We start from the raw sequence: 72,089 nt of genomic DNA on the forward strand, positions 1-72,089 counted from the left end.
ATATCTTAACGAAATATTTCCATGTGAGTTTAGGAACCCATAAATGTTTTCTCTCTCTGTCTCTGTCTCCCTGTCTCTCTGTCTCTCTGTCTCTGTCTCTGTCTGTCTCTGTCTGTCCCTGTCTGTCTCTGTCTCTGTCTCTCTATCTCTCTCTGTCTCTCTCTGTCTCTTTCTCTCTGTCTCTCTGTCTCTCTCTCTGTCTCTCTCTCTCTCTCTCTCTCTCTCTCTCTCTCTCTCTCTCTCTCTCTCTCTCCCTCTCTTCCTTCCTCCCTCCCTCCCTCCTTCCTTCCCTCCCTCTTTAAATCAGGATAAGGTCCAGGGCCTGGATCACATGGGGCTCTATAAACAGGTTAAATACTTTTCTATATCTATCTTTTACCTTCCTTTTCTGTTGTTGTTATAGGCTACAACGCATGGCAAACAGCCGCCAAGCAACATAATGGAAATCATCAGAGAATGTATGTTGAGAAAGAAGATGGTCATGCAGCAAGAGCAAGGAAAAAACCAACCAGTGGACAGCTGCATGAGACAATGGTGTCTTTGTGCTGTGGAGAGAAAGCAAGGAAGGCACTTCATGGTCTTAGGCCTACCCGCCCCCTCCCCACCCACTTCCTCTGTGCTCCATGGTGGACTTGCAGGAGGATCTAGGTGAGGATGGGGTAAGAGCTGCATCTTTGGAGAGAATTCACACCCTAATGAGATCACAGATCCGCTGACAATTTTTTTTTTTTTGTCTACTTACTTCCCATAATCTAGCAGTTATGAAGCTTCATTTGCTGAAATGAAACACTGTGCAGAAGACTACACTCTTGGGACACATGGAAGTAAAAATGTCTTTATTCCCAAGGCCTAACCCTAGCTCTGCCATGATTCTACTCATTATTTTTGTTCATCTTTCCTTGTCCAGGGATCCCAGATCTCAGCACCACAATATTAATTATTCTAAAAGGAAAATGAAAATTAGTGGCCTTTTTTTGGAAACCAAATGAGGTTTATGTAAAACTGCTAATTAACTGCTAATTCCTAGGTAAACAGCCCAAGAGCTTGAATTTGTACAGCTCACTGCAGGCCTGCATGAAATGATCCTGCTTGCCTATCTAAAGAAATTAAATAATATGGTTCTTGTTTCCTAAATCAGGAAACCAAAGTACAGGGGAATTAAATCACTTGGCCAAGGCAACCAAGTTTAATCACTGTGGGGTAGTTGGAGAGCTAACTCAGCCAGATGAACACAGGCAAACAGACTACAGAGGAAATGTTCTTCAAGATAGAGAAGGACAGAAAGGAGGATGAGAACAAAGAGGAGAGAAGGACAAACAGAGAGAGAAAAAAGAAAAACAGAAAGACAGAGATGGACAGAGAGGAGGGGGAGGGGGAGAAACAGAGATGGAGGGGGCAGAGAAACAAGTGGGAGAGAGGGGAAAAAAGAGAGAGAGAGATAGAGAAAATGGGAGGAGAGGAGAAGGAGGAAGAGAGAGGGGGAGGGAGGAAGACAGAGAAAGAGAGAGAGAAAAGGAGAGAGAGAAAGAGGAGAAAGGGAGAGAGAGAGGGAGAGAGAGGGGGAGAGAGAAAGAAGGAAAGAGAGAGAGAGGGAAAGAGAGAGAAAGAAAGAGAAGGAGAGACAGAGAAAAGAAAGAGAGGAGGGAGAGAGGGGGGGAGAGAGAGAGAGAGAAAGAGAGAATACTCTAGATTGGGAAGACTGGAATGGGGAAGACATAACCATCCATCTTTGAAATTTATAGTGTCTCAAGGGAGACATCCATTTTTCAACTTCAGGAAGTCTTCACTAACCTGTACTTTCACAACATTCCATAGGTTTCATCCCCAGAATGCAGAGCGAGAATCTGCCTTTTCTCAAACATCCTTTAGTCCTGTCAGCGGTTTCGTCCTCACTCCCCTGTCTCCCCTCCCTCTTCACCCTGTATATCTCATGAGGCAGTCACATAATGGGTCATATAATAGAGGAGAAACATCAAAGCTGCCAAATCGTTCAGCCAAGGTCTGGAACAGGCCAGAGGATCAAGAGATGATGATAAAGAAGGAAACAACCCTTGGGCTGCCAGACGATTGAATTCTCCATAGAAGGGGGGGCTGGGGTCTCAATAACCCACATCAAGTAAGTGATAAAAAGTGACTAATTGTTTCCAAGTATAGTTGTTGATCACAAACGGTGGTGGTTGTATGATTAAAACAAAAATAAGGCTATCCATCAAATTCAAGCCTAAAGAGAAAGTAGGAAAAGGTACTGGATTTGGAGTAAAAAACAAAATAAAAAACTCTAGGTTTGACTCCCAAGTCCAAAGCTTGTACAAAGTGCTCCTACACAGGCATCTGTTTCCTCATCTGTAAATTGAGGGGTTTGCCTTATGTAACCTTTAAGGTACCTTCCAGTTCTAAATCTATGTTCTTAATCTAAGCAATTGATTTTAGAGCTAAGGAGTTAATAACAACTTTTCAAAAGAAGAGCCCCCAAGTTCCAACTCGCTACCTTTCAATTCAACAAGCATTTCTTAAGCACTTACAAGGCACTGTGCAAGATTCTGGGAATACAAAGACAAGAATCGAGCATTCCCTGTCCTCAATCCTATGATTGTTCCAGCTTGGGGCTGGAAAGTAAGGTGCCATTGACTGAGCACTGATTCTTGGGTGGGAGGCAGGACAAAAATCACTGACTTTGAAAGCAGGGACCCTGGGGGGGAGGAGGGAAAGGGGGGTTGATGGTATTGAAAATTGGCACCAAAGATCTAATACTTTTTGGACCCGGGGAAAAATAAAGAGTTTGGCTAGGGGAACAGATCACACAGAGTTATAGGATCCAATAAAAGATCCCAGACATGAGGTCACTGGCAGGAGACAGAGATACTGCAAGTGGGCAAAAACAGGATTGGAGAGGAAAGGAAAGGACCCAGCAAGATCAGGGCTGATGCTTAATTATTCTTCTTAGCTAGTGTTGAGACTTGGTTGTCTTTATTTGCTAAAAGAGTAAAAGTCCTATCTGTACTCTCTAAATGTTTGTGCCCTCTGGCAAAGCACTCATTGGTTTATGGGAGAGAGGTCATAGGATCATAGCTTTAGAGCTGAAAAGGGATCCTTAGGGGCTATTGAGTCCAACCCCCTCATTTTTACAAATGAGAAAACTGAGGCTGAAAAGAGTTGAAGTGACTTGCACAGGCTCATAAGCATCTGGAGTAAAATTTAAACTATAAATGTACTGACTCCAGGTCCAGCACCCTGCCCACTGCACCATGAAACCTCTCAGACTGATGATCTCAGATCCCAAAGTTTTATCAGATGCTTTTGGACACCTCAGTTTGCCCCTTACGAGAGCTCACTTTTCCTGGTCCTATTGAATGGTGTCTCTTCCATTCTAACAAACTCTTTACTTCTAAAATTACTTTCTTTGTCTCTCCAAAAGAAATGTCAGAGAAACAAAAGGTTTCTCAGCCCAAAACTCCGAAATAAATCTCTGCATTAGGGCACCAGTGAAATAATAATCCCTTGCCAGAGTTCTGTCGTGCTAATGATGTATTAATGTCAGCTTCTACTGTAGCACCATTGCCCCGATGATGTGCCACTCAATAACTTGGCACTACTTGTCAGAAACTCAGTCAAGTCACTCAAGCTTTGCAAATTTAATCTGAAAAACCTTCATAATTTAAAGAATTACTGAGGAAAAAAGTTGTTAGGAGGTAGGCATACCAAGTTCCTGGTCCCCTTTGAGTCATATCAGGATGAAGAAGGTCATAACAGAAGCAAAAGGAAGAAAAAAATTGGGGTCCTCAAGATGGAAATCCCTGCTATTTAAGAATGTGTTCTCTCATAACTAAATTCTCCCAAGTATATTTTAGGCTGTAAAGCGAAAAAATCCGTTTTGTAGATGCTTGTAGGCAAGAAAGGTTAATGGAAAGAACATAGGATTTGGTATCAGATAATTCAGGCTCAAATCTTGGCATTCCTTTCAAACAGCCTGTATCTGTGTGATTTTGGGCAAATTGTTCGACGTCAATGGGCCTCAGTTTCTTTATTTGTAAAATAAGGAGGTGGTTTTAACATGCAAGGTTCCTTCTAGCTAGACATTGTATTAAGCTACTACTATTTTACCTCTTCTTTCTCTCCTTTTTCTTTTTTTTACAATAGATTTTCACAGCAGTTTTGAGCATAAGTTGTAACTGCTCTATGACTCACTTGGCTTCAGAACAGAGGTTCCCAAACTTTCTGTATGAATACTTCTTGGTAATTCACTAACCCTGACATGATAGCAATGTGCTGTAACTACTATTCTTTGACTGAGATATAATACATAGTGACAAAATCACTATGAATTCAGTAAGGCTTTTAAATGAATTTTTTATTTGATTCATAAGAACAGCATTTGTACACATTTGAAAAATAGCCACGGGTTTATTATTTAATTACTTTACTCTACAGAGGGAACCTTAGGTTGTTTATCATACTAAGTCATTGAATCAGCAGGTATAGCTTTAAGAAATTGGAAATCTGGATAAAGCGAGGACTGTTTCAACCTAGATTTTAATGCAAAGTGCAAAAACTTGACATCCCATGTACTGACAAAAAGCATAAGGCATTTCATGTTGTTTGGTGTCCATATGGCTTCACAGACCCCTTCCATTAACCGGTTAGTCCTCAGGTCAGTGACCTCTGCTACAGGGCAGGGCTTCTTCAACTTTTTCCACTTGAGACCTCTTTTCCCATCTTGGCAGTTGGCACCGCATGGCCTGAGGGAAGGCACAGTGCAAAGTGTGCATGCTTTGTGTTCAGAACCAAGGCTACAGGGAAGTTGCTGATGCAACACAGGCAAGTGCTGCCAGAAACACTTTGGATTCATTATGCCTTGAATTTTTAATTAATTTTCTGATATTGTGTGTTCAGAAACCTTTTACTATTGCCAAATTTTTCATGACCCCATATGGGGTCACAACCCAGAGTTTAAAAAGCTCTGTGTTTAGAGAATAATCCTAGCAATCTTATGAGATCTTTGAATCATTTGTAAAGCTACTTAAAATATTTATGGGGCAAGATAACTCTTCCACCAAAAATGCATGATTTATTCTTAAATAGTCACACAAACCATCCTTCATGTTTTGAATATCCTCCCTTGTCATCTTTGCCTATTGAAAACCTTGGTTCCCTTTGAGACCCAGCTCAGGCTGCCTCCTGATTGTTCCCAGCAAAAACGTTCTCTTCTTCTTCAAATTTTCTTAGAACATTGTCTGGATCTCTCTTTTGTCACTATTATACTGGACCTTGTATTATGATGATTATCTATGTCCTATATAGACATCCCAGTAGATTATTAACTTCCTGAAGATTAGGGTTATGAGGTTTTTCATCTTTGTATCTCCAGGGCCAAGCATAATGCCTCATATAGAATACAAAATTAAAACATTTGTCAAATGAATTAATGCTTCAAAGAAACTAAGGGGTCACACATTTAAAATCAAACTAATTTTTAAATTTTATGGTTTGGTCTTTGTAAAGTGAACAACACCTTTGTAGAACGGACAGTCCTAATCTACGTCTTATAAATTTGGATTTTGGTGTCCCAAGTCTTACCTGTATAGTTTTAGCACGAATGTGCCTGGCTTTATAGTCTTAGTGGCTAAACAACTCAAAGACCACACTATACACATATGATATTAATAGACAGGGGATATGGAACCAGAAGCTCATCTTCATGAGTTCAAATCTAGCCTCAGATATTTATTAGCTGTATGGACTTGGACGAGTCAGTTAACCCTGTTTGCCTCAGTTTCTCCATCTGTAAAAATGAGCTGAAGAAGGAAATGGCCAACTACTCCAGTATCTCTGCCAAGAAAATCCCAAATGGGATCACTGAGAGTTGGATTGACTGAAAAATGAAAACAACAACAACATAGGATATTAATATCTACAAGAGAGGTAATGGAAATGGGTAGACAAAATACCCATCTCATCCACTCTATTTCCTTACTTTTCCTGAATTTTTACCTGATTTCATAACCAGGGGACATGAGTTACAATCCTGCCTTTCATGTCTCGGTTAAATGCTTACTACTTGTTTCACTGTAAGCAAATCACTTAAGTCTCCTAGGCCTCAGTTTTATCATCTGTAAAATGGACAGATTGGTCTCTCATGTGAAATGATTAGAGTTGCTACAGCCCTTTCTAGCTTTACCAATTCAATCTAAGGCGTCATCAATACAATATAACTTTGATAAAACTATATTTTGAGATCATGTAAGTAGTTTCAAAACAATTTTAAGTCTAGAAATTCCAGGGAGGTGAAAGGTTGAAAATTTTGACCCTACTGTGAAAAAAACAAACTGTTAAGTCTGTTAAGCTGTTAGGTCTACCTTCTTTGTTGCCACATGTTCAGTATTTGTTTCAGTGGACCCTCAGGAAGATGATGAAAGAGGGAAGGAGTTCAAGTCCTCTGCTTCCAGAAGATGGGGCCTCCTCTCCCTCATTCTAGGGATATTTTTCTCCTTTATCAGACCAGAATAATATATGAGGACCAGCTACAAGAACATTTGTACATCCTATCTCAAGGTCTACTCTTTGTTAACATGACAAAATATGAAGAAAGCAGGTTCTGTTGCTTTCTTGTCATTTTGGGAGACCTTAAAATGACATATCTAGATAGACACCTAAGGAGATTTTGCAAATCAGCAGTTCCCTATGACTGCCAAGATCAAATACAAAATCCTGTGTTTGCCATTCAGAGCCTTTCAGAACCAGGCTCCTCCTCTCTTTCCACTTTCTCTCTCTCTCTCTCTCTCTCTCTCTCTCTCTCTCTCTCTCTCTCTCTCTCTCTCTCTCAACAAACCTTATTCCAGCATCCAATATGTGGGTGGTCTCCTCCTACATACTCTCTCATCACACATTCCCATTGTCCACTGCAATGAAATCCAGACTAGTGTTCCACAGCAGTACAGATCTAATCCACAGATGCACTAATCTTGCTACATAATCTTTGCATTGCTGAACAGTGTTGGCCTGGACATATTGGGCAACTGGGAATTTATTTCACCACTCCACTATTACTTGTATTTTATTTCCTGTAGTGAACACGTCTCTGTACTTTTGCTCTCACATACTGTGAGTCCTGTCTAGTAACATACCAGCTAAAAAGAATGCACAGCCCACTAACATTCTTCCTTCATATATTGTCCCTCTGATAAAGAAATATTCAATGGATGATCTTTGTGTTGAGAAAAATACATATGTATATGAATATATAATACATTCTTTTTAAATGAACTAAACACATGTGCATGTATGACAGTCTCTTGACTGGACCTGCTAACCTTTCAGTTTATTGATTTTGATCAATTCATTTGGCAATTCAGCTTAACAAATGGTTCTTAATCTTCTACCATTTTCACCATGCAAGGTCCTGAGGCACCTAAGTGGTATAGTAGATAGAGCACTGGACTCGGAATCAGGAAAATCCAAGTTCAAATCTAGCCTCAGATACTAGCTGTGTGATGCTAGGTTATTGACTTGGTCTCAGTTTCCTCAACTGTAAAATGGGGATAATAACAGCAACTACCTCCCAAGGTTACTGTGAGGATCAATGCTTTAGCACAGGGTCTGACTCATAGTATCACTATATAAATGCTTATTTCCTTAAGGGAGATTCAAAGTTAGGAAAAGAACGTCCATGACCTGTGGTCCTTATAATCTAGTACAGGAATACAACAGCTCAGATAACTTTGAATCAGTACTTACAAAGAATTTGCAATTTCAACAGTGCAGATTCTTCTACCACCAGTGTAGACGACAACCCCTCTCTGTCTTTATAAATGGCCTTGAAGAGTTGCTTGGGCTGGAAGACGTATCACTCTCCAGCCAGTCTCTCTGATCTTCACTAGGCTGATCATAAAGTCTCATCATTTGGCCTGAACCCAAAGCCTTTTCAGTTTAGTGGGACCTGTTGGAGCAGCCTTTCACTGGTATAAGTTTTGATTCCATTCTGTTGTTTTTTCAGCTGTGCTCCACTCTTCATGACCCCATTGGGGGTCTCTTGGCAAAGATACTGGAGTGGTTTCCTTCTCCAGCTCATTTTACAGATGAAGAAACTGAAGCTAACAGGGCTAAGTGATTTGCCAGGGTCACACAGCTGGGAAGTGGCTAAGGTCAGATTTGAACTCTGTAAGATGAGTCTTCCTGACTCCAGACCTGGCACTTTATGCACTACAGCGCTACCCAGAGGCCCTTCAATTCACTTAAGAGAAAGTAATTTATAGCAGAGGGGATCATGTAAGACTTGAGGAAGGAGATGGGAGTTTGATCTGGGCCTTAAAGATGGAATTCAGTGGGTGAAGGGAAAAAAGAAGCACATTCTAGGCATAGGCAACAGTCATAGAATGTTAACACTAGAAGGAACTTTCAAGTCAGGCCTGGCTCTAGTCCTACATCTGAAACATAATAGGTGTACCCTCATGAAGGGGAAGGGGAAGGGAGAAAGGGGGAAATGAAGGAAGGAAGGAAGGAAGGAAGGAAGGAAGGAAGGAAGGAAGGAAGGAAGGAAGGAAGGAAGGAAGGAAGGAAGGAAGGAGGGAAGGAGGGAAGGAGGGAGGGGGGAGGGGGGAGGGAGGGAGGAAGGAAGGAAGGAAGGAAGGAAGGAAGGAAGGAAGGAAGGAAGGAAGGAAGGAAGGAAGAAGGGAAGGAAGGAAGGAAGGAGAAAGGAAGGAAGGAAGGAGGGAAGGAGGGAGAGAGAAAGGAAGGAAGGAGGGAAGGAAGGAAGGAGGGAAGGAAGGAAGGAAGGAAGAAGGGAAGGAAGGAAGGAGAAAGGAAGGAAGGAGGGAAGGAGGGAGGGAGAAAGGAAGGAGGGAAGGAAGGAAGGAGGGAAGGAAGGAAGGAAGGAAGGAAGGAAGGAAGGAAGGAAGGAAGGAAGGAGGGAGGGAAGGAAGGAAGGAGGGAGGGAAGGAAGGAAGGAAGGAAGGAAGAAGGGAAGGAAGGAAGGAGAAAGGAAAGAAGGAAGGAGGGAAGGAGGGAGGGAGAAAGGAAGGAAGGAGGGAAGGAAGGAAGGAAGGAAGGAAGGAAGGAAGGAAGGAAGGAAGGAAGGAAGGAAGGAAGGAGGGAGGGAGGGAGGGGGGGAGGAAGACCCTAGTGAGAGGTACACAGATATAACTTGCTTTATTGAATGTACGGGATGCTCCTCATATTCAAGTTTATCATATGAAGAATTTTTATAGTCCCAGAAATTCCTGAAAACCACAAACTCAGATATAAAGGATCTGATTCTGTCAGTGGAAATAGCCATTCCATAGAAATAAGTTCTTGACTTTTTGAAAAGTAAAAAAAAAAAAAAAAGGATAAACTTTTACTTTTTTTTTTTTTTTTTTGTCACAGTAAGAAATCATAAATGAAGCCAAATGTTTCTAAGTCCCATACAGCAGGTTACAGTGGTGGAGATAGAGATGACGTCTCTGTAATTCACCTTTTCTCAATATACTGTACTTCATAGGATTATGAGCAAAGTGCTTTATAAAAGCATTTTGTGAATACTCTATTTTAATTATTCGACATGTTTTTGATATTACTAGTGGAGATGCCAATAGAACATGGTGCCTTTTGTTCATTAATAAAATCTTCTTGATGGAGGGGTGGGGGTACAGTGGAGAGGAAATGAATGAAGGGAACATAATCAGAATCCCCTAGATGACTTCATTAATTTGACCAGGTTCTAATGTTTAACTCATACTCCTTCTAATCAGGGCAGCAAGCGGTTAGAGCACTGGGCTAGACATCAGGAAGATTCATTTTCCTCAGTTCAAATCCAGCCTCGGACATTTACTAGCTGTGAGACCCTGGACAAGTCATTTAACCCTATTTGCCTCAGTATACTCATCTGTAAAATGAGTTGGAGAAGCAAATGGCAAACCACCCCAGTGTCTTTGTCTAGAAACCCCAAATGGGGTCATGAAAAGGCAGAGATGACTGAAAAACAACTCAAGTGTTTTGAATCAAAATTCCATTTCTCCCCTAAGTTCGGCACAGCATCTACTGGCAATATAAATTATATGCAATAAGGTTATAAAAAAGATGAAGTTGATAGAGAGAAAAAAGCAATTGGTCTTGCTAGAATGTGCTTCTTTCTTTCTTTCTTTGGAGTAGGGTAGAGGTGGTCTCTAATCATTTACCATCTTTGTTTTGCTTTTAATAACCTATTTGCCAATATTTCACTAGTAGAAAAAAAAAAAGAAAAATTCAGAAGGGCCAAGGTGTTTTGCTCACCACCTTTACCAGTTTCCTTGCTCTATTCCCCTTTCAGAGAAAGAGATTGCATCTTAGGTGGTTCCCAAGTTTCCCCCAGCTAATTCACAGCAGCCAACGTTGCCTTATTTAGCTCACATTGTTTCCTTGCCTATCAGAACCCCTGAGCATGGCCAAGTAGGAAAGAGACACAGAGCAGAGCCCAGCACAGCACACCAAGGAGGGAAAGTGCCATCTGATTAGCCCAAGCCAAGCAACTTAATAGGTTTGTTTCTGAAAAGCACAGAAAATTTGTAAGATAAAGATATCCCTGGGAAGTTCCAAGTTGATGAACACCTAAGCTGGGTGTTGATAAAGAAATTCATTGCTTTTTCACTCCCCCCAGGGCAATCAATCAACTCAGCAGTGTTAGTCACAATCTCCATCACAAACTTACAGTGAACAACAGGGGCCAATACAATTGTTCAGAGGTAGGCAGTATATTTTTTTTAAAGTGTTCTTCCTCCTCTATACCCCCCTCCTCCATCCCCTTATTTCCCTTAAATATTTGAAATGTGAGGATGTTAAATATTTCCAAAAGTGAGGAAGCAGAGTTCTTTCATTGGAAAGAAGAATTGTTTTCCAGACATTGGGAGCTGTCCAAATTTTCCTGGTGGGGTCAGCCAGCACACTCCATCCCGAGCAGTGACCTCTGCTGTCCTATGAGTCCCTCTGTCAGTTACACAGATCATGGGATGAGGTGCAGGACCGAAGACCCCGACTGTCTTCCTTTCTTCTTGCTCTGTTTCTTCTGAAAACATGTTTGACATATAGAAAGCTGGTGTTATGCTGATTGTGATATATATATTGACAATAATGGGTCATCCTCAGTCAAGAAAATAGCGTAGAGAAAAAAACACTGAATTTGAGTCAAGATACTGTTCTGAGTTTTGGTTTGAGTCTTTTCTTACTATATGACTTTGGGCAGGTGACTTGACCTTTCTGGATCCTTATTTTTTTTTATCCTCCATAAAACGAGAAGATTCCACTAAATGGCTTTTAGAGTCCTTTCCAGTTTTAACACTGTGACTGAGTGAAGAAATTCCAAAATTGGCAATAAGGACATGGACATGCACGGCAATGGGTTAAAAGGCTCTGTTTCTCTATTTTCTTCTCTTTCAGATGCCAAAGGTTCACTTTCTAACCTCTATTACGTATTCTAGGAGTCCTTTCTAGGGAGTTTATATACCTATTTACCACAATTGACTTTGCACAGAACTTTAGCTAAAATCATTAAACATGACAAACAAAACTCAAACTGATGTAACAGCAACACCATTAAGAGCCAGACATTTTCTAAAGAAGAATCTACATCCACTAGAAAACGAAGGACAGACTGATGTAATCTCATTAGAAAGAAAACTTTTCCTTCAAGAAATATAAGAAAAGTTGATTGAGAATGAAGGAAAAGATCAGGGCCAGGGAGAGGAAAGGAAGAAAATGGAGACAGAATGACAGAAGAAAGTGAAAAGAAAAGTGTTACAAGACCTAGAAGAGGAAATGGAGAAAGGGAGGAAGATGACTCAGTGGAGAAGAAGAAGCAAATGGTTCAATGAAAAACGTACTGGATTCGTAGTTAGAGGACCTGAGTTCCAATCCTAGCTCTTCAATTTATTATTATGTGACCTGAGGTAAGTTATTTAACTTCTCTGGGACTCAATTTCCTCATCTGTACCATGAGGGGGTGGATCAGATAGTCCCTTTCTGTTCTAAATCTTACATTATGACAAATACAAGGAGACAATGAAAAAGCTAATATTGATAATGTAGAGAAAAGAGAAGTTTCTGAGTTGATTATTCCCCAGAAGAATTAGCTAATACCAAGAGGTGAATCTTAGTTGAGAATGTGGATGATCCCATTAAGGATGGAAAACTATGGAACAAATTTTCTCCCTTTCAGTCAATTCTTAATAATAAACTATTAAATGATTCATTATTAAAATGATTTATTGTTTGGACTATCAGAGAAGATGAAATAAACAATACTTTATGAATGTGTAGCACTAGATTCACACAGAAGTGAGATCAACTTGGCTGGTCCTTCAATAAATGACAAGGTAGACCTGCCCATCCTTGAAGCTTTCCCAGCTTGGTAAGACATATCACAGCTTGACCTTCATGGGCTTTCATAAGTGAACCTATAATTTTCTCTGTGGCCAAACAAGACATGAGGGCTTGCATGGAGGTATTTAAAGGATAGTTCATTTAAGATGCCAAAAAAAGCTGAGTTGATCATATACTTGTAAATAAACCTATTTATTTTTGCTAGAGCATTCTCAGCAGATTGTTTTCATGTTTTTATATTCTTATTGAATAACTGTAAGGGAATTTCCAAAAGGAGTTCCCTGTAGAGAAAGTTCAGGAATGAAATCAGTAATCCATCTTTCCTGGATAGAGATTTCCTCAGGTACTACCCAAATTATGGGGATGAGGTTATCCTTTAAAAAAAATGGCCTTTTAGATAAGGCTCAAGAGAGGGATGTGCATATTATTATTTTTTATACCAAACATCACAGTTTATCTCCATCCAGATAGTCAGTATTTTTTATGCATTTTCCATAAGGAAAGTTCCTTACACTTTTCAAATTGTGAACCTTTGGCCTGCTCCATTTTCACTGTAGTTCCTGTTTTCTTGGCAGACACCTGTGACATGCCTGTAGAACTACTTGCTTAATGACCCCATTGGTCAGCAGAGCTGCTCCTGTGGAGCAAATGACTTTCACAGATGAGATATGTCCAGATGTGTGTGTGTGTGTGTGTGTGTGTGTGTGTGTGTGTGTGTGTTAGAACATTCTTTTCCCCAAAGATGTATTTCCTCTATGCAGAATCTGGTTAAATGGATGGAATAACGTAACAGGAGTCTAAATGAAGGCTCTGGGCCCCAGAGACAGGGAGAGAAATAAGGGAATCTATATATCTGAAGATGTATAGATTCACATCAAGTTCTTTTCATCCCAACTACTCCCTTTGCTTTCACATCCTTCATTTATGATATACCTTGGCTTTGGAAAGAGAAAACAAAGAAGAAACCAATCAGAAGGGGACTTTTTAATGACGAGCTAAAAAAAATAGCGAATTCTTCTTCCCCAAGCCAGCTGAGGGTGGCTGTTTCCCATGGAAACCTGGAACACCCTCCAATACAAGAGTATCTTACATTTCCAATGTCTCAAGGCACTTTCCTACCTATTATCTCATTTTGTTTCTTTCAACAACCCTGAAAACAGAGGTCATCGTTCTCATTTGACACAGGAAGAAACTGAGGCTTTGCAAGGTTCTGTTTCCAAGAGTGTTAGGGCTGTTATGATCAAACTTGGTTAAGAAACCTAAAGTAAGGGTCCTTAACTAGGGATCTATGAATTGGTGGACTTTTTAAAAATTTGATAACTATTTCAATATAACTGACTTCCTGTATAATCCTGTGTATTTTACTTTATGCACTTAAAAAGATTGCTCTAAGAGTAGTCAATACACTTCATCAGACTGTCAAAAGGGTCTATGACACACAAAAAAAGTTAAGAAATCTTATCCTGTGGTGATTGGGAACAGTCTTAAAATAATCATTAAATTAAATATCTGGCCAGTTTCTGAATAGCACAGCTTGGTCCTTCCAGGAAACATACTTTTTCTGAGTAGCGCAGTTTATAGGGAGCTGGCTTGGGAAGCCAGGGACACGAGTTCAAGTTCTGACTGTGTGACCCTGAGTAATTCAATTAAATGTCTCAGAGCTCTAAGCAGCTAAGGATATATAGTAAGTTGTAAAGAACAGGTCAAACTACTTTGGTGTAGGGAGTTTCCTTAACCAGGAATTCCCTAAAACAATTGTATCACAAGTCAGTTCCATTTCCCATTTTGGGGCTAATGCTAAGCACAAAAACAGCACATAAAGACTTGAGAGAAAAGCAATGTATCACAACTCCCCCTTTCCTTTTTTTGTTAGGGTTCAGTTCCCTAGAACACAAAGAAAATAATTAAGGAGATACTCTCTGGGATGCCCCTACAGCTATAGCCATGCCCTTCTCCATTAAAAAAAAAAAAGCCTGCTTTTGCACAGTTCTCTTTGCTATAAATCTATTGGTATTATTATAAATTATAAAGAATAATAGCTAACATTTATGCAGGATCTTTTGCTCAGATTAACAGAATTGCTGCCAATCTGACACATACCAGCAATGATAATTACCTTTTCCCTTTTCTTTAAATACCACTGGTAAATACTATCCCTGCATATAGAAAAGGTATGTGGTTACTCACTACACAGTTCACTTATTTGGTTTCTGTAGTTCTATTGCATTCCACTAACTCCCATTCTAACAACAGGCTATCTTACTATCTCTGGTTTTGGTGTCTTTGCACTCCTCTATGCCTAAAATGTTCTACCTTTCTTACCTTGGCCTCTATGAATCCCTAACTTCCTTCAAGATACAGCTTAAGACTATAAGATACAGCTTAAATCCTAATGGAGGACTATTTTTGGTTTCTGAACTGCTAATGCCTTACTCATTCAAAATAATTTCAACCCACTATACACATATCTTGTATCTACCTAGTTGTTTGATATATTATTCTCTCCATTAGAATGTAAGGTGTTTGAAGACAAGAGACACATTTTTGCCTTTTGTCCTTCTAACATGGAGACTAGTACATAGTTTAATTAATTCTTATTGACTTCATTGGATGACTACTGCCAATCCCAGCCTAATTTATATCCTTATGATAGTCCCAGAAGCACTAGGAACAGAGCAATATCTCTAAATTCAGATGGGGCTACCAAAGGCTTAGTATACAGCCATTTCCATCTTGATTTGCCATTTCCCTAGGCTCCATCCCCACATCTATTTCAGAAAAGTTAGGTGAGTTAGCTACTGAAAGAGCCTATTAGGTGCCCTCTTGTAGGGAAAGTGTCTCAAAATTAGCATAGACTCTAAGGTCCCTGGCTAAAATGAAATCAGTCTGTAGACAAACGATGACTCAGATCTAAACTGAAAACATAAAGGCAATACCAACATTGTACTTCATTCAGCTCCCCAGGCTCCACACCATCAACCACATTGTTGCTATGACATTAAGAAGGAAGAGAAGGTCTGGGCAGAGTTTTGTAGGCTGACATTGAATGTAGGTTGGCTAACTGATTCTTTTGAACACATCAATAAGGCTGAATGAGTTAGTCAGAATTCACTGTCTCAGCCCTAACAAAGTGGGTACAGGTACCCCAAAACAGGATGGGTAAATTAGTCAATTAGATTTTCTAGTTTCTGTTAACCTTGAACTTCTAAGGCATCTTTAGTTATATCAAAAAAGAAAAATCATTTTTCCTTAGTAAATCATTTTTAACCAGGTCATATCTCCTTAAATAGAAAAAATGCGAATTTTCTTTGGAGGTTTAGAGCTTGAAATTGTCATGTTCGTGGTATATATATTTTTTACACAGCCTTTATTTTTCACAAGGCAGCAAGCTGCAGCTCTACGGAACCAAAAAATTGCTTCTGTTATATGGGGACTTCGATTTCTAATAACAGCGCAATGGGAAATAATCATTTTCCCCTGTCCATTGAACATATTTACTGAGCAAGGCAAGATACCAAACAGTGTTTGTTGCTAGTTATTCAGTCCTGGAGCCAGTCAGACAGCAGATGAGAAGCAGCAAAGAGGAGATGAATTGGGTAATACCTATTCTTTTCTCCCAGTTTCTCTTCCTGACCCTCAGCTCCTTTGACTCCTTTCTGGAGCAACCAACATTTCTACTGACCTAAGATGGCAGATGGGAGATTTAGTCTGGCCCTGTGTACGTTTGAAGGTGAAGGTTATCTGGCTTTTGTTTGTAAAAATGTAAGCTATTCAGTGAAATTTACAGAGCTTATAGAAGCAAGTCTTCTGAATCCACAACGGGTAGACATGGTTGCATGAAAATATTCACAGTTGTTTTTTTAATGGCAGCAAACAAAGCCAAGGGATTTGATCAAAGTCATATAGCAGCAGAGTCATTCTCATTACCTGTAAATTTTAGGGAGTTCTAAGGTTCCTTCCAGCTCTCATTCCTCTGACTTTATGTCCTATAACTAACTTGACCTGAAACAGATGTTGTGAGGCTCAATGAGAAAATGTATGGAAGGGCATTTTCCAAATCTTAAACTATCATTAAGATCATTAGATGATTAGATGTAAAGCAAGATTAGCCAAATAACATATAGACCACATCACAACTAAAATATATCAGCAAAAGCCCAGCAAAACCTAAATTATAAGTAGCTGGATGGAGACAGAAGGGCCACAGAGTAAATGTATTGTTAGTCTAATTGTGTTAAAATTTGTATTACATACTTAAATGTGTGTAGGGGTATGTGTGTATAAAGTATATTATAACAACATATACACATATGTAAACATCGATAAATAATATGTAATACTACATATAGTATATGTCTGTACATATATATTTATATAGATATATATGTACCAAATTCACTGAATAAAATTCCTAATTTTAAATTACTTTTTTCATTAGGAAAATATAATATATCTGAGTATGGTGACACATCTGTAATCCTTGCTACCAGGAAAATTGAAACTGGAGGATTCTTTGAGGATTTAGACATATACCCAATATTTTTCCATATAATATATCACTGCATTATATTACATATTAAGGTTATAATATTATATTAGTTATAATATAATTACAATATTTATATACGTTTCTATGTGATATATAATTTATAATATGTTTACATTTGGAGATTCCACATTTCACTCAAGCTAAAAGTGTAACCATCACACATGAACTCAATCCCAATGCTGATGTGAACTGAAGCTTTGATCTGCTCCATTTCCAAGCTGAATCAGTTGGACTTTCCACTCCTAGGTGCTCACCATATTGGTGCCCGACTTCATGTAGATATTCCATCAGCTTTAGCACTACTGGAGAGCTCAAAGGCTCTACCATCCTCAGCTTTCCTGGTAGTAGGTATAACACATATGTATCACCACATCCAGCTATCTCATATTTTTTAAATCAAATAGGTGGCTGAAATTTGGGAATTTTATTTGAAGGATTTGGTTCAAATTTTGAGTGATTATATAGTTTTAGAGCAATTGTTGATAGGCATTAGAAAAGGAAATTTTGCCACCTGGAGTTCTATATATCAATAAAGGAATCAATAAAGTCTGGACCAAAAGTAAAATTGGTTATAAGTATTTATTGAGAAAATGCAAAGTTTATAATAATGGGTTAATGACTACTTTGTAGAGGTGGCTCATGGGTATGAAAAAGCATGTATGTGTGCATGTGTGTATGTGTGTGTGTGTTTTCTATGTATTGATTGGTTTTGCTGATTTTTTCCTCTTTTTTCAAAAAAAAACCTCTTTGTTATATAGGATGGCTCTCCTAGAAAGGAGAGGGAGAGGAAAACAAGAGAAAATGTGGGCTGTGTAAAAATAAAAGAAATAAAATATATTTTAAAAATATATGTAATAATGAGGTTAAGAAAAGGAGAGAGGTATTAGTTTCTAGGCTATAAAATAAAGATGAATAGTTTAACTCATCAGACTCTAGTGTAATCAAAAAAAAATCCCAGAATTTGACAGTTGGGAAGGAGCTCAGTTGACATCAAGTCCAACCCACACATAAAAAGAATTCCCACTCTAGCAAACCTAACAAGTAATTATACAGACTCTGCTTGGAGACCTCCAAAGAGGGGGAGCCCAACCACTCCTTAAGGTGGTCCATTCCACTTTTGTACCGTTTGACTAGTGAGGAAGATTTTCCTGATAATCAAGCCTAAATTTGCCCCTTTTTTTTGTAAGCTGCACCCTTTGATTTTGGTTCTGCCTATTAGAATCAATCAGAGCAAATCTTACTAGTCTTCCACATGACATCCCTTCAGACACTTTAGGTCAGCTCTCCCATCCCCTCTTCCTCACCATAGGTCTTCTCTAGGCTGAACAGTCCCATTTTCTTTAACTGATCCACACATGATGTGACTCCAAGGCCTTTCAGCACCTTGATTGCCTTCCTTTGGACACTCTCTGATTTATCAACGTCCTTCTTCAAGCATGGTGCCCAGGATTAAATACAATACTACAGATGAAGTCTGACAGGATCAGAGAACAGACAGAATAGGGACATCCCCACTCCTTCTCTTCATGTCTCAGGCAAACCCAAGGTAGCATTAGCTTTATTAGCAGCCATATCTCACTGCTGATTCATGTTAAGTTTGCGGACCACTAAAAAAAAAAACCCAGATCTTTTTCAGACCAAACTCTTGGCTCACCATGCCTCCCCCATCTTGTATCCAATCAAAAAAGTTGATGTTTTTGCACAAGTACAAGACTTTATATTTATTCCTATTAAATTTCATCTTAATAGACTCAGTCCAGTGCTTTAGTCTGTCAAAGATCTCAACTATAATCCAGTGCGTTAGCTATCCTTCCAAGTTTCATGTCCCCTGGAAATGTGGTGAGTATGCTATTTGTCTCTTTATTCATATCACTGGTAAATGTATTTAAAAAAACATCAGGGACCAAGCTCAGATTCCTAGGGTACTGCCCTGGAGACCTACTGCCAACCAAACACTCTGAATCTAACACTTTATGAAACAAAAGTGCCAGACTGACTCTTCTACAGATCCCTAGTAGTCTGAAGTTTGTCTCTGACTTTCTATCTGAACAGATCCAAACATCTGGCCTGTTCTTGTCTTTCTCTCTTTGGCCTTGTCAGTTCAGAACTCCATCTGTGTGCTATGATCTTCAATCATTTATGTCGGTGTCTCAGAATGTGTTCTTTCTCTCTCATGTCTCCTCTTGGTTTCATTGGCTGAGATATTATTTTCTCTCTGCTCTTCAGCTGGATTCCCTTTTCCTTGGCCTGCACACTCTCTCTGGGGACATATCACGGCCAGTTGCCTCTTCATCTACCCTGGCAATCAACTCACAACCATTGTTAAGCTTTTACTAGGGACACAAAGAAAAAGCAAAAAACGGTCCCTGACCTCACAGAGTTTACTTTCTAATAATAGAGACAATGTACATGTGTACTGATAAAACAAGATCCACAAAAGACAGATATAAGGTAACCCTGGAAGAAGAAGCAGTAGCAGCTAGGAGCAGTGGGAGAAAGCCTCCTACAGAAGAGAACACTGGAGTTAACTCTTAAAAGAAGCAAGGAATTTTGAGAGGCAGAAGGAAGGAGAGAGTGCATAGAGATGGGAGTATCTTGTGTGAGAGACATCAAATAGGCCTCTATGGTTGGACTGTAGAATGTGTGTAGGGGAGTAATGTAGAAGTTTAGAAAGATAGAAAGAGGCTACGTTGTAGTAAGCTTTAAAGGCTAAACAGAGAGTTTATGGTTGATTTTAGAAGAATAGGGAGCCACTAAAGTTTATTGGGTGTTCAGGGAGGGAGAGTCAGCCCTAAGCTTTAGGAAAATCACTGTGGCAACTGGAGAGATTAACTGGAATGGGACAAAGGCTTGAGGCAGGGAGATCAATAAGGAAGCTACCACAGTAGTTCAGGTGAAAGGTAATAATGGCAGGAAATAGATTAGTAGCTGTGTGAGTAGAGAGAAGAGAGTAAGTTCAAGTGATGTTGTAGAGACAGAAATGAAAAGATTTAGCAATTGAGGTAAATGAGAACAGAAAGTCAAGGTTGGCTTTGAGGCTATGAGCCTGGGTGACTGAAAGAATGATGGCATCCTTCACAGTATTAGCAAAGAACAGTAAGGTTCACACTTAACTCCTCTGGCTCCAGTGAAACTTGACGGAGCACCTAGCCCCTCTGCTCAATTCCTCTCACTTCGGGTCTGGTTAGCTTATCACCAGGTGGCTAAGGGTAACAGATAAGACTGTGGAGTTACACTAACTGCCTTCTGTGGGGTAAGAAAAGGACACTGAAATGTAGAGAGAAAAACACAGTAACTTATCAATCCACAAGAGCATAAGTATAAATGCTAACTATCAAGGGAATTCTGCCAATCCTTATTTGAGGAAACTGAGGCCCAGAGAGGTACAGCTATTTTTTCAAAACTGCACAGCTAATACATATCTGAAGTGCCATTGGAACCTAGGTCTTCTTGCCTTCAAGTCCAATGCTCTATCCATCATAGCTAAGTTCCCTACGAACATGAACTCATAAGTCCAAATGGATCATTATACTTGGTTTATGCAGCCTCACAGTCTAAACAATCTGGCTTCCCATTGCAAAGTTAAAAAGACAGAATATTCATACGTATATTTATATCTGTAGCTATATCTATATGTTTTTCTCACTAGATTATGTTCTTTTCTGTCCATCAAATAAATTTTATTCCAACAACTTACTAACCCTAGCATAGTTAGGTTTACATGAATCACACAATTTAGAACAAGATTTAAAGAAATACAAACACCTATGCAAATACAAATACAATCATTCTTCATATAATACCTTACTAATTATGAATCTTAATCTTTGGATTCAAAAAGAGAATCTTTCCTTTTTTCATACAAAGTACTCAGGGTTTCTAAGGTCTGAGGTCTCACAGAGAGCTCCGTAGCATTTGGCATTAAAGTCTGCCCATAGGCTTTCTTCTACTGCGGGTTTAATTGCCCTAGTGAGAGAGATTTTGGATTGCCACAGGCTCTCTCATTTAGCCAGTACCACTTAGCACTCTCATTAACCAACCACCCAGTCACTGCCTGTCTCTTTGCTCCATGACTAACGGCCTTTCTGCTCCATGTGTCTTGGCAGGAACTGGAAGAGAGAGCGTGGCCACATTGTGCTCTGGCTTATCAGCATCCAGGACTGGCTTTCCATCTGTGACTTGGTTTTTCCACAATAGAAGATATTCATTTTTCCCTCCTTCCCATCAGATATTTAGTTCTCTACATAAGATTATGCTAGCAGATTGTTATGCCTAGAGGGGAATCCTTTAGATTCCCCTCAATTTACCAGTGAAATAACTGAAGTTCATAGTCTAAAGGTGGCTAGCTAAAATCTACATTGCTGATCAGGGAGTGGATCTAAGACTAAAATCTATGAATACAGATTCTCAAGTCAGTGTTCACTCCAATGCCCCTGATAAGAATTGATATTAACCTCTTGTATGAGATATCCAGAATTAAAAATGAAATGAGTCATGCTCTTAGATTAATTTGTAATATCATTGACTTGATCATCTTCAATTCAATAAACATTAAGTATTTGCTATTTTTTTATATAGCACTTGCATAAAACCATCCTATATTTTTACTATCTTTTTTAGGATTAAAAAAAGGCATAGACAAGCTCTTCCCTAGTGCCCAATCAAAGTAGCTCCTGTCCTCAGGTTAAGGGAAGATAGAGTGCCAAAGGACATGGCAGGGGTAAATACCTCTCTTTTCCTTCCTTTTGCTTCCTTATGACTATCATGTCTTTTTTTAATATAATTTATTTATTTTCAGCGTTCAACATTCACTTCCACAAGACTGTGAATTCTAAATTTTCTCTCCATCTCTCTCCTCCTCTCACCCTAGAACAGTGTGTACTCAGCTATCCCTTTCACCAATCTGCCCTCCTTTCTATCACTCCCCCTTCCCAGATCCCCTTGCCTTCTATTTTTCCGTAGGGCAAAAAAGATCTCTACACCCCATTGCCTATACAACTTACTTTCCAGTTGCACGCAAAAATAATTTTTAACATTCATTATTAAAGCTTTGAGTTCTACATTCTCTCCCTTCCACCCTCCTCACCCCACCCTCATTGAGAGAGCAAGTAGTTCGATATAGGTCATGCATGTGTAGACATACAAAACACTTCCATAACAGTCATGTTGGAAAAGACTAACTACATTTCCCTCTATCTTCTCCTGCCCACCATTTATTCCATTCTCTCCCTTAACAACTATTACTTCTAACGCCAGAATGGGGGGACATGTGGAATATGGAGGGGTCTGCCCTTGATCAATATGGAAGCTAAAGGTTGGGGAAGGAGTTGAGGAGAGACCAAATTTCAACCCCATCTCTTAATAGATATTTACTCGGCCCTCAGGTGGTGATGGGGACTGAGAGAAATACTCTAGTTTACCATAAGTCCCCCTTAGTTACATGGAAACTCTCTTCCATCCTACCTCCTTTACTTTTTTCTCTCTATTGCCTCCTAGTAAATAAGTATTTGCCCCTACTAACTTAGTTTCCCTGCTTGGGTGGCAAGAAGAAATATTCTTATCAATCATGGTATATCATCTCTAGATGCCCAATTGGACTGCAGGACTTAAAACTATTCAGGCTATTGCTTCTGCCAGGACCTCCTTGCCCTCTCCACTCCATCCTGGGTACTGCAAGGGCAAAGCCAAAACTGAGATAGTACTACCCTAAAGGAACTCCTAAGAGAGATATATTTGGTACTGAGATGAATAATACAGTGAGAGAAGAGGCACTAGAAACCAGGGAACGTCAAAAAAAGGCTTTAGAGAAGAGGTGGTCCTGAGTTAGTCTTTCAAGGCAGATAAGAATTCTGAAAAGAGAGGAGAAAGCAGTACAAGTCAAGCATGGGTTGATTATACAGAAATGAAAGCCACCACGCCAAATCTGAGGAATAGTAAGTAGTCCAGAACATTGAGCTCATGACATAAGTCTGGAAAGGTCAGCTGGAACTACATTGTGGAGAATCCTTAACTGCCCATCTGAGAAGTTTGATTTTTAAACTATAAGCCATAGAGAGCATCTGAAAATTTTATACGTGCTGAGGAATACCATGGCCTTGATCTTCTTTTGTTTCATTTCATTCAAGTTCAAAATCAAATTCACCATCATCTTCTTCTTCAACTCTTACGTTTCTTCATTTAGAATTATTTTTTTAAGAGTGGGGTTGTTTCTTCTCAAGCAATATGTAGAAAATCAATCTGCTAAGAACCCAAAGAAGTTCTTTCTTTCCTTCTACCCTTTCCTTCATTTTCTGTGCCACCCCTCCCCCACACCAAAGAGGATTGGAATCTGAAAAAATTCCACCTTGTATCAGTATGTTAAAACACACATTGAAAACAAAATATAATTTGTCTTTGAAACAGAGATATGAAACGATTTCTATAGCATACTCTATATCCTACTCTCTCTGGGTCTTTTTGATATTTCTTATTCTTGGACTGTCATTTTTTAAAAATTACTGAATTTTGGCCTGTCTTTTAGAGCCCAGTCTAAATGTCATTTCCTCCAAGAAGCCATCCTTGATTCCTTCTGTAAGAAATACGTTCCCACTTTGACATCATATGCAAGTTACTATCTAGTTCTCTAACACAATTATCATGTAAGATCACTTATTATAGATTTTTTTTCCTCTTCTCAATGGCATCATTGGTGCAGAAGCCATGGTTCATATAAACTTTGTGTCTTCCACAGGAAGTATTTAATAAGTATTTGTTGTCATTGCTTCCTTGGAAACTCAGTTTCCCCTGCCTGAATAGAAGAGGAGCCAAATAGAAAGCTAATAGAAAGAATCCACAACCTTGAATGAGAGGAGTTGACTTTAAATCACATTCTGCTATTTACTCCCTAAGTGATCCTGAACAAGTTACTTATCTTCCGTTTCCTGATTTGGGAAAAGATGGGAGGAGGCAGGGGAGTGTGGAGTCAGACTAGATTATATAAGATAGTACAGCATTGCAGAGAGTCTGGCAGAGACCAAGATCATTACACAGCAGCTTGTATCCAAAATCTCCCCATCAGAATTTCCTCAACATTGCAAAGCTAGAAATGGTTTGTGAATTCTGACATAGAGGAAATGGGATGTCCAATGAAGCACTCAGCAGTGAGGGAAAGTTTCAAAACCTGATGAACAAGGTCTATATTCAAAGTCTGTAGAGCAGTGGCAGTGGCCAGTCTTCATAGTGGTCATGAGCCTTAAGTATGCTATGGACGTTACATTTAGCTCTATGAGCGACTTCATTTCAGTCACCTACACATTAGAACAAGGGTTGGCAGACTATACCTAAGGGACAAATCTGGCAGCTGCCTATAAGCCAATGATGATTTTTACTAATCAAGTTTCATTGTATTTAAAAATGTCAAAACTATTCTTGATTAACTGGCCAGATTTGGCTTATAGGCCAACCTGTTGTTCAGTCATTTCAGGATTTGTGACTCCATTTTGGATATTTTCTTGGCAAAGACAGTAGAGTGGTCTGACATTTCCTTCTCCAATGCATTTTACAGATGAAGAAACTGGAGCTAACTGGGTTAAATGACTTGCCCAGGATTACACAGCTAGGAAGTGTCTGAGGCCAGATTTGAACTCTGGAAGATGAGTATTCCTGACTTCAGGCCCAGCACTCTGCTGCCTACCTGCCATAGGTCATAGTTTGCTCTTACTAGACACATGAAGGTAAGCAAATGCTTTAACTTACTTCTCTGATCTTCATCCTTCTTACCAATAAAATATGGATAATAAGATTTGCCTTACCTATTAAACACACCATCATATGTGTAAAGTATCTACTTATGTATAGAATATTATGCTAAAAATATTTGGAGGGGAGGACAAAGGTGGAAAAAACAACAAAGTAAAAAAGTGCACAGCAGAGAAAACTTACAAGGAAGTGAAGAAAAGATAGACAGCTTTCAATACAACATGCATTATTTATCATACTGGTTTTCTGAAAATGAAAATTTATTGCTATATATTTTGAATCCTCTTATGTTCTGCTTTTCACAACATGCTTTTTTTTCTTTTCTTACTTTGTATTTTAGTTTCAATGCTGAAGTTTATGATATATTTCTTTTTCTTTTCTCTATTCTGTATTTGAGTTCTGGTATTTGAGCCCAAAATAAAATAAAAAAAAGAAATACTTGTATTTACGTCATGATGTTATTATGCAGATCCCATGAGATAATGAACGTAAAAATATTTGTGAAAAAGAACAAGGACTCTACAAATTAGTTCAAAGAGCTATTTAGACTTGTGCCAGTTTTTCCAATATTGAAATAATACTTATTAGAGTAGAATCTAATGCTGGACTAAAATGTAGGAACAGACAAAGCTAGAAGAAAATAGAAGCAGATGCCATAGAGTGAGCTAAAGGGAGAAAAGCTATCCCTGTCGATTTACCCTCTGGTACAACTTCAAACACTGGACTACAGCTATCAACTTCTGGGAAACAAGCAGCAGACAGACTAGCCTGGAATTCTGCCATTAGAGACAAATTCGGTGAGGCCAAGAGGCAGAGCCCCAAACAGTAACTGGCTCTATGAATACCAAAATGTATTTCCAAAGACTGCAGGTTCCAAGCAAAGTCTCAGCCTTGTATGTACATAATGGGGACAAAGCAGCTGGTCACATTCGATTCAATAACAATTCAATGAACATTGGTTAAGTGACTACTACATTCAAGGCATTGTGCTGAGGGCTGGGAATGTAAAGGTGCAAAACCACAAGATTTGTGACCCTCAGTTCTTACAGTCTAATAAGATGGGGGCGGGGTAGAAATAAGACAGACATAAATATGTAATAATAGTAATTCACCAATTTTAATTTATGCTAAATGATTAAAATGTCTATAACTTGTGGCCCAGAGGTCCCACTGCTAGGCATATATCATCCCCCAAAAGGGCAAAACCCAAAAGAAAGGTCTCACGTTCACCCAGAAGTACTTTTGATAGTAGCAAAGAATCAGGAAACAAAGTCTATGCCCTTTGATACTGCGGGACAATGTAAATGCAGTGTACTACTATGGCACCTTAAGAAATGATGACTATGAAGAATTCAGAGAAATATGGAAAGACTTATGTGAACACTATGAACATATGGAGATTTAAATGAAAACAAGATTTACACAGTACACAATGAAGATCCAGAAAAACAACACACACTGTAGCTACAACAATGAAAATGGAAGAAAAAATTAAAACATTTTTAATGAAAAAAATGAATGCTGTATAATTGTAATGAGTAAGCTTGGACCCAAAGAAGAGAAGAGAAATGCATTTTCTCCTCCTTTGCAGAGTTGAAGGTTATGGGTATAGAACACTGCTATACTATCAGTCTTCTTCTCCAGTCACACACATATACCTTTAAAAAAAAAAATCTGTTACAAAGGGTGGCTCACTGGGTTGGGGTAGCTGGGAAAAAGTAATGGAATGGAATAAAATAAGCACCTACTAGGTGCCAGGCATTGTGTTAAGTGCCTTTTACAAATATTATCTCATCTCATTTAATCTTCACAATAACCATGCCAGGTAAGTATTATTAATATCTCCATTCTATAGTTGAGGAAACTGAGGCAAGCAGAAGTTGAGTGACTATAGAATTTATAACAAAATTGAAAGGATCCTTGGAGACCATTTAGTCAGACTCCCTCATTTTTAAAGGGAAAACTGAGGTCCAAAGTAGTGAGACACCTTCTTCAAGGTCATGGACAGTAATAGTCTGGGCCAAACCCCAGGTCTTCAGATTCCAGAGACAGCTCTATGATAAGCTGCCTCATTGATGACAAGATAGAGTGTGAAATGGGCCAAAAGGGGGATCTGGGAAAATGTCTGGGAAGGGGTTACTTTCAGCTTGGGAATGGGGAGTCTTTCTGGACTGAAGTAGCCATTAACCTTAGCCTTGAAGAATTTTAAAGGGCATAGGAGAAGAAAGAGGGTAATCCAAGACTGTGACTTGGCTTGCCCAAATGTATAGGGAGAAGAGAGTGCATAGGGCAATATCAAGGAACATTTATTTACACACATACACACACAAAAAATGCACAGTAGCATCTTCAAACATAAAGAATATATGACTCCTTAAAGGTCATAAATGGCCAGGACAATTTTTAAACTACTCACATCTTCTGTCTCCAAATCGGTATACTTTCTACTGTACCTCACTAAAATACCAACTGAAACTTAGGGAATCTAGAGATTCCACTCACTGAAGCCCTATTAGATTCCCACTAGAGTTAATCAGTAAGCATTGATTAAGTGCCTACTGTGTACACTGTGCTAAGAGCCAGGGATACAAAGAAAGGTAAAATATAGTAAAACATCTCAAGGAGGTCACAACCTAATGGGAGAGACAACACGCCAACAATTACATACAAACAAATTAAATACAAGATAGACTGAAAATAGTCAAGAGAAAGAAGGCACTAGAATTACACAGGATTAGGAGTAATTCCTATAGAAGGTGAATTTTAGAAGGTGAACTTGAAGGAACTGAGGGAAGCCATAAGGCAGAGATGAGGAGGGAAAGTATTCCAGGCATGGGGGACAGCCAATGAAAATGCCTGGATTTAGAAGATGATGTGAGGGGAGTAGGAGAAAATTTATGGGAGGGTTGCCATCAGACTGCTCAGTTGCCTCCTTTCTTTCCTCTTCTTTTCTGCCTTGAATGGACACCTTCTTTTTTATGCTGCTGTTTCTATCAAACACCCCAGTGAGTTCTCTTTCCAAGTAGATTTCCCTAACTGAATTCTCTTGATCTGCCCTGAACCTTTTTTGAAAGTCGAGGCTCTTAATGGCACATTAACACACCACAAGGGTGCAGTTACTAGGAACTGCCCATCTCACAGTCTGGAAAAAAGAAGAAAGTACCTACATTAGGAGGGAGAATAGCACCAGTTATGATGAATAGCTTAAAAGATACAGGGTCATCAATAACAATAAATGTCAGAACACTTGGTTGGGGGACAATAGGCTAAGTCTGATAACACAAAAGGAAAGGACAGGTTTTGGGACAATGTCCCAGTGATGCTGCATTATGAAGCACTTCTGATTATAATTGAGCCACTACTGGACAGCAGCAATTCCTGCTAACTGGACTACTTAATCCTCAGTTCCCAGCAGTTCAGAATAATTATAACATGTCTTCTTCATTGATTCCCATTTTACAGATGCTACACATGTTATAGCATTTCCATTTGTAAAGCACTTTACAGGTACTAGAGACCATACTCCTTTCTACATGGCTCCTTTCTTTTGACGTAGATTATTGCCCGCTACCATTTCTCCCAAGAAAGGACTCTTGGTTTGTGATCACTTTGGCCTCTGAGCTACACTTCCACATTTGTAAAATGGGAATAATAGCACCTCCTCTACTTTCCTTGCTAGAATGATATAAAGGAAGTGCTTTGCAAAGCTTAAATACTATAGAAATCAGTTATTACAGAATCACAATCTGAGAGTCAGAAGGGATCTCAAATACTATCTATACTAAGATGAAGATGAATGCCTTTGATAAGTAGTGATCCATCCTTTGCTTGGAGACCCCTAGAGAGCGACAACTTCCCACCTCTTGAGGAGTCCATTGCACTCCCAGGTGGCTTTAGTTGCAAAGTCTTTCTTTTTGCTTTTTTGTCACTTCCACACATCGTTCTTGGTTCTGCCCTATGGGACCAAGAAGATCAAGTTATTGTTCTTGTTGACCACAGAAAGGTCACATAGTGAAGGGTCCTGAGACTGGGATCCATGAAGAACTGCGGCATAATAGAAATAACATTAAACTTCAAATCAGGAAATCAAAATTCAAATCCTAGCTCCAATAGCTGTTTGACACTGGACAGCTCCTTTAACCTTAAGCTAACTGGGTGAGCAAATCTGAGACTCCATATCTTTATTTGTAAAATGGGGATAGTATTATCGGCCCACTTCCTTGCACAGGGTTATTTTGGTGAACTTTAAAGTGCTATCAAAATGTGATTAATTATTAATACTCTAAAAAACGGTCTTTGGTTTTGCTCTGCTCGGTTGCACTGATGCAGACTAGTTGAAAATGTCTTGTGCTATACATAAGGGGAAAAAAATAGCAGATGTGCATATAGAACAAGAATAATCAGTTCTTTCTCATAATGGATGAACAGTTCCACCAAAATAAGAATGATTTCCATTTTTCCTATTGTAACTGATAATGATTAAAAAAGAGAAGGCTCATTAAATATACTGGGTGTGAAATGAATTCAGTTTTACTCTTTCTTCCAAAGTTGGTCCACATGAGGAAATGTAACTAGTATGAGGATAATACAGACCCTGAAATGGTAGTGGTTAAAACCTGGAGTCAGAAAGACTCAAGTTTAAATCTGAGCTCAGACACTATCAGTATGATCCTGGGCAAATCACAACTTCTGTCTGCCTCAATTTCCTCAACTGTAACAGAGAAAATAATAGTACCCACCTTCCAAAATTGTTGTGAGAATTGGACAATGTAGGTAGGGCAAATATTACTTTCCCTATTTTCAGATAGAGAGACCAGTGCTATGAGGTTAAGTGATTTATTCAAGTTCACTTCAAATCCTGCAACTGGCACCATGGACAAGTCACAATTTATTTGAGCCTAAAGTAACTCTCTCAACAATGCTTGGGAGGAGAGAATCCCAGCAGGAGTTTCCACAATAACAAAAAATCATACGTGTTTGATATGTCAGTGCAATGAGCCATGCAGCAAAGCTACTATGTATTAGAACTGAGATATGAACCCTGATCTCTCTCAACTTCAGGTATTTTCACCCCATCATGCTTTTTTTCAAGCAGGATTATAAATTCATTGAGGTCAGAGACTGGGTTATTATTTCACCTTTGCTTCCCCTCTGCCTTGTATGTAGCAGACAGAAAAAAATATTTGTTAAATTGAAATTTATCATGACAGAATTCTACCTTGCTTATATAATTATCTGGAAATAATCTTCCCAATTACCTTTCTAAACTGAAGGACTTTAAAGTTAAGATAGAACATCTCCTTTAAGAAAAGACTCTTGTAATGACCTGTATGTAGTCTCCCTGCTTCCAATCTTTCCTCTGTCCAATCCGTCTTCGATACAGTTACCTAATCATCTTCATAAGGTAAAAGCTTCACCTATCACTCCCCTGCTCAAAAACCTTCAGGGACTCCCTAGTGCCTCTGCAAATGCTTAAACCTCTCATGTAATGCTATTCAATTCTTTCAGTCATGTCAGACTCTTCGAAACCCCATTTGGGGTTTTCTTGGCAAAGATATTAGAGTGGTTTGCCATTTCCTTCTCCAGCTTATTTTACAGATGAGGAAACTGAGGCAAACAAAATTAAGTGACTTGCCCAGAGTCACACAGCTAGTAAGTATCTGAGGCCTGTGAAACCTATGATGTCCTCTCACGAGGACAGTCAGTTGTGAGGTAGAAAACATCTACAAAGCCTGGACTATAGAAATAGAGAACAGAGCAATAGGTATAGCAGAGGATATTGCCCTGTCAGTTGTTTCATATCTTAATTAAATTCCTAAAGTCCCCATATTATGTGTGAATAGAAGTGCAAGGCATGTTATCTCTCTCCCAATGTTTAGCAAAAATAACTTCTTTCTCATATATCTTCATATAAAGAAACATATACGTTTAGCATAGTGATCGTCATATCATGTATCATTATAGATAAAGTTAGCTGATCCCAAGGCATCCATTAAACCTACACCCTAGTAGGCATAAGTTTCACATAGATAAGCTTAGGTGGCCCTAAGGCACTGCCTCTGCTTGTACTGTGCTGTGTGTATGCTGTAGATAAAGATCTAACCTCCAGTCTTGTGCATAGAAAAATTGTATTAAAAACCATGGTTTTGTCCATTGGTTAACCAGAGTTAGCCAGAGCAGACCAGCCAGCTTGGTCACTAAGGCTGACTTGCTAGTGAAACAGGGAAGCCCATCTGACTCTGCCCAAGGAGAATCATGATCTGGTAGCCTTATTGGGGCAATCCAGTACCCCGTAAACATGGACAGCTCATACAAACTAGATGTCCAGGTGGACAGCTCCTGGACAACACTATTCCTGGCCCTAGGTATTTACACCTTTACAATAAACATTATGTATCATATATCATTTCTAAATAGACCCTAGTTGTTCACGGTACCTGCACATCAAGTTTTGGCAGGCCAGATTTCAACTCGGATCTACTAGACTTTAAGTGGGGCACTCTATCCACTGCACTACCTAGCTACCTTCTCACGTAAAACCCTCTACAACATGGGTCCAGTCTATCTTGTCCAGACTTATTTCACACTACTCTACTTCATAAACAATACATTCGAGTCAAACTGGACTGTTACTTATTTCCTGACCTCAACATTCTATCTCCTATCTCCATAACTCTCAAGATCCTTTCTCTCATGCTTATAAAACATTTCCTCTACATTTATACCTTTCACAATCATCTTCCTTCAAGGCTCTGCTCAGCTGCCACTTCCTTTTTCAAACCTTACTTAATTTCCCTCCTTGTCAGTGTTTATTCCCTCTTCAAATTCCCTTGAATTTACTTATCATTTGTTGAGGTTTTACTTTTAAATAGTTTTATTAACTATTTGATTCTCATATCAGAATCATTTCTTAATGAAAGACAGACAACCTCCTCCATTGAACTCTTCCTTGTGACAAAAAAAAATGGTATTCAACTAAAGCCATAGTTACTATCCATGTAAAATATAAGTTCCGTTAGAGCAGGAACTCCTTGGTTCTTATCCTAATATGCCCATCACTCATTGTAGCCTTACACATGGTAGGTGCTTAATAAATTTTGTGGAGTTAAACCAAGAACCCAGTCACCTATCAATACAGTTTAAAATTGAAGAATTTTGATTTTGAGATGAGGGACTGGATAAATGTTTCTGGTTTTAGCATCATTCTTCCAACTCTAGAATTAGATCTTTGGAGATGGAAAAGATCCAAGTTCAAATGCTACATTAAGTCTTTGGATTCTCTTCAGTAATTTTCTACTTCAGGGAACTGAAGAGTACCCTAGTGATTAGAAGTAACATTAACTTTTTTTTCACTTAATAAATTGCATAAATTACCACACGGGTATAGTTAAAGGTGATCTTCTTTGGCAACGAAGGACAAACACAACAGTTTATGAACTGAGATACTCTACTTTAAGTAGGTTACAGATATTCAAATTGGATCCTTCTTAAACTTTTTCTATATTGCCCAATATTTAATATTTACTGCCTCCCCACCCAATTTTTTCCCCTTATTTCTTCTCACCTCATCACTACCCCTAGAAAAATCATAGAGGGATAGGTGAACCTGGCCAAGTCACTTAACTGCTGTTTGTTTCAGTTGCTTTACCTATAAAATGAGGATAATAATAGTACCTATCTCTCAGACTTGTTGAGGAGGACCAAATGAGATCACATTTGCAAAGTACTTTGCAAAACTTTAAGTACTATCTAAATGCTAGTTATTTTTATTAGCATAAGAAAGAGATATGTATTCTAGAGAGAAGACAGGTAGATTCAAAACTGATGGGAATGGCTGGACTCAGAGTCATTTATGATAAGTCACTTTGGATGGACTTACCTAGAACAGTCATAATAATAATATTACCTAGCAGTTATTTAGAACTTTAAGGTTTACAAATATACATGTATACACATATATACACATGCACACACACACAAAAAAAAACCCATCATTTTATGCCACATATTTCAATGAATTCTAAATGAATGCTCAAAGGAAAAAACATGAAAGACCACATTTTAGGAAATCATTGACAAGTTGGAATGCACCAAGAGAAAATAACCTGAATGCATGCCAGAAGATATTGGTTTTTACAAGGACTTAAAATTTTAACCTAGAGAGAAGAATCATGAGGGATGTGTTGGCTGCATTCAAGTATTTGGAAAGACTCTCACCTGGAGAGTGATTCGATTTGTTCTGCTTGGTCAAAGGAAAAACAAGGTGAAGAACTCATAGAGAAGCTAATTTCAATGTCATATAAGGAATAACTTACTAAGCATTAGAGTCATTCAAGGGTGAATGGAATTCCTTAGGCAGTGTGAATATCCCTTCACCTAAGTTTTCTTTGGAAACAGACTAGAGAATGACTTACTAAGGATAATTATACTAATAGCTGGTATTTACATAGTGCATTAAAGTTTGTAAAGTACTTCACATATTTTGTCTCATTTGATCCTCAAAAAACAACCCTGGGGGTAGGTACTATTATTATCCCCATTTTACAGATGGGGAATCTGAAGTTATAGAGGTCACATGACTCACTCAGGGTGAGCACTTTAGGCCAAATTTGAACTCCAGTTTGACCAAATCCAAGTCTACAATCTATCCACTTCAACGACTTGGGTACTCCAGAACATGATTAGAGAGAATACTGCTTAGATTTCTTTTAGACTAGGTGTTTATTGAGGTCTTTTACAACTCTGAGATTCTCTGAATCTTTTAATGCTATGATATCTATACAAAGAGTACACACACTCACAGATTTGTGTTAGTCCTTCATTGCCGAAGAAGACCATGCCATCAGAGAAACGATGACATGACTTGCACTTGACTTTGTTTTGAGTGAGGGAGGGCTGTGCAGGTCGGTCATCAGTTTCACTTCTCCTCCAGAGCCATCTGAATCTAGCGACCAGATATTCATCAAGATGACTGGAGACACACACTATAAATAGTGGAAAGAGAGACCAAAGGGTATATAATTATTGCTTATATTTTCTGAGGTGAGATAATCTGTTTTCCCAATGATTTTATTATGTATTTCACCATGAGATCTCTGTCAACAGTTTCTTTATTTGGAATAAAATCAGAGCGACCATCCTGATGCAAACAATCTTTCAGCTTAGAATTATACATATCTGAACTCTACAAATCAGCAAGCATTTCTTTCAAAGACTCTCCTCTCTTGCTGATGGCTTAATATTGTCTTTTAAATGAGTCAATCACATTGTTTTTCACTTTGGGCCAGAATTTGATGCAGAAATGACTTTCTCTTCATTTCCTGGAGAAACCAAAGAAAGCCTATTTGGCCACCAGTTATCTCTTCTGTGCCAATCCATTATGGCCCTGAATTAGAGCCACTGAGAAAGATGTCTGTGTACCACAGACACAGCTACTGAAAACCAGATCTTTTAAAATATTTACAATGTAAGGTTAGCTTAATGATTTTAGCTGAGTTCATCTAGACACCTACCAAGGAACTGGATATGCAATGGTCTACATGAAGGCAGTTGGCCGATATCAGACTCTTGGGGTCATTCTAGGTGGATGAGTTTGTCTTGAACCAAGAGCAAAGACCTACACAAGAGAAAGCTTTACAGCTTACTGAAATCTACTACCCTGCTTCTGAAACTGTTCTTGATAAATGTACCTCGTTGTAAGCCATTTTTGTTTCTTTCTGGCTATGGAAAAGGCAGCAGTGAAATTCTGGGAGATCAGCAACTAGGGAAATTAAAGGTAGCTTGAAAATGAGAATGATCTAGGGGAGCTGGGAGGACAGGCAGTTGTTGCTTCTCTAGTTACTTCCGCTGGCTTCTACTCAGGATGAAAGAGGGCAAAACACTGGCATGAAATTAAATGGAGGGAATTTGAAAATAAAGACTGGGAAACCCTAAAACTTCTTCTAGATTGTGGCATCTCTTTTCTAATAGTTTTTCAGTAACACTAATGGCACTTAATAGAACAAGGGTAGCCCCACCATTACAATCATTCTCAGAATAGCAATCAGTCACAGGGTTCTCTCTGTGCTCTGAATCATCATTTATACACGTTCCTTATACAGAACAGAAATTGCCACTTGAAAAGCCTTTTCATTTTAACTCCTCCTCTCCCATATTCTTTCCCCCAGGTAACATGTCCAATTTATTTTTCATTATAACCAACAGACCCAACTGTGAAATGGATTCCTCCGAGAGACATTTCATATGCTTTAGTTGAATGGAGTACATTAAATAGGGGAATATAAATATCTTTGGTGTATATAATTAACTATTGTGTTATGAGTATTTTAATTATAGTTTCATGAATCTCCATTTACTGTTAATTCCTAAGTCATTGTCTATAGATGATAGGCCTATATATTTGTGTATTAACACGACATTAATGTAACCTGAAGGACAACAACGGAAGCAAAAATTTCAGAAATTCAGCAACAATTTGAACTTAGAGATTGTAAACTTCCTGTTTATTTTGTAGTTTGTGTTATGAATAATGACTTTTATACAAGGAGTGGTAGAAAAAGGTACAGTCCAGGAAATGTGGGATCAAAAAAGAATGTGACTAGTCATGAAACTGGTGACAAGAGCACAGATGGACCACTGCAGAGCTGCGTTGCTGCCTGGGAAATGATAAAACATCTAAAAGAAAGCCTCTAGCACATTGGATGTGGTTTATGGGATTGTTGGTCTTCTGTGAAGGTACAGAGAATTACTCAGGAGAAGAAAACCTGGGCTGAGTAGTGATACGCACCATTAGAAGTGACCATCACAGCTGCACCATGGTATTTAAAAGCAAAAACATGATAAGAGAAAGCCATGCTCTCCTCCATTGACACTCCCTGAACACAGCATCTCATATGTAGTAGGTACTTAATATTGTTATTGAATTATTGCTGGCAGTATTAGTGTTGACACTCAAATACATACATATATACATACTTACACATGTGTGTGTGTGCTTATTCTCTATAAGCATTTAAGCTGAGCCTGGAAGCAAGCCAAGGTTTCGAAGAGGTTAAAGAGAGGGAAGAATTCATTCTAGGTACAGGACATAACCTATTTAAAGACATGAGGATGGAAATCAGAGTATTATATTTCAGAAAAGACAGGTAGCACGGTATTGCTGAACCACAGATCGTGTAAATTCATAGCCACTGGAGTTTATTGAGTAGGGGGCCAATGACCACGAAGCTAGTCTTTGGACAACTAATATATAGTTTAACACTAGGATCATATGAAATTTTTTCTCTTTTGGGTGGACGTACCAGAGCTTATGATCTACTGAAAAGCCTAGGAGAGTCCTGGGAGGTCTTTACACCATGATCAGGAATAACAAGAGAACTTAAATGAAGTTCAATATCTCATTTGTATAGGATTTTGGATGTTTCCTTAATTTATAGACTATGAAATAGGATGATATTTTGAAAAAATGTTCTAGGATTTATATTCCTTAAATATGTTGTCATTCAACATGGTCGTTTTTTAAGAAGCTATATACCGAATTCCATTCCATTTAAGAAGTAATTATTACGTGCAAAGTATTGTGCCACGTTTTCCAGAAGATGCGGAAATCATCAAGACCTTGTCTCTTGCCCCTATGGTATTCCCACTACCATGACTAATTCCAGGTCCTTGCTATCATCCATCTTAACTACTGCAAACTTCCTTATAAGTCATCCCACTTCTCTTCTCACCTCTCTCCAATTAACCCTATACATTGCTTCCAGGATAATTTCCTCTTACAGAGAGAGTTCATCAGTTTATTCCTCTGCTCAAATTTCTTCAGTTATTCCATACTGGTTACCAAATTAAGTTCAGATTCTTCTGCCTGGCTCTCCACAAAGATATCATCATAATTTTCCAGCTTTATCTCTCCTCCTTCCCTTCTACACATTCTTCATTCCAATTAAAAATGGGCTATTCTCAGCCTTCCATTTTCCTACTTCCACACCTTTTTTCAAGCTGTTTTGATTTCCAACACTCAATCTATTCAATTCCTACGACCCTTTAAAACCCAATCCCATAAAACTTTCCCTGATCTCTATGATTGGTAATGAAAGTACAAATATCTATCTACACATAAATGTACACACATATCTATATCTATCTGATATAAAGTTTAGATTAGCTATGAGCTGACCTCATGGTGTAGCAGAAGGATACATCACCAACACAGATAACTATAATATCCAGGTTAAGTACACTGGAGAGTTATCAAACTCTCTGTGAGGTTCTGTGGGGGAAGGTTGTTAATAACAATATCTAACATTTGGATAGTACTTTAAGATTTGCAGAGCACATATAATATTCATATTTTATGTCTATTTAGGTATGTAAATATATGTCAATACAAACATATAGTCATAATCATAATTTATATAACTATATATTTATGTATATAGATTTTATCTTTATATAATATAGATGTGCATATAATAATAATTTCCTGGGAGGAAAGTCATTAATAATAATAGCTAGCATTTAGATAGCACTTCAAGGTTTATAAAGCAAATATATATGAATATGTACACATTTATATAACATAAAATATAAAAATTATGAATGTAACTATGTTTATATTCATTCATATAGTTACATATTTAAATACAAATAAATATTGTATATATACATACACACACACACACACACACACACATATATATACACACATTGTGCTTTGCAAATCTTAAAGGGCTATATAAATGCCAGATGTTGTTATTAACCACCTTTCCCCCAGAACCTCACAGAGAGTTTGATAACTCTCCAATGTACTTAACTTGGGTGTTACAGTTATCTGTGTTGATATCTTATCCTTCTTCTATATTATGTGGTTAGATTCCACAGCTAATCTCAACTTTATATCTCTCCCAGTATTCTTTGCATTGTTGACACTTAATAAATGTCCATTGCATTTCATTTTACTGTATTCTAAATGGAGCTTGAGAACAGGTCTCACGTGCATTCCAGTGATAAGGAGAGCAAGTATAGGCACACACCATTTTGAATAGGTCTAACCCAAAGGATAAGACAAAGGAGAACTTTGTTCAATTAAAGTTTGTTGTTGGATTTTACTCTCAGAGTTCTTGATGTAAACAATAAAGGTACCCCAGCAGTTAGTCCCCCCACCCATTTTATTGTAATAGCTAAGCTCTATATAGCACTTTAAGGTCAACTAAGCATTTTATCTGTGTTATCTCATTCAATGATCACAGCCCTGAAAGATAGGTGATATTTTTATCCCATTTTACAGAGGAATAAAATGAAAGTGAGAGAGGGTAAGTAATCTGTCTAGGGTCACACAGTTAGTATCTCAGAAAGGTTTCAAACTTGGGCATTCCTGATTCCTGCACTCTGCCCACTACTCAAAGTTTCTCTCTGCTCAGTTTCCCTTAATCCTCATAGCAGGCTTATAGATTGGCCCCTTGAATTCCATGATTGGTAGGAAATATGAGCAAACACACTGTTGCATTCCTTATTTCCCCAACTGCCAACCACCTGTATCATGTTTAAAACACAACATTTGAAACTTAGCATTTCACCCCAAGATTTAAGCCACAGTTAGACACAAGAGGATGTTTCATGATTTCATGGTTGTGGTGTGTTTTGTTTGAATCTGGTGGGATGATTTTATAATGCGTAAGATTTATGATTTCATGTTTCTCTGGACACCATCTGGAATCTCTCTGACTCCTCACTAATCAGTCTCATACAAACACAAGAATATATGACATAGATAATTATCATCAGGATTCCTGGATGTCTTTTGCCTTTGGATTTCTTCCCATTGTCCTGGAAAGCTATTTGTCACTTCCAGGCAGTTCAGCACTGGGGGAGTGGAAAAACAGAAGACTTTTCATCAGACAATCAAAATTATTTACTAACTTGCTAAACCAGAAATCACGATAAGTACCAACAATGCCAATATTATCCCTACAGATTGAACAGCAAAGTGGTCTTAAATGCTCACTCACTAGGTATTCCACACTGTACTAGGATCTTTGAGAGATATCAAAGAGTCAGAAGACATTACTCATTGCTCTCAAATAACTTAAATTTTCTGGAAGTGGCAATCATATTGACATGAAATAATTAGAGGAGGAAAAATGACTCAAAAATCTTCATGGGCTCCTTCTTGCCAACAGCATCAAATGCACAGTCCTCTACTTGGACTTTAAGGCCTTCTTTAATTTGGCCCCATCCTTCATATCCAAAGTAATTCTCCACTGCTCCCCAACATATTCTTTCAGCTTTAGTCAAGCTGGTTTTCTTTCCCCACACATTCCATATTTCTCGTATTCTTTGTTTCTTAGAATATAAAAATATCCCATCACGTTCATGTGCCACAACTTGTTTGTCACCCCATAATCGATCACCCAGATGATTTTCAAGCAAGGAGTCTGTGCTGTCAAGATACGACAGACTGTAAGAAGAGACTTGACCAACAGATTGTCTCTGTGTCTATTCTTGTTTTGTTCCTGTCACCTAGAATGCCTTATCCTCCCTTTCAACTCCCCAAACCTATCTGGTCCTCCGAAACTCGACTCAAGCCTCACCTCTCCTCTCCTCTCTCCACATTTTCATTTTTTTAATTTATGAAATAAAACAAGCATTTCCATAACATAGTAAGATAAAAAATAATTGCATATAAAACTGCAAATTCATTATGTACAACTTGCTATTCCTTTGAAATATATTATAAAGTTATCATGTAACTTTCTTTTCTTTCTTTTTTCTTCCCTCCCCACCACCCTAGAGATGGATACCATTAGCTACAAATATGTATGTGTGGGAAATCATTCTATACATACTTTTATTTATTAGCTCTTTCTTTGGATGCAGATAGCATCTTCCTTCATGGGTCCTTTGTAGTCAATTTGAGTATTTATAATGATAAAAATTACTTAGTCCATCAAAGTTGTTCCAAACAATACTGTTGTTCTGCTCTTCTTATTTCATGAACATTTATCCATGTTTTTCTAAAATCAATGCACTCATCATTTCTTATAGCATCGTAGCACTCCATCACAATTATATATCACAACTTGTTCAACCATTCCCCAATTGATGGGCATTCTCCTTCTCTTTCTGCTGCACCTCACTGTTATCTTTTCCCTCAGAGCTTCTATTGCAGTAATAAAGCTACTTAATCTGTCATTAATTGTTTCATGAGTTTGTTTTGTTTCCTTTCTAGATAGCAAGTTGTTTTTAAAGAAGGGACTGAGTTGTATTACTTTCAAAACCCTTCCTGCACCTCACATACTCTATAATGTCACAATTTTAAAGCAGGAAAGAACTTGAGAGATCATTTAATCTTCACTGAGTAGAGGGTCAGAGAAGTCAAGTGACTTCCCCAGGGCCACAAAGCTAATTACTGGAAGGAGGCGCTCAACAGACATTGGTTATTTGATTAACTGGGAGGAAAGTGATGATGGATTCAGTTCAATTTAACAGACATTTCTTAGGCAACTATTATTTTTATGCTAGCCACTGGATATCCAAACATGAAAAAAAAAATACAGCTTCTACCTTCAAGAGAGCCAATTGGGGTAGCTATGTGTGTCAAATAATGGCAGGAATAAATATGGGTAATACACGATAACATGTAATAGAGGCAAAAGAAATATCCAGACATAGTGCTACAAGAAAAACTGAGTAGGGATCACCTTAAAATGGGAATCATAGAGGAAGTCACAGCTGACCCAGGCTCATCGCAAAAGGTTTTTGGCTTGATCACTAAGTGTGATCCATCAGTCACTTCAGGAAGGGGATGAGGGGAATTACATTCACAATAACACAGATGTAGGAATTGGTAAGATACATACATGGGTGATAGCTAAGAGACAAGTCTGGTTGAAACACAGGGTCCACAATAGAAAGTAATCAACAGTAGAACTGGATATGTAAGGAAATACTATATGATTGAACACCTGGAAACCTGAGATGAGTTTGGAATTGATACATATGACAGAGAATAAAGAACTTCTGTTAATACCTGGATAACAAGACATTAAAAAAAATACTGTCTGTTAAATAATACAATAAAAGTGGACAGGGATGAAGGCCAAATCTTGAGTAAAAGAATGGCATGATTAGTCGTATGCCCTGGAAAGATGATTTCAGCAACTGTGTGGAGGATGGATTGGAGAGGAAAGGGAGTCAACACAACGAGATCAATTAGAAGTCTATTGTAATAGTATGGGTGAAAGATGATGAAGGAAGAAAATAAGGGTGGGGGCGTGTGAGTAAAAAGAGGAAGACAGATATAAGCAATGATGTAGGGTTGGAATTCGTAGGACTTAGCAACTGATTGTATATGAGGACTTCAGGAAAGGGAGTTAGAGGATGCTAACAGGGCAAACGTGGGTGATTGGAAGAATGGTGTTGCCCATAACTGAAATACAAATGTCTGAATGAAGGATAAGTTTGGGGAGAAAGATAATGAATTCCACTAGACATGCTGAATGTGAGGTGCTTACAAGACATCTAAGTGGAAATGTCCAGCAGACTATTATTGATATGAAACTGGAGTTCAAGATAGGTTATTTAAAAACAATAACTTCCTTGAAGACAAGAACCGAGTCTTAATTTCTATGTACACCCTCATCAATACCACAGTGCTTAAAATATTAAATGTTTGTTCCTGTACTCAACTCCTCATTCTCCCTAAGTCTTTCAAAGAGACAGGCAATGATAATAATAACAATATTGTGTCTATCTCTTATTAAACACATATTGAAGATCCTATTCTCAGTCAATCTGTTGGTTAGAGCTTTGAGATTAGCAGGGCTGTGATTTCAGCAAGATGAGATTTACAGTGGTATTCTCCAGCTTCCTACAAATCCCCTTGGCAGTCTGTTGTCATCTAACCCATACTTTACCCTTCTCTCTCTCAATATGCCATATTTTTACCCGCAGCACTCATTATCATCAGAAAGATTTATCTACACATATGGGAAGAGTTGCCGAGGAGAGTGAAATTGTTTGGAAGCCACAGAGTAGAAAATGGATTAGAAATGGCTTTGTGTTCACTTACATTGCTCCTGTGGTCCAATTCTTCTCAAGTATCAATTTGATGGAGCTACTTTTTGTAGAAAAAGAGCTGTGACCACACAGAGATCCTGGAGCCTATGGGGATGGTCTATGGTTGTCGTCTTGATTGTTGTCAAATAAAATAACAAACATTGCATCATGACAAATACAGAATATAATCCAACGCTATAGTAGAATGCCAGCAATGAGTATGCATGTTTTACCATGGTAGGTGGTGTGAAATGCCATTACGCCTGCTTCCATCTCACCATGACAAAGGTGTGATTGTGAGAGAGGAGCTCTTCATTTCACTAGTATCTATCCAAAGGAGAAGCAGTATGGCAAAATGGCTGGAGAGGTGGCTTTCGAAAGAAACAGACTTAGGTTCTAGCCCTGCCTCTTGCACTTACTAGCTGTGGGACCCTGGGCAAGTCTCTAAACCTCTTTAAATCTCCACTTCTCAGCCGTAAAATGGAGATTGTAAGGACACCAACCTCAGGATTATTGTAAAGATCAGACAAAATACCCCATGTAAGGTACTTTGCAAATTTCCAATGCTTATATAAATGCTGACTATTATTATTTGAAATGAAAAGTACTGACCTGAATTAATAGAGGAAATTTCACAAACCATTGAAGACACAGATCAGGTCCCAATTTCTATCTTTCCAGACAAAGATGGTGATAAAGTGTACATTTTTCATTGAGTCACTGAGAAAATGATCTTCCTCTCAGAAAAAAAAGACATTCTTTTTGTACATTGAATGGACCCAGAAAGGTTGTTCTTTTCTTTTCATGTTTGCTAGTAGAAACAAGAGTACCTAAGCCTGGGGATCCTTTGATCATGGCATGAGGTTACGCTCCATACTATGTTCATAGCTCTAGTATCCTAGTTTATTACTCATGTTAATCAGGAAGAAGGAGATTTAAAAAAGAAAGCTAATGATTCTCACATCTCAACTCAACTCAATCCAATTCAACAACTATTCATTAAATACGTGTGCCAGGTGTTGGTGATATAAAGACAAAAGTCAGTCTCTGCCCTTGAGAAACTCACATCCTTCTGGGAGAAAAGCTGTCCACAGACAAGTTAAAGCAAAACATATACAGAGTAATGCATTTTAGAGTAACCCCATGTTAATGGGGTTAGAGGGAAAACTAAGAGAGGAAATCAGGACATTGGCCTGACGGGGTCATAATTAATACTTTCTAAGTACTCTCTGATCATTCTTCCTGAATATTCCCTCAATACAACAAACTTTACATTACTACAATTCTTCTTCTTCCCTCCATCAATTGTCCTGTACCTACTGATGGCATTCCCATTGAACTCAAAGGATTTAAAACAGGAAGAAAATTCAGAGATCAAGCTGTCCAATAGCCACCTTTTACAGATTATATGTTCTAATCACTTGGGTATTAAATCTTGAGTCATTTGTGTACTTTTGTTGTTTGTTTTTCAGTCACGTCTGTGTCTTGGTGATCCCATGTGGTGTTTTCTTGGCAAAGATAAGTGGTTTGCCATTTTCTTCTCCAGCTTATTTTTATAGATGAGCAAAGTGAGGCCAACAGGGTTAAGTGACTTGCCCAGGGTCATACAGCTAGTGTCTGAGGTCAGATTTGAACTCAGGTCTTCCTGACTCCAGGCCTAGCACTGTATGTATCCACTGCACTACCTAGCTGTTCATAGTCATTTGTTAGTCCTTTCCTTTATCTCCCAAATTCATTCATCACTTGTTAGAGATGACTTAGAGACCTCTGAGCCAAGCATTAGGCAAAGGACATGGACTAGATATTTTCTAAGGTCTCTTTCAGCTCAAAAATTATGATTCAAATTATCATTAATCGGTGAGAGAATCGTAGAATTTAAAGATCATCTTGTGTTTTATAATTTAATAATGCATTTATCATTTAACAAAAGGAGGAAGCTGAGGCCCAGAGAAGGAAAGAGACATTTAATAATTAGCAGAGCCACAACACAAAATCAAATCCTTAAACATCCAGTCAAGTACTGTTTTCATTTCACTACACTACTTCATTCTGTTTTTCATACAAAGCATCTCTAATACTGTCTCTTCTCCATTCCCACTACTGCCACCCTTTTCTCTACAGGGTCTCATCATCTCATGCCTACCTTGAAGCAACTGTAGCAGATTCCAAGGTAGCCTTTCTGACTTCAATTTATTCTCTCCCCATCTTCTAACTTCCCAATCACCCCACATACGTGAGCACTACTCATCTTCTCTAAGCATGTCACCCACCTACTCAGAAGTCTTCAATGGTTCCTAATTTCCTCTTGCATCAAGTCTGAAGGCTCACAAAGCCCTTAATACCGTCTAATTGTGTACATCTCCCCAATATATTCTCTGTCCCCTGTTCATTTTATTTTCCTTGGTGCTATATAAACATAGGATGGTCATTCCCTGCTTTGTCTTTGAGGATCACATTGCCCTCACCTGCAGTGTTCTGTCTCCTTTTCCCCTTCCATCTAACCACACCCTATGCATCCTTTTTTAAGATTAAGCTTTGGTCTTACCTCCTCCATGAAGTTTTACCTGCTTACTATAGCCTTAATTCATCTCTTTTCCTCTAAACTTCTAAGATACTTACAGTCTAAACTATTCAATTTAGCATTTCATTATATACTATTTTGCTGAAGTTTAATTTGTGTTTTCTTGTCTCTCCAACTAGATTGTATGCTCCAAAAGATTATCTGTTATGACTTAGAGACAGCTGTTTCCTTTGAGGATAATGCTTCCAGCTGCAACTCATTTAAGGGGGTATCTGGAAAGTAAGGCCAATAGCCTCAATATAAAAACACCCATGGAGGCATAAGGCTCACTAATGTAAATTGTCTTGGATTCTTTACGATTCTCTGATACTCATTTATGCTTTTGATAGAGACCCTATTACTTTGCAGCCCACGTCTCTAGTAACTGACTTCCAGTCTACACAATGACCACAGCATTTCTGACTCTTCCCTGTGCCTCACCCTTTCCCTACTCCTTGACTCACAAAGCCTCAACCTGTGATATGGAGAACACCCAGTCTCAGCCCAAAGCTGGTCCAATCCCAGACCCACCCAACCTTTCGGTGGGACCAAGGGGAACAACATAAAATCTAAGAGTTGGAAAGAACCTCAGATCTCATCCATTTCAACCTATTCTTCAAAGGAATTCTTCCCAAGGTATTTCTAATAAAGTAGTCATCTAGCTTCTTCTTAAAGACTTCCAGAGATAGGCATCTCACTAGCAACCAATGAAACCCATTCCAGTTTTGGACTGCTTGTAACATTACGAAGTGTTCCCCTTTATTGAGCCATGATCTACTCCCCTCTAACTTGTGGCCCACATTCTTGTGATTAGACGGCCCTAATGATGTAGCCAGGAAATAATAGTGCTTACCACAGCCTCTGTAGTTATTTGGGTAATTCAAGTTAGGGGCAGTGTCATGCTGTAGACTAGAGGAAATAGAAATGGGTTCAAAATTAAAGAACCTGGGTTCAAAGCCTTTCTTTAGTGACACTGAACAAATCACTTATCTTGCCTTCAATTTCCTCCTCTATAAAATGGAGTGGTTGGACTAGATCAGAGGTGCTTAACCTAGGATCTATGAACCTTTTGTATCTTGATAATTATGTCAATTTTTTTCATTTTATGTATTTAAAAATATTATCTCGAGAAGGGACCAGGCGTTCATTAGGCTGCCAAAGGGGTTCATAGATCACAAAAGATTAAGAACACCTAAAGGAAACGATCTTGAAAGTTCCTTCCAACTCTTAATCCTATGATTATACAATATCCCAAAGCTGATTTACTGGTCAAGGGCCAAGTGTACTGCTGAGGTGCAGCTCTTGTTCAAGGATATCACGATTGTGGGGATAAACAAAAGAGAAATTTATCTTTAATAAGATTTGTCAACAATCAGCTGACATCCATATGGTGCTTTAACATTTGGGAAGCACTTTGCAGCATCTTATTGGGCTTTCACAATGGCTCTCTGAGATAGGTGCTACGGGTATTATTCTTATTTTACAGATGAGGAAATCAAAGCAATGAGAAGGGGAGTGGTTTGACTAACATCACCTAGGTAAGAGGCATCAAAGTCAGAAGTAAAATCTAGGTCTTCAATAGATCTTTGTTCTAATACTTACTGCTATGTGACCCTGGGCAAATCATTCCCCTTCTCGGAATCCTATTCCCAGCAGGAAATGGAGATAATGACACTTTCACTATTACCTCAGGATCATAAGATCACAAATTGTAAGTTGGAAGGGATCCCAGAGGTCATCTAATCAAATTCACTCACTCACACACACACACACACACACACACACACTCACACATACACACACATATCCTGAACACCTGAAGTAAAGAGAGGAAGAACCCTGTCTCATATTTCTTTGTATCCCCACATATCATAATGAACATGAAGCAGGTACTCAGTAAATATTGTTGATTGGTGGGGAAAAAGATCACACCATGAGTCTAATTTTCCCTGCATGACACGTAGCAGGCTGATGCTCATCCAAGGTCTGCGATTCAGCCAGCAGCGATTTCCCCAAGCCAGTGGAGCCTTGCCACAGCTGTTTTCAGGAGCTTTTCAGGACTTGCTGTGATTCGTGAACACTAGGCTGAACATTGATCTCCTCAGTGCCTTCCCAGATAGGTACTTAATCATTGCATTTTAGGATGGAGGAGAAAAGCTTGCTTCTGTTTCTAGTTCACTGTGTTCCAGTTTTTTATCCTTTGTCCTCGGTGTAGGAGGTAAATGGGGACCCTCGCACCCACAAGGGAATTGCTTCGGCATAATAATAGCCTCCCCTTTCATCAGTGAAATGCCATCCTTCATCTCTGACATTTGGTCTCCAGAAGGCTGTGATGGCTCATAGGTCATTTCACCCACCACCAGCACTCACCCATCAAATGCTCTCTCCCTCTGCCTGTCCCTCTCATTCACATTCATACACGTGCGCGCGCACACACACACACACACACACACACACACACACATTTTCATCTGAAAAAAGGTGATAGCATCTTTCTAGGATGTGCTGGACTTAGAGTAAAAAAAGTAGGAACAGTATAGACGTGGGTTTAAATGCTGGCCCATCCTCCTCCTTGGGGCTGAGAAACTCATATTTCTCTGGGCTTTGGTTTCCTCAGCTATAAAATTGGGGAGACAGAACCTGTGATCTCTAAAGTTCCCTTTAGGGCAGCTAGGTGCTGCAGTGGACAGTGTTGGGCCTGTGGTCGGGAAGACCTAAAGAATGATCTTAGACATTAATAAGCTGTTAGGTCCTGGGCAAGTCACTTGACCCTGTTTACCTCATCTGTAAAATTAGCTTGAGAAGGAAATGTCACACCACTCCAGTATCTTTGCCAATAAAATCCAAAATGAGGTCATGAAGAATCAGACACGACTGAAAAGTAACTGAAAAAGTTTCTTTCAGACCAAAATCCAAAGATCTTACAAGCTTTGTGAGCACAGTTTGCCCCCTGCAAAGAAAATCTAATAGGGCACACTGAATTCCCTGATAGCTGTAATTGGTACTTATTAACTTGTTGGTCAAAAGCAGGTTGGACTATTGGTGGCTATCTCTTGTTCAGGGGCATCATGATTAGAGGGGCATCATGTGGAAGAAGTCTTGGATAAATCAAAACTTTAAAATCTGCAAAATATTTTACATACATTATGCCACGTGAGTCTCACTATGACCCTGTCAGGTAGATATCATAGGTATCATCCTCCCCATTTTATAGATGAGGAAGCTCTAACTTTATAGAGGTGAAATGACTTGTCCAAGGTCACACAGTTAGTAAGTGTCAGAGGCAGAATTTGGAAACTGGTTTTGTTGACTCTCAGTACAGAATCTTCTGTGGCATTACCTCTCATCATGCCACACTAGTGTGGTATTATTGGAGAAGCAGAAAGATACAGGAAAAATACAGCTTCGGACTGCTGGGTGGGACTTGACTGCAGTTCTTTCTCTCTGAATTCAGGTGGAGAACACAGTTCTTTTTGTACTAAACAGATTAGCCTTTTGAACCTGCTAGTAGGCAGCATAAAATATACTCCATATGTATACTTATTTCAATATTTAAGTAATTTGTGATTTCATCCAGGTGGGTATAACTCCTTCTACCTATGCAGATCACAGCCCCTTTCAGATTTTACAATTGAGGAAACTGAGGCAGAGAAAGATTAAGTGACTTACCCAGAGTCATGAAACTCTAGTTAAGTTTCTAAAGCCAGGTACTGCTTGATTTCAAGTGGAGCATTCTATCCACTATGCTACCTAGCTGTCTATAATACAATTAATGCAACCAAAAAACATTTGGCCATGCCTGAAAGCAGATCTTTCATTGCACATCTTCTGAGAATTATAAGGCATGCTTCATGATCAGGTCTCTGAAGTTATGACTGGTCTGAGTTCTGAGTTCTGAAGTCCCTCAGTGTCCTTTCATTGACAGGACTGGGATCACTGTGTAAACTATTCTCCTGGTTCTGGTCACTGCACTTTGCATCGGTTCATACAATTCATAAAGTTTCATAGGAGAATTTTAATGGATTGATAATTAATGGAAATAATCAGAAGAGTCCCTCTTCCCCCATCTGCTAAATAGGGTCACTTCCACTGAGTTAGGCATGTGTTCTTAACCTTTGCAATGACCAGCAACTCTTAATTTTGTTTCCTGTGACTGAAGGGCAAATGTAATTGGTCATAGAGTCAGAAGATAACCTCTTCCCACAGACTCCATTTGAGTCCTTGTAGTGAGGCTGTAACCACAATACAAGAGTTCTACTTTTCTCCTTTTTTAAAAAAAAATAATAGCTGTGGTCATTGAGGTCATGAAGAGTCAGACATGACTAAACAACATTTACGCATATATGTATAGTATGTCTGCCTAAAACTTACCTCAAAGTTGATACGGGTTAGCTACAGAAACCCATTTTTCCCCCTAGCTGGTAGATTTGGTTCATATACTGACACACAGTGGTGTACAGGTCAACCTGTTAAATGTCATGCATCTTCTGATGGCAACCCTCGCCTGGAAAGGAGTTGGAGGCAGAGAGGCAAGTGAGCCCTTGGACACTGCAGGTCTGCCTGAGGGGCCAAGAAGTAAGAAGCATCATTGGGGGTAGAAGAAGTACTGATTTTTAAAAATTATCTATTTAGTAATTTTAAAACTTAAATGTTTTGAAGAAAAGAAGCATGTGTGTATGTGTGTGCGTGCATGTGTGTGTATACGGACACATATAGGATATATCTATGTATATACCAGGTATGTTCATGTGTGTGTTCATTCATATATACTCACATGTTTATATATGATCCATGGTAAAATGGGATCAACATTGACTTTAGAGACAGAAGGCCTGACTTTTCATATTGGTTTTCTGTCATTTACCACTTAGGTGAACCTGATCTTAACCTTCCTGAGTCTCTATTTCCTTATTTCTAAAATGAAAGGGGCCGCTAGGTGGTGCAGTGGATAGAGCACCAGCACAGGAGTCAGGAGGACCTGAGCTCAAATCTTACCTCAGACACTGGACACTCACTAGCTGTGTGACCTTGGGCAAGTCACTTAACCCCAATTGCCTCATCCTAGATCATCTCCAGTCATCTTGATGAATATCTGTTCACTGGATCCAGATGGCTCTGGAGGAGAAGTGAGGCTGGTGACCTTGCACAGCCCTCCCTCACCCAAAGCAAAGTCAAGTGCAAGTCATGTCATCATTTCTCTGATGGCATGGTCTTCTTCAGCAACAAAGGACAAACACACACCTCTAAAATGAAAATAACATTTATATTAACTTCCTCAAGGGTTTGTTGTGAGGCAAACACTTTGTAAATGTAGAAACTGAGTTCTCAATAGAATGTGAGCTTGAGGGGAGGGACTCTCATTTTGTCTTTCTAACCCAGTGTCTACAGAGGTGGGGAACCTGATCTAGCACATAGTATGTCTTTAATAAATACTTGTGATTATTAACAGTGTTAACTTCTGGTTGCCTAAGGCCTTTCTTATGGATCTTCACTCAGGGTTTTTTTTTTTTTCCCCAAATATACCCTACTTGTGCTCTGGACCTTAGTTTCCACTCCTTGGCAATTAAACATCCCTTGGAGGCCTAAGTGATTAACTACACAAATTGCCATTATAAGGGTGAGAGTGTTGGTTGAATAAATCAACCAGATCATCCTACCTAATGCACTTAAAGTGAGTGATAAATCTTGAGGAGGTAAGAACAAGTCTCAAACACTTTAATCTAAATAAAAAGCCTTAAAAGCCATATGACTATTATATCATGTTAGGATAAACTGGGGAGCGTGGTTATGTTCTAAGAGTTTCTATAAAATAGCAACCTAGGTGAGAATTAGAGTTATTCCAGAGATCAGAGCTATTGTGATATTTCAGTTAAGGCCCAGGAACAACCACTTGGGAGAGGAAGGTTGGAGAGAGAGATCTTGGCCTTAGCCTAGGTCTCTTTCCTCACCCCCTGTCTCAATCCTTGACCTTGAAAACTGTGAAGAATCCAGAGAATTTGGAACTTCCCATCTTTCCAGGATCCTAGTGGTAATCTCAGATCAGCTAATGGCATTGGGAACCACAATCAGATTGTCCATAGATTCATGGCTTTACAAAATACCCAGCAAAGAAGTTATGCCATACCTCAGCATAATTTCTTAAATACATCTTGAAGGGGAAAAAAGGACCTCCCATAATCAGGAGCAGTGAGTTTCTACTTTGCCATATGTACTTGTAAGTTTACTTCTCTTATATACTAGTGGAAGGATGTGTCACAGACCTTTGGAAATGCATTCCATCAATTATTCCGGTGACACAGTAGTTAGAGTACCAGGCCTGAAGTCAGGAAGACTCATTTTCCTAGGTTTAAATCTGGCCTCAGACAATTATTAGCTGCATGACCCTGGGCAAGTCACTTAATTCTATTTGCCTCAGTTTCCTCATCTATAAAATGAATCAAAGAAGGAAATGACAAACTACTCCAGTATCTTTGCCAAGAAAATCCCAAATGGGGTCAGGAAGAGTCCGACATGCCTGAACAACAACAAATAAATACCCTTAATAAATACCCCTTCCTAAAAACTAATTGATTCTGGCTGTCTAAATAATGATCAAGCCAAAATCATACAGGAAGCACACCGGTAGGGTCAGTAGGACACTGTGTCTTAGGAAAGTGGATATAACAATACACATGAGGATATTTCAGTAGGTACAACTGAAAGTGTGCAAGCAAAACTGAAAATAGGGAAACATCAATACCTTTCTAGGATTCTACCTTCATCACAGGCCTGTTTGACAAGGAGAATCTTTTAGCACCTCTGGGATCAGGCCTAAGTCCAACCTGTCTTATTCTGGGTTTGGCTCCCCATAAAAGCTCCAGTGTGTTTTAGGACTTGCTAAATCATAGCTACGAATGATGCAATATAACAGTGTACTGCTGAGAAACAAGATAGACAAGATGTGCTTCAGAACGGGGCATGAGAGGCTCTTTTATCACAGATGCATAAAACCAAGCCACACAGACAATAATAAATACCACATAGCCATTACTAGTATGGCGCAGTGGAAAGAACACCGATAGAAAGCCCTAGGATCCAGTATTGACTCTAACGTATACTGATTGTGTGAACATAGGCAAGTCACTTAATTTCTTAATCTATAAATTTCACACAAATTGCCAGTCCATATTGGTAAAGGGAGAATCCTCTATAATGCTAATTCCCCTTCCAGAAGACTCTGAAATGATATATAATATTAATTTACGTTTCTATAGAGCTTAATAGTTTTCTCACAAAAATCCTCTAAAAGTCATGCAAGTAGGACTGTTCCAATCTTACAGGGGAGTAAACTGAGACTCAGAGATGCTAAGTGATTGCCTACCATCATATGACAAATAAGCACTGAAATCAACTCCAACTGAGCTCTTCTAAGTTTGGTGCTCTTTCCACTGTACCACATGACCAAAGACAAGAAGATTGTCTTGAAAGGCACATGATATGGAAAAAAAAACTAATAATTCATAGTACAAGTATCATCACTGAATGCCTTGGACAACGATAACACTGGACTAAAACTCAGGAGATGTGAGTTCAAGCCTTGGTTCTGTCTACCTGGGTAAAGTCAGACAAAAACCAATTTACCTCTCCTTGCCTCAATTTTATCAGAAAACTTTATACCAATAAGTTTTTCCAAAAAGTGTTTAGAATGTTTGATAGAAATGGGTTTTATGTAGGCATCATCAGGCCAGTTTGACAATTAGGTTCCCAAGTCAAGAGATGAATAAATCATCCTCTTAGTTAAAGTATCCTTAAAGCCACTTTAAATTCTGTAAATGGGAGAGAGAGCTATCTAAACCAGAAGAAACTTTCCATTTCTCTCTCATGACACATTCTCCTCTATTGAGGAAAAAGAAGTCACGGGACAAGGAGATTGGACAGTCATAATGTTTTCACCTATGAATTTTGATTCAAAGGAATATATAAAGATGAAAAGTAAAGCAAGATTTCTACTCTAAAGAAGCTGTGGGACCTTCTTACCACCAACCGAGACTACAGACCCCAGTACCAAAAACTAAAATTCAGATCCAGTTTGAGTGCCTAAAGTAATAGTGGGGAAACCTGTAGTCTCGAGGCCATATGTGGCCTTCTAGGTCCTTGAGTGTGACCTTTTGACTGAGTCCAAGTTTTACAGAAAAAATTCTTTTATTAAGGGGATTTCTAATCCTTCTGATTGAACTAAAGCAGGCTGTAGAGATTATTTTATTTAAATAAATATAATTGGGGAAAGGCATGCTAAAGAAATAGAAAAAAGTCAAAGTGGGTACGTTATTGTTTATCTCAAAATCTAGTTCTTAAATGCCATCAGTTGTTATAAAGGTGCCTGAAGCTAAGTCATCATTCCCTGAATGGGCACTGGAACTCCCTGAAGATCAGATGATACATGAGTCTGAGGTCAAATCTGGATTCACTGCCTCCCTGCTTTCATACTTTCATGAATAGGTTCTGTGTCCTAGCTCCTAAATACAGAAATAACACGTGAGGACCTGATTGCTTCCCCAGAGGTGCAGCAAGTCAGGTCCAGAAAAGGGGCAACCAAGAGAGAGGGAAGGGAAAAACCCTAGTCAACCACAGCTGAGATACTGAAAATTCTTTGGAGCTCCACCTACTGTTCTCCTCCTCGCTTTCTCACACATCTCCTTGTAATGTCTGAGAATATGAAATGACCTAACTGTAATATGCTAGCCTTGAAGGATGTACAAACTGCCTTAAATACTTACTTCTTCTCTACTAGGTATGATTGGAGCTCTGATACTCATCTCTTATATGAGTGACCTCAGTTAAATTCGTCCACCCCTAATTTCTTACTAAAACAAAGAATAAGAACCCAAATATTGCTACTTTATAATATTGCTATGAATATCAGAAGAGATCGTTTTATATCATAGACTCTTAGATTTGGAAAAAATAACTCTGGAGATCATCTAATAAAATTTCATTTTATAGATGTGGAAACTGAAGTTCAGAGGGTGAAGGGATTTGTCACACAATTCCAAGAGCTTATAGGCTTGGTGATTGAACGGCTTACCAGGACATGGACCTTTCACCACCACTACCACCATACCATTCAATCAAAGAGAAATAGGTTCTCACTTCATAAGGGGATATACACTTGGTATAAAAACAATCTTTTGCACATAGTTTAGCCCCTATGACTACTTGGGGAGAGGGGCATGAGAAATCAATGGCTCAGAAACCAAATACACCACACACATACACACACACACACCTGTATTAAGCGTTGTTGGGGAAGATAGACATTTTGGATAAGATCTTCCCCTCAAGGATTGTTTACCATTTGACAGAGTAAATTAGATACAAATACATAGCTATAAAGACAATGTTTATTTTATAGCAAAATCATTTGAGATGAATAAAAACCAAGATGCTATTTGAGGTCTGGGGAGAAAAATTGTCAGTAAGTACTGGGGTGGGGCATAGCGGGGCAGAGTGAGAGGGACTTCATCAGTGCTGCCAGAAAGGGAACAACAGGGGAATGTGAAATGAAATTCCTTTAAACACCTTTCCACTTAAAAGCACAGTTCATGGAGCATCCTTCCTTCCTCTCTTCCTCCTACCATCTTGGAGAGAAAATACACTATTTAACAAATGGCTTTACCATATAATAATGTAATCTTAGCATTAATGCATTGAGAATGATAAAACAAGGACTTGCAACGTTTCGAAATATTTCATGGATTATTCTATCACTATGGAAGAAAGGAAGTACCTGGTCACAATAGCACACAGAAATATAGAAACAAATGGATGAGATATAGCTATAAAGTATGAAGACTGAGTCCACAAACCACATATTCTAATCGATTTCATATGTGAAAGTGACTTGATAGGCAAAGAATACTAAACAAATGGAAGATATTATTCTTACAGGGCTATTATTTAAGAGAGACAAGAATTGCCTAGTGGATATGGTACTTGACTTGGAGTCAAGAAGACTTTGGGCTCATCTCCTGCCTCGGATACTTACTAGCTGTGTAACCCTAAGGAAAGCATTTAACCTCTTTCTAAGACTATAAATTACAGAGGATTTCTCATCTGTTCCAGTTCCCACACCTGATGAAATCGCTGGTCCTTGACATGTTGATGTGTTATTATTTAGGCAAAATGTGGCCTAGAAACCTCCATTAGGTTATAGTCTTTGGGGATATAGTCAGGAGGGATTGGAAATGCAGGGGAGGTGGAGAAAAGAAAGAACTAGTCCAAAACTGATAAAAAAAAATCAAAACTATATCCCAAAAGGTACATTCCTTGGAAAGTAGTCAAGATGCAGAGCGGAAGATAACCTGAGAGCTTGCCAAAAACACTCATAAAAATATGCGGTAAATTAGGAATGTGCCAAAACATTGAATGCTTGTCCAGGTCTAATTCAGGACCAACAGCAGAGTGAAGTAATAACATAGGCATTTGTTTAAATGTCCTTATAATAGAAGTCATATTTCTATATTCTATATTAAGGCTTAGAAAATATTTTCCTTACTGAGAACCTTGTAAAGTGGACAAGACGAACACGATCATCCCAGTTTTGAAGATGAGAAAACTAAGGTTAAGGAAGTGATTTTCTCATGGACATATAATAAGATTGGAGCCAGAATTTGAACTCTACCTTTGGACTTTGAGTTCAGCACTCGTTTGACTACCTTGCACCACATTTACCACAGTAGCAATCTTAAGCATAAAAAAAAAAAACCAAATCACAAAGGGTTTTAGGATTTCAGAAGTTACCACTTATCCATGCACCGAGGTCTTTTGTGTTAGCGGATTGTGTGAATGTGAGCCAGTTGATCAACCTCTCCAAGGTCAACCTCCCCTTTCTTTATCGTATAATGAAAATACTAGTAGTTGTTATCTCCCAGGGATCTTGTAAGGTTCTAATAAATCAATATATGTAAAGCTATTTGCAAACCTTAAAGCACTCTGTTATTATATTCAACCAATCAATCAATCAAATATTTATTAAATGCCTACTATGTGCTAGATAGGAAGCTAGGTGATGCAGTAGATAGAGTGCCAGGTCTGGAGTCAGGAAGACAAGTTCAAACCTGGCCTCAGATGCTGTGTGACCATGAGCAAAGTCACTTAGCCCTGTTTACCTCAGTTTCCTCATCTGTAAAGTGAGCTGGAGAAGGAAATATTAAACCACTCCAGCATCTTTGCCAAGAAAACCTCAAATGGGTCATATAGAGTCAGAATATGACTGAAATGATTGAACAACAACAAAATATGCCTGGTACCATGCTAAATAGTTGGTACACAAAAAGAGACAAAAAATAGTCCCTGCTTTTACAATCTAATGGGGGAGACAAAATGAATATGTATATGTGTATATAAATATTAATTAGTTAATGAATTTTATGGGGTATTCAAGAAAGGCTAACACCTCTGGCTTGCCAAGTCCTTTTCAAGGCTGTTCATCTCTACCTTTGTTGTACACCTGCCATCCAACTCTCATCTGTGATTCCAAGAAGCTATAGCATGAACAGCAGCCACTCCCTGGTAAAACCATCTTGGCAGGTGGGCCAGACCAAGCTGAGGGTAACTGACAGGCCTCAAACCCATCAGTGAGGTAGGGGGATGTCTACCCCAAGTATGTGAAGACGCCCTCTAGCAGAAGAAGTATATAAGAACAATTTGTTTCAATAGCAATAAAGGCAGCTGAAGCAAGTGCTATGGAGTCCTTAGAGCTTGGTCAGGCATCAGAGACTCTAAGATCATCCACTGCATCCTGGGCCATCATAATGACTTTTGGCTTGTCACTGGACTTTGATGACTCTAGAAGAAAGAGTGAGGCTGATGACTTTGTGCAACTCTGCCTCATTTAAATCCAATTCATGCAAGTCAAGACATGGCTCCTGATGGCTTGGATCCCCAAAACAAAGAACAAGCAACAATTAGTAGAAATTAATTAACAGAGGGAAGGCAATAGAATTAAGAAGGTTTCCAGTAAAAGAAGGGATTTTATTTGGGACTTAAAGGAAACTCAGAAGATGAGTAGGTAGCATGGGAGAGAATAGTTCAGGCACAAGGGACAGCCAGAGAAAATGCCTACAACCAAGAAATGGAGAGCCTTAGCAGCAATATCCTAAATCTATGCATTAAAGGATGATCACAGTTTCCATGCAGCAACAAATGATTATTAAGTGTGTCCATACTACCGCATTCATAAGATTGCATCTGGTGCCCAGGGAGATACAAGTTTAAGGACCTTCCAGGGAAGTAAAAGTAGAATAAGGAAAGTTTTATGACTTACAACTTAGGGCAAGAACTTGGTTAGCTCCAACCCAGCAGTTCACAGCAGGGATATTCTATTTCATATCCTACCATTGTAACATTCCCTCCTATAGTTTCTTCTAATAGGACTTTTATTAAGAGATGATGGCTGTGACACATACCTTGCTGCTCTATTCAGGCTCCATCCTAGGATCATAGATTTAGAGTTGTATGGGATCAAAGAGGCCATCTAGTCTAAACCCCAGCTTTTACAGAAGAGGGAACTAAATCATGAGGAAGTTCAGTAACTTACTTAAAGTCAATCGCTTCCATAAGTGACACAATTGGGGCTTGAGCCCAGGTCCTGTGATTCCAAAATGCTATAGCATGATGAAGCAGAAAGAGCCCTGGCCAGGGAGTCAGGAGATACTGAATTTCAGTCCTGATTCTACCATGAACTTTTCTGTAATCTTTGGACGAGATAACCTAGAAAGACTAGCATTAAAAAATATTGTGTGAGACCACACTGGATCAAGTTGCAGGGCATCTTTTTTTTAATCAGAAAGGCAAAAAAAGATATATTAAGATGAAAATTATTATTTTAAAGTAAAATTACAATATCTACTGATAATTATTTGTATTTACAGGACTTTTTCAGAAATAGGAGAAATTATATCAAAGTGAAATAAAGTTGTAAAAAAATTTGTACCAATTGACATACCTGGTTCTCCTAAGTGTCACTAAGAGGACTTCTAGGTAAAAAAATTATGATACTACATCACCCCTATCATGTTACCTTATGACAGGGGTTCTTCATATTTTATATGTAATGAGCCCCTTTGGCAGACTGGTGAAGCTTATGGACCTATTATCTGAATAATGTTTGTAAATCCATAAAATAAAATATACAATATTACAAATAAAACCAACTATATTGAAATAAAGTTATCGAAATTTTATATATACATATATATATTTATATATATATACACATGTGTATGTATGTATATATTTAAAAATCCAAGTTCACAGACCCCCAGTTAAGAACTCCTGCCATATAGTATGTGGATCACCTTTGACCATCTTGCAGTAGAACAAACTGGAGCCATTTAGACACACTACACAAAATAAGGTTTCATAAAACATTAAGTGGAAAGCCCCTAAGACTGCAGAAACCCTTTCCTTGGGAGAGCACCCTTCAAACCCAAAATGGATTTGAAGAGTACAAGATCTCTCAAAAAATTTGAGTGGAAGTTGTAAGGAATTTCTAACCTTAAATCAGGAAGTTGTCTGGACAAGGGACTTCAAGACCCAGATACAGCTTCAAAGACATATTAAAATGCCTATGGACTCAACTTGGCTGACTAACTAAGGGTTCCACAAGAGGTTGGCCCTGAGAGAAAGGTTCTCTTTCTGAAGAAAAGAGGCATGTATAGCCAACATCCTTCTCCTTAGAAAAACAAAGTAAATATACAAAAAGATGGTGAGGTTCACTTCTTTCATGAGGAAGACATAGTTCTCTAGTTCAGGGGCTGTCAAACTATGCCAAATCCATCCATTGTCTATTTTTCTATGACCTACAAGCTAAGCATAATTTTTACATTTTTAAATGAGACTTTATTCAAGTACAACATTATTTGAATATATAAAAGACATTCTTAACTTGTGGCCTGTACAAAAACAATCCAGGGGTCAGATTTGGCCTATGGGTCATAATTTGCCCATACCTGAATCAGTTCACTCCAAAAGCTGAGAGCAGAGACCACATGAGAAATGCTTAGTAGCAACCACAAAGCCAGTGGTACATAACCTGGCAGAGACAAACATGCCATGAGACCTACAAGGAACAACACATTAATGTCACCAGACTGCATTAGTAGGCCTGCAACACCAAAGAAATAAACTGCCCTGGACACTTTACACATGTGTTCTGGTCACTTTTATTTTTTAATATCTGTGTCCCTTCACATGTACTCCATATGTGTCTACACCATTTCCACTGATAGCCTGCGTATTTGTGGGAGAGTATACCCCAAGTTTATGGATAAAATTATTTGTTACTACTTTTCTTACTATGTTATGCAAAAATAAAAAGCTTTTGCTGCTTATTATTTGGATTCTCTGGGTGATCGGAAATAAATACATACATTGTTATGCAGTTGCAAATCTATTATTTCTTGAGGGAATGTGGAACTTCAGAGTACCTTAAACCTGGGTTATATTTTCTGGGGAGCCCTACCTACTAGAAGGATACCCTAGTACTATGCCTAAATGAGACATGTCCCATTATGGACCGCAGTTACCTCTTGACAAGATGGTCACTTTTTTCCTGACCACTGCTTGGGAAAAAGTCCTAAGAAAAGCATGATCTATGATGCTTCTCTGAGTATACAGCTGATGAGTTGTGCTTTTCCCCATCCTGTGAGAATTCCAAAGCCAGAGCTATGAATCATTTTCCTGAGAGTCAAGAGATTTATGATCTGCGATTCCTAATCTGGGAAAACCCTCCACCCCCTCCCCTGCCCTTCAGTGTTTTCTCTTTGTGGTTACTTGACTGCCTTTTGATGAGAGGTTGCTTAAAGTAATCTAATTCTCCAATTCCAAAGTCAAGAGGTTAAGAAAGGATGACAGGCTGCATCACCCACCACTGATTTCCAAAATTAAAAAAAGGTGAGGCCAGACCAATGGTAATGGCTTCAAGGATCTATTTCAGAGCAGGAACTCCATTTCATTTGAACATCATGGAAAGCACTCACCCACTGTGTATTTGAACAGTATTATTTTCCACTCTATCTTTTCCAGCAGGCACATTGTCATTAGTCACTGTCTTATTCTCACTTTTGCATTCCAGGTGAGTTTCCTATTCAATGAAGGGTTCTTTAACAGAATTCTCCCACCACAATTTCCTGCAGCTAGGTTTGAGCCTTTGACTTGCTGCCCTTCCCATAAATAAGGACAAAGTCACTAGCATGAAGCAGTGGAATGATCACTGCATTTGGAGTCAGATCACCTGGGTCTGAAGTCTCTTACTAGCTAACTTCAGGCAAAGTACCTAATTTCCCTTGACCTCAATTTCCTCACTTGCAAAATAAAAGGAGTAGATATGATGATCTCTAAGTTCTCCTCTATAACCTTTCTGAGACTCTGTTTCCTAATATGTAAAATGAGGATGCTGGATTGAATGAGTTCTGAGGTCCCTTCCAATTATGACTTTCAGGGATATTTATGAGAAAGCTATTGAATCTTCTACTCAGAATTCAACAGCTGCTTTTGAGACACAAAGTAAGACATTCTTTAGATTTGTTTTGGTTTTTTATATAAAGAGCCCTTGTAGTGCAAGGATTCTTAACCTCTTTTTTATCAGGGACCCCTTTTATGTAATCCCATCTCAGAATAATGTTTTGAAATTCATAAAATACACAAGGTTACAAAGGAAAAGAACTATATTGGAATAGTGATATATTTCTTTTTCCATTCATGTTCCTGGACCTTCCATTTAATCCACTCCAAATTATGAACCTTTGATATAGAGGCAAGAAGCCTCTTGTTTGGTCCCTTGGTTGTAAGACATGGGTTTAGAGCCCAACTTGGTCACTTTCTAGCTTTGTGAGCTTAAGTTTCTTTCACTGTTTTTCACCTGTTAAATGTAGGTTCAATAATTTCTGATTCTTTGTAGTTCTGTATCACATTTCTAATGTTAACATCAAGTCTCAGCCTGAGAGTGCCTCACTATTCTCACCTGCAAAAATACACGGAGCACGACACTCGGTCACGTCTCTAACAAAGATATATGGGGCTTATGGGAACCTGATCAGGACTTTCATAGCTGGAAGGAATCTTCTTGTCCAACTTTTGGTTCTGTCTATTTTACAGATGAGGAAACTGAGGTCAATCACTTGATCATTGCTGTACAGTTTATTTAATAACGGGGCTGAAACTCCCAGTTTTGGATCATTCTATAATACCACAAAGCTTACATGTATACTAAGTTCTTGGATAAAAAAAAACACTATGTTATTACCCTGGGATTATTCTAGATGATGTAAGAGTCAGCATGGCCCAGGAGATAAAAAGAGCAGCCTTAGAATCAGGAACACCTGGGTTTAAGTTCTGTCTCTGACACTTCATTAGCTATGTGACCTTGAGCAAGTCATCTCTCATAAAATTCTCTAAAACTAGAAATGACAAATGTTCCCTTCTCTATATCCGTAGATGGACTTTCTACACTGGATATTTCCAACCAGTGAAATAATAGATCTAAATGGTAGCAATCATTTCTCTGAGCCAACTTACCTCCCAGGGCCGATGTTAGGAAAAGTACTTTGTGAAGCTAAATTGTTATATAAATGTGAATTGTTCTTCTTACTGAAGAAAGACAAACATTCATCATTAGACTAGAATACTCTGTCACCTCTCACTCACTCAAAGACATCCAGGAGGGTTCTAGCAAAGTGCTCTGACAAATTGAAAAGTTTTCTATTTCTTCTCTATAGATATTCTCCGAGGGGAAAGAGTCAACTTTGAACAAGAAAGAAAGGATTGGTTGAAGTCATTGCCTTCTCTCCTAGAGGCAGGGTAAAGGGAGAGGGTTATGCCACTGGACTGGTTAGTGGGAATCACTAGAGAGCAAGTTTGCTTTTTCTTCCTTGACCTACAATACAAACAAACAAACACATCCTAGTTATGTCCCTGAGATCACAGCCTCATAGGACTGCAAGGAACTTTCTAAGATCAACTCATCCAACACTGTTTAATCAGTGTGTCAGGTAATATTTAGCTTTCAAGATGAAAAAGAGACCGAGTTAAAGCAAGGGAAATTCATTTCTCGCAAGTGTTTTGGCTCTGGGGAATGCACAATTCCTCCTGTTCTCAGCATTCAGTCTGGGGTTTAGGGTTTTGCTTATTTGTTCTTTGTAAGTTTTAGAAATTCCTCAAATATATGAATATAGAGGGTGACAAGTGAAGGGATTGCCTTAAAAAGGTTGCCAGATTATAGTATCATAACTTTAAAGCCAGAAGGGATATTCGAGGTCATCCAGTCCAACTCCCTATTTTACAAATGAGGAAACTGAGACTCAGAGAGATCAAATGATTTTCCCAAGGTCACACAGATCCTCTGACTCCAAATCCAACCCTCTCTCCATTGTACTAGAAGTGGAAGGTTTATATGACAAAGGTAATAAATCAGTTTGTGATTTGAATCAATACATTTCTCTTCCTGTACAATGTAAACTCCTGGAAGACCGGGGCTATTTTCCCTTCGTTTCTCTGTATTCTCAGCCCATGGCCTGGCACAAAGGAAATAAGAAATGCTTGCTGAATTGAATTCTATTACAATTTTAAATTCATTTTTAAGCATTATCAATTTAGCTATTAGGGTAGCTAGGGAAGGTGGCACAGTGGATAGAGTACCAGACCTAGAGCCAGGAAGACTCATCTTCCTGAGTTCAAATCTGGCCTCAGACACTAGCTGTGGGACCCCAGGCAAATTACTTATCCTTATTTGCCTCAGTTTCCTCATCTGTAAAATGAGCTGGAGAAGGAAATGGCAAACCACTCCAGTATCTTTGTCAAAACAAACAAACAAAATCCAAATGGGGTCACAAAGAGTTGGATATGACTGAAAAACAACAAAAATTTAGTTATTGTTAAAAGAGACAATCACGTTCTTCCCGTAGCCCTGCTAATCTTTTCATATGTTTATAAGTCATGGATATGATTAAGAGCCATGTACCACAAAGTCAAGTCACAATTGCCAATTTGTCCAAGTCCCAAGGTGTTCCTCATTAACCTGTAGTCAGCACTGTATAGTCAGTTACAAACTGAATGAATGTATCAGGGCTAGAACCACACAACACTCTCTTCCCTTCTCATTTCATGTAATTGAATTAAGATTTTTTTTAACTTAAAAAAGAGGAGCCTGATTCAACCAAGCAGATGGCTGGGATGTTACATATAATTTAAATATTTCTGTCAGTCAAATTCACCTAATTTTCCCTGGGTCTCTAACAATATGTAAGTAGCTTCACTATTTGTAAAGCCATAGAGCAAAGTCATCCTTAGACCAATGAAGTAAATAGAAGGTTGTTTTCACCTCTTAAAATGTCCTGTCCTCTTCCTGCCACCTATCCGAGATCCTACACATCTTTCTCTTTATTTTATTTTATTTTTAATTTATGGAATAAAACAAGCATTTCCATAACATAACACAATAAAAAAATGACTGTAAATGAAACTATGCACAACTCACTATTCCTTTCAAATATACAACAAAATTATCTTGTAAATTTCTTTTTTTCTTTTTATCTCCCCTCCCTGCTCCTGCCCTAAAAGATGGCTACCATTAGACATAAATAGGTATTTCTCTCTCTCTCTCTCTCTCTCTCTCTCTCTCTCTCTCTCTCTCTCTCTCTCTCTCTCTATCTATCTCTCTCTCTCTCTCTCTCTCTCTCTCTCTATATATATATATATATATATATACATATATATATCCATCTACACACATATATACATATATGTGATACTTGTAAAATTATTCTATAAACACTTCTATTTATCAGTTCTTTCTCTGGATACAGATAGCTTCTTTCTTCATGTGTCCTTTGCAGTTAATCTGAGTATTTATAATAGACAAAATAAGTTATTTGCTCAAAGTCATCCTCTAAACAATATTAGTTACCCATCTTTCCAGACTCAACTTCTGTGTCACCATCTCCACGAATCCTCCGCAATCTCTGCAGTTATCAGTGAACTCCTTTTCCTCTGACTCTTTACAATCCATATAAAAGGTCAGTAAGCTATGTCCTGCAGGCCAAATTCTTAGCTCACAGCCAGCTGCTGTTTTTGTATGACCCACAAGCTAAGGATAGTTTTTATATTTTTAAGTGATTGTGAGGGACAAAAATAAAAAGAAGAATAATATTTTATAATACATGAAAATTGTGTGAAATTCAAATTTCAGTTTCCATAAATAAAATTTTATTTAAACACAGTGACACTCGTTCATTTCTGTATTGTCTATGAGTGCTTTTGCATTACAATAACAAAATGGAGTAGTTGTTACAGAGACACAGTATGTGATACTCTCATAGCTTTGCACTAGACTTGACACACTACAAGTCACAGCTCCACAATTATAACTTCATGGCATTTCTAATGAGATTAGTATTGCCATACCACAAAACCATCTTTTGTTCTTTATTATCAGTACATCCCCATCGTGTCAAAATGAGAAATGAAAAGTGGACTTTGAATGTTGCACTTTTAAGAAACAGTAGAACATAGATTATTTTATTATCAAATTTAGATGGCAAAGCATTGTGTTTTTAATTTGATGACATTAGAGCTGAGCTAGAAGAATGCCATCTGGATCAACCATTGCCGGGAGAAGCACTCACCCACAGTATACCCAACTCAGGAAAGCAGAAGTTAGAAAAATTAGATTTAAAATGGGATATCTCATCACAACAGAATTCCGTGACAAAAGTAAAAAACAAACACAAGATGACTGCAATCAAATTATGTTTCCAAGCATCTAATTTGTTAGCCAAGTAAGGAAAGTTGTTTACCAATGGTGAACTAATTAAATCAAGTTTGATTGCAACAGCTGAAGAAATATATCCACAGAAAATAAACTTATTTAGCCTTTCAGTTTAATTAAAATCATGTGCTCGTGGATTGATACGAGTATTTGACAGTACCTATATGTGTGAAAAGGCATTGTCAATAACGAAATATGTAAAATCTCATTACAAATAGGCATTAACATATGAACATTTGCAATCTATTTTGATGATAAGGAATACTAATTTTGAACCCCAATTGAGCAAAATATTATCCTTCCCCAAAATAATCTCATTATTCCCATTAGTAGACCTGTATTAATATACATTTGCACATATATATACTCAATGATTATCATTATATTTTGAATGTCATCAATAAAAATCTTTGTTGAAATTTGTTTTTCCTCATTATACACGTACCTTTATAATACTTTACTATTTGGTCAGCAAAGTCTAAAATATTTACTACCTGGCCCTTTAAAGAAAAAGTTTGCCAACCCCTGGTTTATATCATACATTTTAACTTTTAATTATATTCCATTTTAATATAACAATGTAGGAATAAAGGTGATGAGAGTTATTCAGTCAATCTTAAATTATCCTCATCCTGCTACTGTCTCATTACCTAGATGGATTTCCTTCTATAAACTATGTGTGTGTGTGCGTGTTGTGTGTGTGTGTGTGTGTGTATGTCTCTTTCTCTTTTCCACCTCTCCATTCCCCCTTTCCCTCCTCTTTCCTCTCCCTCCCTCAGCTGTTTTAAATGTCTTGGTGTGGGTCTCTGTTTCTATTGTTTTCTTTGTCTTTGTTTTCCTAGGCACTTCTCCCTCAATTGCCTCTTCCTAACTACAGTCTTAATAAGTATACCCCTAGACTAGTGAATACCTGTGGTGGTGGTTGTTCAGTCATTTTAGTTGCTTCTGACTCTTTGTGACTCCATTTAGGGGCTTTTCTTGGCAAAGATACTGGAGTGGTTTACTGTTTCCTTCTCCAGATCATTTTATAGATGAGGAACTGAGGCACACAGGGTTAAGTGACTTGCCCAGGGTCACACAGCCATTATCTAATGCCATATTTGAACTCAGGTCTTCCTGGCTTCAGGCCCCTCTCTATCTACCGCACCAGCTAAGATGCCTACACTTACCACGGTTTATAAATATAATGTAAACTTTTTCTAAATAAAATAAAATAAAAGGAAAACAGACTAGAGGCTTTGAGCAAGCATGAAGAAACCCAACTGAAGAAGTGGATTATTGCCTTGGGTTTTGTAGTCTGGGGTAAGGGTAGAGGGCTTCTGCAACACAGTCTCTGTCCTGACACTCCTTCTACCCATTAAGGCCACACAGCCTCACTGCTGGAGTGCGGGGGCCCAATTCTCATAAACATCTTCTTCTGCTCTGGTAGTTCCTCTTGACTTCTTATGGCCTCCCCTCTTCCAGATCCATGACTCTTTTTGTGTCTGATGAGGAAATATGTTCCTCCTCAGAACTGGTTCCTGCCTGTGTTCACTCTGTGACAAATGAAAAGTTCAAAAGATATAATTTCTGGGTAATTATTAATCAATTTCTTAATTATGACTAGCAAATAATTAATAAAAAGAGGTCAGTGGCACTCCAAGAAATTTAAGACATCCCCTGGAGAACGCTGAATACTCCTTTGGAAAAGGAGGTATACCTGATGGTGGAAATCAACTCTGATTGGTTAATAAGCATGTTAGTATAATATTAAATATTACATATTACATATATACATAATATATAATATAAATATATTAATGAGGAGGTGGGCAAATAGTCTTCAGCTCCTCCTGATGAGAATGTGACCAAATCATGAGACTCAGCTGCCTTCAGCAAACTGGACAAAAGAATACATCTAGAACCAGACCACTCTGAGTGGTTTTCCTTTTCATAAGCTGGGTCTCACTAAATACTAATTGAAGATTGAAAGAACAGAGATTTATTTCCTAAGAGCAAAATTTTGTCTGGATTGGATTATGTTTGTAAGGTTTTCTAGTTGGGAGGAGTCCCACCCAAGATCTGTTCCCCAAGGATTTGGGCAATCTCATCTATCAGCAATGTCCTCCAGAGGATGGCTGAATAAACTACAGGGATTGGTTTCTGAATGAGGAAATAGAAAGGGAAAACCTTAAATTCAATTGGTTATAACCATTTTTTCACACTCAAACTATTCATCCACTATCTTTTAAGAATCACTCAGGGACAGGTGGCAGAGATGTAATTCAAACCAGGTTTGCAGACTCCAAGTACGTTGTTTTCTGCTATCTTTTTGTGTCATGTGCATGAGCTTATCTCCCAAACTAGATTATGAGTTTCCAAAGACCTGGGAATTTATATCATAGTAATAATGACTCATATTTACATTACACTCTAAAATTTACAAAGCATTTTCCTTCTAATGGCCTTATGAAGTAGGTGATACAGATATTGTGATCCCCATTCTACAGATAAAGAAACTGAGGTCTAGAAAGGAACAATAACTTGAATATAGTCTTTTAGCTTGTAAGCAAACTTATAAATGTAAAATGTCAGACCTAGAGGAGACTTCAGTCTGATTTCCTGCTCCATGTATGAGGAAACTGAGACCTAAAATGGTCAAATTATTTGCCAGGGGTAACACTGCTAGGTGAGTTGTTTCAGTCATTCTTTTTAGTTGAGTTTGACTCTTCATGACCCTATTTGGGGTCTTCTTGGTAAAGATACTGGAGTGGTTTGCCATTTCCTTCTCCAGCTCATTTTACAAATGAGGAAACTGAGGCAAACAGGATTTAGTGACTTGCCCCAGGGTCACACAGTTATTACATGTATTTGAGACCACATTTGAACTCAGGAATGCACACAGATGCACACACACTCTTTCTCTCTCTCTCTCTCTCTCTCTCTCTCTCTGTCTCTCTCTGTATATATGTATATATACGTACACACACAAATATATATACGCACATATATATGCATATGTATAAATACATACACACATATGTATATGTATATATACCTATACACTTATATCTACACACATACATATATAAACACACACAAACAAGCACGTATATATGGAGAAAGAGAGAGAGCCTTAGCAGCAGGAAGACATGAGTTCAAATCATACCTCTGAAACATGTTGACTATGCAACTCTTAGAGATGTCACTAAGCCTCAGTGAACCAGGAAAATCTCTAAGACAAATTTGTAGAACAGCCTAATCTGTATTGATAGGAGTTTCCTTCCTTGGAGTTCCCTTGGCCAATACACTCATACATTTGGTTTGCAGCCTTCCCCCGCAAAGAAAAAAGACAATAACAAAAACCAAACATATTAACAGAGCCAAAATCCAGGTCTTCTATGTCTGAGTTCAGTGAAATTCTTGCTCGACCACGAGGCAGCTAAGATGGTGTAGTGGACTTGGAGAGCTGGACTTGGAGGTTAGGAAGATGTGAGTTCTAACTCTGCCTCACACTCTTAGCAGATTCTGGGATTCTCTCAGCTTGTTTTCCCATCTGTCAAATATGGATAATAGCACCTGTCTCACTGAATTATTGTGAGGACCAGATGAGATCACAAATACAAAGCATTTTGCAAAACCTTAAAGTAGAATGTAAAAGCTATCCTTTGTTAGAGATGGTACCCAAACCCAAGTCTCCTGTCTCCAAAGCCTGGTTCTTTTCACCTCACGATACCTTTATGTCTTTTTCTTCACAAGGTCCAGCATAATGGGAGCCACAAAGTTTGACATTCAACAACTCAACTTGTTGATGAATGAGACAACTCTGTCTTTCAGTTCTTCACAACAGCTCTTAACCTGGGTTCTAGGAACTTTTTAAAAACTTGTTTTTGATAACTGTATTTCAACATAATTTGTTTTCTTTGTAAACATGCATTTTCTATATTTCAAAGTATTTTGTCTTAAGAGGGGATTCACAGGCTTCACCTGACTGTCAAAGGTTACCATGGTACAAAAAAAAGTGAAGAACCTCTTTCTTAGACCATGCCATAGGGATGTTTGAGGTTCTAAAGTCAGGACACTATGTATCCAAATAGCCAATAATGTGGAACATCCTTTCTGTTAATAGGACTGCAGGACTTAAACGTTATATATCCCAACCCCTTCATTTTATAAATGAATTAGCTTTTCTTGTGCAGGAGATGGAAGCCATGGGAATTATATCCCTTTCCTCCTTATACAGATACCCCTCTGCTCTCTAAAGATACATGTTGAGAACTGGGTCATGTTTTTCTATTATCATCAAATATACTTTCAGGAATTTTGCTTCCTGAAAAAATATATAACCCAAAAGTTGTACTATAAATGATTTTTTTAATGATAGAGATGTTCCTTCTTAAGAATATTAGTTACTTCTGAATTCTCTATCCCTCCTAGTGTGAAATTTTGGCCTGATGAATTATTAAAAGGAAGACTTTTTAAAAAATCATTCTTGGAATTAAAGGACCCTTTGAAGAATTATCCTGCTGGGTTACTGTTTCTTTTCACTTTTCTCTAACTCTTTTATCCTACTCACCCCACCTAGATAATCATCTGAACCACTGTGCTTATGAATGTCACCCTAATGTGGGACTTTTGTGACTTGGGCTGTCTACTGTCACTCGCTTATTATGGCAGGGCTCCTGATGGTGCATTATGGTTTAAGAGAAGGAATCTTGAGAATGTTTTTCTCATTTTTAATCATACTGGGAATGCTGAAATTCTGCTTATAAGAAGGTAGTAGGAAGATGGTGACTTGTTAGGAACACTGTAGAAAGGATTCCTCCTTAGGGACAGGGTGGACAAATGACCTCTAATAACCTTTCCAGTGCTGAGATTCAGGGATTCAATGGGAGATTAGGGAGACAGGAGTTGTCAAGAATTCCCCTTGAGTTCACATAGACCCACTAACTTTATCCAACTTTAGACTAAAACTCCAAGAAAATCTCTAAAACAAAGCTTAGTCATGTGTGGGTCTTGTATAAGGTCTCTCCAAATGTCAATAATACTATGGCCTCCCATAAAAGTACCCAACGGATAATATGAGTATCAGGTATAGGACAATTGTATTTTCACTACACCATAGAAAATGCATAAGAAACAAATGACACAAAGACATGAATGAAGAAATAATGGGAAACAAACTCTCAAAGAGCCTTCTAAACTCATTTTGCCTCTCTTCTTCCCCACAAAGGGTAAGACACTTTGAAGGACTGCAAAATAGAATAGTTCACATTCATATTGAACTTACATTGTCAAATCAATTCACATTAATTATCATGGAGGCTTGGCAAGGTCCAGATTTCTTGCCCAGCCAAGGCATGGCTTTATTAGCGCAGGCAAACTATGATTCTGGCAGTAGTTCTCTTTTCCTGTGATCAGCAGTACTATTTTGGAAATCTCTTCTTCTTGATGTCTGAATTCTTGATTCAAGAACTCTTGATCTACAAGGTAACCATCAAGGGTAAAGACATGCATTTCTCTGGATTGCTAGCTGCTTACTTGGGTTCCTAAAAGGAAACAGAATAGCGTAGAAAAGCCAGCAATTCAAAGACTGGGCTCGGGCTTGCAGAGACAAGCACATGTCTCCTGCTATCATGTGCTTCTGATGCAAGCTGTTACTGCTTCTCAGGCAGGAAGAGGAAAGAGATCTCCCCCCACCCTACCCCCTTTGCTAGAAGTCCAAGCAAAAGAAAAGTTGGAAAAGAGTCCCAAAATAGGAGGATCCAAAAGAGAAAGACACAATGTAGGATGGATGATTAGACATTAGGAGAGGTTGTGGCTGCTTGTCACTTGTTCTCAAGGATGAGCATGACATAAGGGAGGGGATGCCATAATATGTAAGTGAGGGAGGGCTCTGCGAAATCACCAGCCTCACTTTCTCTTCTGGAGCCATCTAGGTCCAGTGGCAAGGTATAATCAGGCCAACTGGAGATGGTTCTGGATGCAGTGGAAGACCTTGGCCTGTTTAGAAGACAGATAAATATTTTTCTGTAGATCATTAAAAATATAATATTGGGGTTGCTTTTTGATTGGAACACTACAAAACATAAAAAGAACCTTTCAAATTCTCAGTAAAAAGAAAAGGTCCATTAGTAATCCAGAATAGCCTATCAGTGACCTTCAGGCGAACAATAATAAGACAATGATGATGATGAAGATGCTGATGATAGCCAGCATTTATAAGTACATTAAGGTTTGCAAAATATTTTACAAATATTGTCTCATTATCTAAAACAACCCCAGAAGAAAAGTGCTATCATCATCCCCATTTTACAGATAAAAAATTTAAGGCAGATAGAAATTTAAGGTACCCAATGGCATGCCTAAGTCTTTATCAATGCACATTTATGAACAATCATGCTGTACTTTAAGAATTTCTTTTGTTTGAAGGAAACAAATAGCTATCTGTAATATTAAGAAAATTTGAAGATCTTCCCTACCCCTTAATAGACCCATGTGGCCTGCTTTGAGCTTTGGCGCAGCCCACAGCCTGAGTCACATAAAGTCCATAGTGGGAGGAGCTTGCCTAAGGGGTGGAGCAGGAAGGGAGAGTGAAGTAGAGCTGAGAGATAGAGGCAGTAGGCAGAGCAGAGCAAAGCAGCTAGCCTGAGGGAGAGAGGGGCATTTTAGTTAAGGGAGTTTGTGGGGAGGCCTGAGGCAGGGAAGGCTTGGGAATGGTGGTTCTGCCTCTATTGGTGAGGGGAAACCTCCTTGTTACCATAGTGGAGTTGGCTGTCTGGTATCTGAATAAATATTTTGGTTTTGTCTTTGAGGAAGAGAGTTTATATTTTGTGAATTTACCCTGAAAATATGCCTGCATATCCGTGGTGGCTGTTGTGGGTATCACATTGGTGCTACATTATGCTACCCCAGATCTACACTGTCCATTCAGTAGGTCCAAAATACTAAGGGCAACACGGTTACAAATACTGTATTAAAGTTCTGGCCAATGTCTTTGCCAGGCATTGATTGACATATAAAGGAAGGATAACTTATTAATTTCCTTTTTCAGAATACAGAAGCCTGACCCAGTGGGATGAAATGATTACCTAGGAATTAGCATTAGGAAGAAGGAATGGATGGAATCAAATATATCCAATTCAATTCAGTGAGCATTTATTAAGTGCATACTTAGCGATTATTCAATATTCTTTATGTCTAAGAAATCACAGGATAAATTCCTCCAAGAATTAAATTCTAGGGAAAAGTAGTTCTGTAGTTGATTTCGTACGCTTCCTTTTAAGGACACAATGGAATCTATACCATACAGCATGTTACCTTTTGCCATAGCTGATGGCTCTAAGCTAAACCCCACTTCTATTGCAAAAATAAATTCATGCCAGAAGTTTGGTACCATCCTTCTATGTATTTCCCCCTTGTAATTAATTTTTATCCTGTTTTTAGTGTCAAACGATCTTGTCATATTTGGTGTCTTCATTCTGTAAGCTGCCTCAAAGCTTTTTTACATTGTGTTTCTAGTTGGAAGGGGTCTTCAAGATCATTTAATCCAAACCCTTCATTTTGCAAATTAGAAAACAGAGTCCTTGAGAGAGAAATTGACTTGCATATCCTCAAAGTGAAAGGGCAGAATTTAAATGTAGGTCCTCAAACCCACTATTGTGTTCTCAGTGAGCATATATATAGATCCTAAATAAATTAACAAATAAAAAGAAAGACCTCTTAGGGCCCAGCTGAAACTGTCAATAAAACAGCCCAGTGAATTTTATGATTGGAAGCACAGTAATTTTTTTCAAAATTTCTCTAGAATTATTAAGGCCCTTTAGCTAAAATGTTCATGTCTAACTTCATAATTCCAAATGTGAATTTTACTTTTTTTTTGTTTTTGAAGTTGAGAAACATCTTAGCTGTCTCTGATGCATGAAGGGGAAACCTCTTCTCCAATCTCCCACTCCCCGCTCCCAAACCAAGGCAACAATTCTGCTTTCTGCTGTGAAAACTGTTTAAGGTGATTTTTTTATACATGAATAACCTCATCACAGTATACATTTTCAATGTGAAGCTTTCCATGCATCTGTTCC

This window comes from Notamacropus eugenii, chromosome 1, assembly GCF_028372415.1.
Source record: "Notamacropus eugenii isolate mMacEug1 chromosome 1, mMacEug1.pri_v2, whole genome shotgun sequence".
Taxonomy (NCBI): domain Eukaryota; kingdom Metazoa; phylum Chordata; class Mammalia; order Diprotodontia; family Macropodidae; genus Notamacropus; species Notamacropus eugenii.